The 66325-nt window shown below is 53.7% G+C and overlaps 2 protein-coding genes across 3 annotated transcripts; both read left to right on the forward strand.

Moving 5' to 3' along the window:
• The first annotated feature begins 12300 nt into the window (after positions 1-12300).
• On the forward strand, positions 12301-30101 carry JDP2 (Jun dimerization protein 2). 2 transcript variants are annotated; one of them, XM_075425822.1, is made up of 4 exons: positions 12301-12319; positions 24485-24708; positions 28139-28243; positions 29090-30101. In XM_075425822.1, exons 2-4 carry the CDS (start codon positions 24508-24510, stop codon positions 29273-29275), a joined length of 492 nt encoding a protein of 163 aa, XP_075281937.1. In that variant the 5' UTR covers positions 12301-12319; positions 24485-24507; the 3' UTR covers positions 29276-30101. The 2 variants fall into 2 exon arrangements, with proteins under 2 accessions (XP_075281937.1, XP_075281936.1); XM_075425821.1 differs by lacking the exon at positions 12301-12319 and adding an exon at positions 13746-13828.
• Positions 30102-50175: 20074 nt separating this feature from the next.
• Positions 50176-55600, forward strand: BATF (basic leucine zipper ATF-like transcription factor). Its single transcript, XM_075426432.1, has 3 exons — positions 50176-50360; positions 52159-52263; positions 55015-55600. Exons 1-3 carry the CDS (start codon positions 50295-50297, stop codon positions 55219-55221), a joined length of 378 nt encoding a protein of 125 aa, XP_075282547.1. The 5' UTR covers positions 50176-50294; the 3' UTR covers positions 55222-55600.
• Positions 55601-66325: the final 10725 nt, after the last annotated feature.

Here is a 66325-nt window from a genome sequence, read left to right on the forward strand (position 1 = left end):
TCCGCGCAAGGAGTCCTCTCATAGTCTACAAGGAAGCAAGCACAAAGCAAAAATAAACTGTAAGAATCAGGCACTTCAACAGGCAGATCAGCAAAAGCATTGCCGTTAGTTATCCCAAAAGAGGTCACATCATTTCAGACACTTCCTGTCCCCCTGTCCTGCTGCCTTCACCCAGTAACTGGACTCGCAGCGTGCTCCTGCCAGGAACTTGTTAAGCTTCCACACAGAGCTTGGGGAAGCTGAGCACAAAGGGTGAACAGTGGCTGCTGGGTTGGATGGGATGGCCAGCCTCCGCAGGAGGAGCACAGCATGCTTGCTTTGAGATCCAGCTGGAAGCTCATGGAGGCTTCCTGTTCCCCCAGGCTCAACTTAGCACAGCCTGTCCTGGCACATGTGAGATGGTTTCAAACTGTGTGTTGCTTATAGGGGCTTCCAAGGATGCTTCCAGATTGCCCTGATGTGCAAACCATACCTCCTCTTCCTCCACAGCCCTTCCTCAGCTAAAGACTGTCTTCTTTCTCCTGTGAAGGGTTCAGTTCCCTGTGTCCTTGAGGCTGAAAGGACAGATGTAATACCCAATGCCCTTGGGTCCATTTTCCATTGTAAGAACCCACATGGCTCACCCAGAGCAAGCTCAGTAGATGCAAATGGATCATATACCACAAGAACAAGTGCCAAGAAAAGTGGGACAGCGTGGGACAGAGCCAGCCTGCAATGGCAATGCAGCTCCAGTGGAAAACTGGTGGTCAGCTTTTCTCCTGGGTGCTACAGACAGGTGAAGGGAGCCCCAACCGGCAGCATGCACACCATGTCCTGTATGAAAGGAACCTCAGAGTCATGTGAAATCCATTAGCAGTGTCACCTGTCACTTTTGTCTGGCTTGTAGATGGCCTGCCTGAGAGCTGAGCCATTCCCATCGGCCCCACTTCTCTTTTGTGGCAGGGGTACCTAAACCAAGCAGTGTGGGTAGCCCTGAACTCATCTCTACTGAAATGGCTCCCACGTCTGGCTGCTGAGCTGGTGTGACACTGCTCAGAAATGTCGCGCAGCAGGAGGCCAAACTGATCTTGCCAGAGGAAGAGGAACCACCACAGCCAGCATGGCCCTGAACACCCTGACCCTTCCTATAGCACCAGCCAGCCTGGCTTTGCAGACCACTAATGGGGGCAAGCACTGGGGGAATGGTCATCCTTCCACCCTCCCCCAACTCCGTTGCCAGAGCCCAGCCTGATTTGGAGGCTGGGTACTAAACGGTCTAAGGAATGAATGGAGAGTCCCGTGAGGCCAATGCTGGGAATGATCTGGAGTGCAAATTTCCCCCTGCCCCTCCCTAAAGCAGAGCTGCTCTGGGTGCCATGAGGGCCATGGAGAAGTTAACTCTGCAGCTGGGAAGACATCTGTGATTTGGCGACGACAGGTTCTTTCCACAGAGGCAGCTATTTCTGCGTGACCTAATCTGGGTTTGCTGCTTCTCTGTGCTGTGAGTCACAGTGCGCACGGTCCTTTGGTCACTGCGGCAGGCTGCAGGACTTCACAGTGGCCTTTTGCTCTTCCTAGAGAGGATGACTCTCTTTGGCTTGGCTGCCGTGTCCATTTATGTGTAATAAGATCACCGTGATCTGCAGCAACAGTAGGTTGTCATCCTAAAATCTTCTCAGCAACAAGCCATACATTAGCTGGCCGGGAGTCGCACTGGTCCAGAAAGATGCCTGTATGAAAAATTTCCCCGAAGGAGACACTGACAGCTCTTAGGAAGTGAAGGCCTTGGAGAGATACAGCCATTAGTGTGGGGCAGCCTGTCTTGTCAAGGTAAAGCTTTACAGAGTTGACTGGAGAGGAAAAAAAATTTCATATAAAAATAAAGCAGAAGCTAATCATTCATTGCAAGGCGAGCGCTGCTTTCCTCATCAGCCTGCCCAGCACCCATCGAAAAGCTGTTGCCATCAGTAAAGCCAGCACCTTGACTGGAGGACACTCCACCCTACCCTGCACCTACTGGGGCAACTGAGCTCTGAGAGTCTGCACATTCCCGAGCTGCAAGCACTGGGCCGTGGGTACCAGATTAGCTCTTTTTATTTCCTTTCATTTAGCAGGATCCTGCAGAGCTGGGCAGCTGCCAGTCAGTCTGTCAAGACGTGAACTATTTTGGGAATTTTTATGATGGAACAATATTTTTTTGGTAAACAAACGGAAAGCTGTTAAACAGGGACCTTCACCTCACAGCTCCCGGTTCAGCTCCCTCACTGCTGAGATGCCACAGTGACTGTACTGTCCACTCTGCAGAGCTCCCTTCATGGCTCCAGCAGGGGCAAAACAAATAGCAGCTTTTTTTTCCCCTTTTCATGAACTCCTCAACAAAAAAAAAAAGCCAAAGGAAAAAAAAAAAGAAAAAGAGTTATTTTGGTTTAAGCAGCAGAAGCTTTTTCTTGGTGGACTTAACCCCTTGCACACTTGAGGGCAAGCTGTATATTGGCTCTGTGTGCCGTGTTATCTGACTCTGAAGGATCTGGCAGCATCCCAGGCTGGATCTCCTCAGGGCTGCTGGAATGTGAATCCAACCAGCAGTGACACAGGGCTGACTGTGCACAAAAGGAAGACTTCCTTTTTCACAGTGTCAGTTAATAGGAAGCCCTGATGGAGTCACAGAGTGCACAAAGGAAGATGTTTGTACGGAAGAAAGGACAAGGAAAGGAAGGCCAGAAACCTTTCCTGCTGTAAAATGAAGGTACTGCATTTCTCAAGGGGGAAAACCCATGAGAGGCCAGTGAGTCCTTCTTGCTGCTAAAATTTGCTTCACGATTCCTATGTATTGGTGGCAGTGGAGAATCCAGTTTCCCATGGGATGTATCTGCCCCAGCCTTTGGGGGAAGTGATTGATGGCAATCAGTTGGGATGAGCCAAGACATTTGTCTGCCCCACACATGCTTCGTCCCTATCAGGAAGGCGATTTGTGGTTTTCCTCGGTTCCTGGAAAGTCCGGTCCAGCTTGTACAACAGTGCTGGCTCACGCAGGCGCTACTGGCAGCCCATTAACTCCAGACCATGCAGATCACTGAAGAGTCTCGAGGGATGGCATTCTGCTTCTCTCCTCTGCCCCTTGTTCCCCTGTGAAACTCTTCAAGGAGTTGTAGTTTGCTCCACTGAAAACTTGCACAATGGGATCTTTTGCTTGGCCCATCGTGGTTCTGCCTTGGGATCTCTCCTGTAACTCATTAACTATTCTCACTCTGAGACTCTGCTACTAATGACTTTTTCAGAGGAGCCTTCAGTAAAGTTGCCTGTGAACAACTGCACCTTCTCCCTGGCCAGCTGTCTTCCCTTCTCTGTGGGCAGTCGCAAGCCCTGCGCTTTCCTCTCTTGTCCTCCAGATTCTCAGGTTTCTTCTGTTTGCTTTTGCAGCCTCAGCAGGTCAGCTCTGGCCCCCCTGTCTCTCACCCTTCTCCGTTTCACTCTGACACTTCCTGGGATTCCTCCCATGTCCATTCGTACGCGTGACCCTCTTCTCACCTACAGATCTGCAGCACCCTTCCAGGGCAGCTTCCCCACCCTGCTGTTGCTTTTCTCCTTGCCCTCTGGATGGCGTGGCTTTCCTTGGCTCTGTGGTCTGCTCTCTGCCCTGCAGGAGCAGAAGTCGCCTGGCCCTGCCGTGGCAGTGCCTGTGCTGCACGTTAGGGTGGAGAGTCCCAGGAGTGCTGGGAGGACACGGAGGGAGCATCTCAGGAACTGAAGCAGTGGTACTGTGGGAGAGATGCACACCAGTCCTCAAGCTCCCTGGCATTCAAGGCATCCCCATTCTGCAGCTGGATGTACAGAGACTGATTTACTCAGGTCTTTTGGATCCCAAGTCTGCATTTTAAGCAGACACCTAAGCTGTCAAAATCCCTGCAACTCGTATCTCCTGCGAGTACAGCTTCTGCTGTCTGTTATTGGAGTCACGCTCCTATTTCCTCTTCTTGACTTGGCTTCCTTCTCTTCACACACTAACTTCCCCTCTTCATCGCACCCCGCATTTTAACTCCGTGAATTGAATTTGTGTGTGCTTAGCTAGTCCATCTGCCCCACAGAGAACATACTCCATCCCCAGTAAATAGCCCAGCTGTCTGCCTTTTTATCTTTTTCTCCTGAACTGGTTGTGCTCTTCTGCAGGGTGTTATCTCTTCAGCACTCAGTGACGTACCCAAATCAGTGTCGCTTATGCCTATCGCTCCTGTTCCTCCTGCTCAGCCTCATTCCTCCCGTAAAGAAGGCTTCTCTTTCTCCTGCAGTTTTATTCCTCCAGCTTACCCCAGATGCAGCTGCACTTTGTCTTCTACACCATCCGGGGAGCTATGCTCCAGAAGGGTCACCACACGGGAGGGGGGACAATCCTACAGCAAGTCACACGAATATAACGTGTTCTGCTTATGCTTACCTTATGCCTCTCTGGCCCTTAGCCTGTATTTGTCCAGCTCTGTCTTCTTCATGTCAGGCTGTCAGGGACAGCTTTACGATCCCCTGCTTGGTTTGAGCACTTGTCACATGAAGGTGCCACAGAATACATGGGGTTTGTCCCAGCAACTTCGCTACTGTGACCTGGCTACAGCCGCTTGTAGCTCTAGGCACTGGGCACCAAAAGGACCCTTTGCATCTGTTTTTTATGGCTGTTCCTTCAGTCAGGTTGTAGATAAATACACCCACAAGGCAGGAAGGCAGCTTAGTCCCTCTGTGGCTGTGACAACACCCAGCTGGACTGCGGAGTCACTTATGGGGTCCCTCCCACAAGGATGCCTTGTACTTGGGAGGAGCAGGGAAGAGGTCTCAAGTGGTGATGCTGGCAAAAATGGTGCCTTGGGCAAGAGCTGAGAGTCCTGCCTCATCTTCATTTGGTCTGCCTGTGCCCCCGCGAAGGACATTCTTTCTCTCAGCTTCCAACCTGCAGGCATCTCCTGGTCCTCTGTTGTTTATGATACTGCAATTTGTTGCCTTGGAAATAAGTGCTGTTTTATCCCAAACAGAGCCTACAGTTTCACAGCGCAATCAAGCGAGAGGAGCAGATGGTTTCTCCCATCTCTTCTGTTGTATTTCCCATATCCTCGTCCACAGTTGAATGAAAGGAATCTGTAATTCATTGCATGTATCTGTGGCCTGGCTGTATCTACCCAGGTGAGCTGGGAAGCCATGTTTCTGCAGGGATATGACATGCCTTTTTATCTAGCATCACCATTCTGGCTTCTTGCAAACAGAACTTGACCAAAAGCCTAAAATAAACAACAACTTGCTGACTTCAGTGGTGTCTATGAGCAACGGGCAGAAAGAAGGTTCAACACCTGCAGTTTCTGTTTCCAAGAGCTTTGTAGTATCTCTCCTTAAGCTTTCAGCCCTCTGCAAGCCCATTTTGCTGTTTTATATGTGGAACCTTGGACAATATATGCCTTGTACTCTTCACAGACACTGGCATTCTACTTTCCTGCAGCTCTCCTGGGCTGAAGCTCAGCTGCAGTTTGGCAGCAGCTGTGTTAGGTAGGACTCGGGGAGCTGGGTGGGAGCATGCAAATGTCTTTTCCTGGAAGCAGTGTTCAGAAGAGCCGTTGGTACAGGGGTACAGTGGGGTCATGGCTCTGATATACGCTTGGGGAATCAAAGAGATGTGGGGACTCCATAGGGCCTTCGGGATCTGAAATGGCTGGGGGAATCAGCACTTCCAAGCCCGAGATTAATTGCTTTGCAAACAGTTCTGCTTTCATTCCTCAGCGTTATTCTTTGTGATTCAATCTGATTTGTTTAAATTCTGTTCCAAGGCTTACATCCTACCCAGTACTTTGCTGCTTGGGTACTGTCTTTCATTGCCATGGCAAATGGGAATGAATAAATTTAGAGTGGTGATTAGCAAATATTTCTTCCTTTCATAGCAGTAGGATCCTCAAGCAGCTTTCTAGTGGGAACAAGGAGAGCAAAACCCTGACTGGTTTCAATATTGAGGCTGGCTAGTTTATGAAGGAGATTATATCAGTGATGCTGTTAGAGGTTGTGGCTGTATTTAGTGACCCTGTGTCTTTTCCAGTTCTACCTTTCTGGGACCCAGCTATGTTTAAAATTTATTTTAAGGGAAAATTATCCTCAAGGTTCAAATGTTCTGAATTAAAAATGGAAAATGGAGCAGATGCGATTTGAAAACTTTGGTTCTTGGTTATTCTTGCCTAGTAGCAGGCAGACTGCAGAGCCGGGACAAGTGGGGAGCCTGGCTTGTGGGAAGAAACAAAGCTCCTGTAGTTCGGTGTGGAGATGTGGCATGGGAAGGGCAAGGCAGAGCCCTGGGGAGGGTGATGGTGAGCGATGGAGCAAGGAAGGAGAGCCAAGGGCAGTACTGGAGTAGGGAGTGCAGGCCCTTGAGATATGGGAGGAGAAGAAAGGAAGAGAGTTGCCTTTCCTGCACATACCATATCTGGTTCTTTTGCTTATCACTGAATTTATCCTTTCTGCAATGAGTAACTGACTAAGGCTCCTTGTGCTGCACCATTAATCTGTGGCTTTCCATTAACAGGCAGGTGCTTGTACCCGGGGGACCACCATGCTGACTGCCAGAGATTCCTGGCACTGGGTACTACGGAGTTAAGCAGCCAGGCTGGAGTGTGCAAACAAACACCGAGACCTGTACTAACAGCCCTGCTTTGTGTTAGTGGGAAGCACAGGCTCCAATTTCTTCCGATTTCTCACCTGTCCAGACTGGTACAGAGAGAAAATGCCTGTTGGAGTTGCAGAGAAAACCACACCTATTTACAGTGGATTCCCTAGGGCCCTCCTGTGGGGTATTAACCCTTCAGCCCCAGGCCCAGAGTCTCTCTTTGGCATGGAGAATTCCCCACCATCCCTGGGGAAATCAGCCCTTCTCCTGCTGCTGCAGGGATTTCTCCGGTTTGTGGCCCAAGGCATTGGCCCATCCACTCCCTAGAGCAAGTCACAGATTTCTTTTTCCTCTCCATCTGTACAGTTATCTCTGTCCTTTGCATAACTGTGCACTGGGGCTCTTTCTGTGGGAGATGGGCTTCCTGACCCAGCTCCTTCCCTGAGAAAGCAGAACTTGCTCTGCTGTGTTTGGGTTGGACCTGTGATCCTGTCTCTGTGTTTGTCTCAGACCCCACCAAGTTTCCCTGAGATACCAGCTCATCCCTCCCCCTTCAAATATCCTTTCTCTCTTCAGACTTCTTCCTGGTCTCACTGTTTGCTTTCCCTCTTTTCCCTGGTTTCTGAGTTTTCTCGGAAGGAATCCCGTGCTCTGGCCTCCTCAGGCTGGAGTGTTGTGTTGTTGTTTTTCCTTTCGTCGCTATGGGCAGAGATTTCGAGTACTGAGCCAAGGAGAGGGAGGGAAGAAGGGAGGCAGTGAAAGAAGGAGGCAGTACAAGGGGAGGGATGAAGAAAGTCAGGAAAGTGAGAAAGCAAAGTGTGCAGGGGGAGCGGGGTAAGGAAGAGACGGTGGAGGAGTGAATTGGGGAAGGAGGATAGAGGGCATTGTGGAGAGAAAGAGTTTTGGATAAATATGAAGGAGAGCTTTTTCATTGGTTCTTTTATTAATAACACTATTGCGGCAGACAGCAATATCCAGAGGAAGGGAAGGACCCCCCCTCTCCATCTCCTAGGACACAAGGCATGAGAGGTTATTCAAGGCAAAGAAATCCTTCAGAAAATGAACATCCAAGCCTAGAGCAGCCAGTAGGAGCACGGGCTGCAGCAGGGAAAATGTTAGATGGGAATTTGGCAGGTAGGGAGAGAACGTGAAGCACAAAGACCCAGAAAAAGTTATAGGAACTTCTTTCGGTCTTCCTACTTGGCAGTAGGAAGCCTGGGAGAGGGCTAACAGGTTTTCTGGGAACGGTGAGGAAAGTAGAGCAGCCAAGGAAGCCTAGGGCACTGCAGAGAAGCTGAGTAATTCCTACACCAAAAAGAAAAAAAGATAAAACCCCCTAATAGTGCAGCTCAGCTGCTAGAGACGAGACACCCTCAGGCAGTGAGAACTTCTAAAAGCAAAGGGTGATGTCTTAGAAAACAAGAGTCCCCACAACTGGGCACCAGCACCTGAGGAGTGGAGTGCTAGAGACCAGCAGCTGTGTGCAGAAATAGGGGAGGGCAGAGAGCGCCAAGGAATTGCGGACATGGGTCTTATTTTGATCCCAGGTAAACTGCTGTGATGCTCGTTAAGGATCTGCGGGTCCCCTCCACACACCCACATGATCTGCTACATTGCAGCGAGAAATCTGCAGCTCGCTTTCCTCTGCAAAGGAAAAGCATGCTCCTGGAGGTGCTAGAAGTTATGAAGTGTTCCCTGTTGCTGTAGGAAGTAACAGCAGATGTGGATTTTCAAAAAGCTGGGAGCAGTGTCTTTCACAGGAACTTCTCGATGAGGCTAAGCAGCCACGAGGTAATTTGTGCTGGCACTGCTGAAGTACTGCAAAGAAGTAGAAAACGAAAGGCCCCGAAGGCTCAGAGCAGTTTGTCTGTGGGAGCCATGCGGGTGTGACTCTGTAATAGGATGGAAACTAATCCAGAGAATGTTGTAATGCCAGCGAGAGAGTCTGGGACAGACCTTCAGGTGGAATACTCTGAGTACTTCTCATCCCCCTTGCTGGGGAAAACAGGGGAGATACAGGCAGGTAAAGAAAGTTACTGAAAAGATGAAGCCCCTTCCATGTGAGCAGGGATTGCAAGGAACACAACATGTCAGTTTACAGAGAAGATAAATGGGGAAGGGGTATGAATTAGATAGGACTATTGCTTTTTTAGGAAAGACTATATATTCCAAAGTCTAAGCCAACGCCTAATTGACAAAGATAAGAATGAAATTACTCTCTAGAGAGGTTATTCCACAACTGTCCAACATAAAGATTATTTAACCGAAGGCTCCCGCGCTGTCAGAGACAAGCTCTTGCACAGCGTTTGCCAGCCCCGGTATCTAATCAGTCCCATTTCTATAAACAAGCAGCCTGGGGATCAACCAGCCCGTCAGCCTGTGTCCATTAGGATGCTGTCTGACTGCTGTGGCGGTGACTGCTCTGGCCTCAGCACTGCCAACAGCCCAGACCCAGACCCCCCAGTGTCTCGGGAGCAATTTACCATCCTCTCACTCCTACTGCTTGTGTGATTTGTCTCCTCGCTCCCCAGGCCAATTCTGCAAAATGACTGGAAGTAACTTTTTTCAAAGAAAAATCAGACTAGAAATGAGGTAGGGTTGCATGAAGGGAACAGCTACATCAGAACTGAGTTGTGGCTGGGGGGGATGGTGTGACAAGTAGCCAGAGGTGGCTGAAGGGCAGCTACGTCTTGACTTGCATCACCGTCAACTTCCTCTGCAGGCTGAAGCTCTTTGTTGCTGCAGATAGGTACTGCACTCTGACTGACGGGAGTTTGAATGTGTAAGTCCTAGGCTGCGTGCTTCTGTGGATGGATTTCAGTATTGACCATCAGGATTGCAGATAATCCTAATACTGAAGGCAAAGATCAGGAGAAAGGGAAGCAGATCCATGAGGATTTGGATGACTGAGGTGGATAAGTGACAGATGAAAAGCACTGCTTCATATAGCAAATGTTAGATGGCAAGTGTGGGAGCAAGGAGCTGGTCTGAGGAATCCCAGTTAAGCAGAGCCTCAGCACAACTCTCTGAGCCTCTGTGGTTGGGAGGGGTATCATGAACCCTGTCAGCCTGCACGGAGAGGCAATGCGGGAGGGAATTTTACGTGCAGGAGGTCAATGTGGCTTTAGGTCTCCCAGGCGTGTCCCATGTGCACGTTGTTGTGCTAGTCAGCCCTGAAGAGGTTACAGAAGGGAGATGAACTGGAAGGGCTAACATCCTGACTAGACCTAGAATATTAATATCAAGCACATAAAATTGTGCTTGGACATGCAACAGAGATATTTAGGTCTGGTGTGTCATTGACTTTCTTGGCTAAGAATGTCCCAGGGAGGTTACTGTGAGCTCGTCTCCACTGCTGGTGGCATCAGAAGGGTGCAGAGGGCAAGCGAAGGACTGTCATTGCTGGGGTCGTAGACATCCTTTCAGTGCGCTTGGAGGACATGGCACATTTAGTGTCAGGGACCCTCAGGAGCCTTGTCAGTGCTCTGGCCCTTGTTGCTGTGCCACGGACAGGGCTGTAACATCAAGAGTGATGCTGAGAAACCTGGCAAGACGGACCAGTACTGACTCTGCCTCCCCTGCCCACCTTCAGAGGACACGGGCCTGCCCCAGGCAGCATCCACTCCTGCTGTGAAAGGGCCACCAGACGATCCAGAAGAGAGGGGCGAGGAGAAGGATGGCTGCAGTGCCGTCACGTGGCCTCCTGGCCTAGGCCTGAATCTGGCCGATGAGCCACACAATTAATCCACGTCGGGAAGGCAGAGAGACGCGTGCTGGCAGGCAAAAAGCAAAGACTTTTCCCAAGGACTGAGAGCAACTCCTTTGCAATCAAACTTCTGTGCTGGTGCAGCTCTGTTTCGCTCTAGAGTTCGCTCTGTTCCTGATAACTTTCTGGCCCTGTGTTGTGTTGCAGGGGCTGTGTTTCCACATCCATGAGCCTTCATCTTCCACACACTTTATTTTGGACAAAAATATACAAATCATCCCTTTTGTCTGAGCACAAAACCATCTTCCAAGCAGCGAGGTACTGACAGCTTTTTCTATCCTGTGCAGTAGAACTTCTGCTTTTTTCTCAGCCACTCCTGTCTCCATTGCAGATGCTGCCATTCCCACTTGGTTAATTTGTCTTTGTCAGCACATGTTTCCACAGCAGTGGCAAGACTGACCGGCCCTGGTAGGGCCAGCCGTGTTTACCCGACCACTCCGCATCCTTCGGCAAGCAGCCTGTTGCTGGTGACTTTTCTGTTCACTTTTACCCACTGAAGCCACAAATTCTCAATGAGTTCTTACGCATTTTCTAGCCCGAATGAAACTATCTGAAAAGTAAACATATTTGGTGTTTACATGAGGCAAAACCCAGCTTGGGAAAAGAACAGTTCAAGCACAGTTGGCTGCAAGAATGAGGAAAATTCCCCTGTGAGACAAGAGTTCCCGACTCAAGAAAGAATGATGCAAGTTTGTCCCTTTAAACATGTGCGTAAGCACTGTCCTGAACAAGGAGACTTCCCTGGAACTAGCTTTTCAACAGTTAAGCTAAACAAGTCACAGTTAGGACTAACTTGGATTAGCATAATAATAGAAGCTCAGCTGCCCCCGGACCTGCAGAGAGGAAGCAGGGAAGGAAAGACATCTTAGGCTGAAGGGTGGGATTCAGCTATACCATCTCCTCCCTGCTTGCCGACCTTCTTCAGCACAATCTTGGGCACACAGCTTTGCAATCAGTGCCCTGCAAACATGCTGCAAGTGCTGGTCATATACAGACTGGTAGGTGTGGGGTCCCTGCTCCCGTCCCGTGAGGGCTGGCTGGTGGGGAAGAGCACCCATGAAGAGGCCAGTACTCAAGGCTGAGGCTGTAGATGTCTCTGTTGCAATGAGATCTCCCAGCTCTGCCCACTAGAGAAAGGGAAATGAAAAAGGGAAAAACAGTGGAAGACAGAGCAGGAAGAGTGCTCTTTCTTCCAGCCCCCAGCAGAGAAGGGGAAATGGCACTTTCCCACCTTCTCCAGGGCAGGGAAGGGCTGCAGGAGGAACCACGGTGCTGGACTGGACCTTGCTCAGCCAGGTCATCAGCCCGCTTTGAAATCCCCATGGTTTTCCCTCTCCCTTCCCTCAGGACGAAGCAGTTGTGAGGGAGTTGTCATGCCCTGAAGGGAGCTGGTGTGAATTGCTAGAGAGATATTGTTTGTCAGCCACATTGGGATCACTCCAGTTTAAGGCGCTAGAAAAATCTGTCCTATCTGATGTAGGAGGGTGAAGGAATGCAAATGGGAAAAATACATCTCAGCTTGCACTTCTCCTTTCCCCTCGAGATGAGATGACAAGATTAAATAAATATTAGGGTTCTATGCAAAGGTGTACGGAAAGTATTCTGCCTCTCTGAAAACAAAAAGGAACGACAGCATGAGGAGAGCAGGAATGAGGAGATGTGTGCAGTGTCCTGCTGAGCCAGGCTGTTACCTGTTTCTGTAGGACAACTTGGGCAAAGTATGTCCTATATTGAACGCAGCGTTCCTGGTCCACTGTTCCTGCTCAGTCGCAGCTCCCCAGCTGAATTAGCTTTCTCTTGTTTGAGGCACAGATGAAGAAGACAAGGCTGGAAGTGCTGGCGGTGAGACCTTGTGGATGATTAATAGTGTGAATTGTCAGCGGTGAAAAGAAATGAAGTTGGTGAGTGCTGCAAAGGAACAATGACTGACAAGCCAGGATAAGGAAAACAAGGTAGGGTGGATGGTGCTGCTCTGTGCAGCTGGGTGGGCGGGGAGGAGAGAGCAAAGAGATGGCGCTCAGCTCCGTGACAGACTCCTCTTGTCTGTGATGACCTGCCCACGGGGCCCAGGGACACGCAAGAGGTCTCGGGGGAATTTGCCGGTCATGAGGGCTCGCTGTGGTTGATCCTGTTTGGGAGACACGTCTCCTCTCTTTCCCCCTAGGCTCAGGCAGAGAGAGCTGGGTAGTGCTGCTCAGCCCTAGAATTTTTTATTTTTTTCCAAAGAAAAAGGAGCGTTTCCATCCTGAAATGCTTTAGGAGCAGCAGCCCTGGAGCATCCAGTACCTGTGGCAGGCCCAGCGTGGCCCCACAGCTGTGCAGAGCTTTGCTTCCCAGAAGTCTGGCAGATGCAGGTGAGAAGAGGCCAATGTTAGAGAGAAAGAGGAAGAAGACAATTCAAATCCATGCAAACAGGTTTTCCAGAAGGCCCCAGCCCGCCACCCGCTCCTCTGTCTCCACCTGACATCATGGTGCTAGAGCAAGGGCCACCATGAGCGTGCGTGTGCCCTGGGCGATGTACCTCCTGGCATGTCCCAGTGATGAGCAGGCAGGAAGACCAAAGCAGCTGGGCAGGGGAGCCTTGAGCCCCTCTGCTTCCTCCTGGCTCCCCTCCGTCCCAGTCAAAGCGCTGGCAGAGCTGGGGCCGACAGCCCTTGACCCACGTACGGGGCAGACAGTGTCGTGTGGGGTGTGAGCAGGCCCGGTGGGATGGGATGGGGTGGGATGGGATGGGATGGGGTGGGATGGGATGGGATGGGACGGGACGAGAGGGAGCTCGCTTCCCACGGCGCCCTCTCGGCCCCGGTGGCTTGGCTGCCCGGCTCGGCGGGGCTGGCACCGGGGAGCCCTGGCCACCCGCCTGGTCCTTTGCCTCCTCGCTCCCAGGCGCGGCTCGGAGGAGCGGGGGCTCCGCGCACAGCCTGACCCTGCGGGCTGGCACCGGGGCGGGTGGCCGGGGTTGCCCGGGACCCGGCGTGCGCGGGGGGATGCGGAGCGTGGAGCGGGCCGGGGGTGCGAGGGGACGGGGGGTGCCGGGGCTGCCGGCTGCGAGGGCACGGGGGTGCGGCGGGGTGGCGGGTGCCGGCGCCCCGGCCGGTCCCACCCCTGCGCGGCGCTCCCCGCCCCGCGGCCCCGCTCCCCCGCCCTCCTGACGTGTGGCGCTGGCAGCCCGGCCGGTTCCGCATTCCCGACCCCTCCCCGCAGCCCGGGGCCGCTATATAGCCGGGGCTGATGCAACCCGCCCCGCCGCCCGCCACAGCCTGCGGGAGGCGCGCAGCGGGGCGGCGGGCCGAGGCGCCCCGGCATCGGCACCCGCACCCGGCGGGGCCCGCGGGTCGGGGCGGCGCCGGGCGGCAGAGGCGGCGGGGCTGAGCTGAGCCTGAGCCGAGCCTGCGCCGAGACTGCAGCCCGCGCCCGGCCCCTGCGGCCGGGCCCCGCGGGCACCCCGGTCCCCCTGCACGGTGGGTGCTGGCGCGGGCGGGGGCGAGCACCGGGCGGGCCGGGAGGGCGGCGGGAGGCTCCCGGAGGGGCATCCCGGCGGGGAGCGGGTCCGGCTGCCGGCACTCGGGCGCACCGCGGAGGTGCGGGGAGACCCTCCGGGCTGGGGGGGGGGGGGGGGCAGAGCCGCACGGTTGGCTCGGAGCAGGGCTGCCACCCGCACCCAGCCGTGCGCGGGGGCGAGGGCTGCCTTTGGGGGTGCCCGGCGCCGGGCCGCTACCCCGCACCGAGCCGCGGCGGGCGGTGGCCTCCCCCGCTCTCGGGGGCCCGCCTCGTCGCCGCTTCACCTGTCGGCCGGGCGCGCAGGTGGGGGGCCGGGCTGCCCCCGGCCGCAGGGTCTGTGCCGCGGGGGGGGGGGGCTGGCGGGGCGGTGGGTGAGCCGAGCCTCCAGCCCGCGGGGCCCGGGGGAGGAGAGGCGCCCTGGGGGTTCACCCGCTGCCCGGTCCCAAGTCCGCTTTAGCAGTCAGGCATGGAGTTGAATGGAAGTTGTATTCTTTTGCACGGTCTGCTCAGGGAGGCATTTTTCTTTTTCCATGGGAGGGAAATAGGTTTGAGAGCAAATTGGGGGAAAGGGAGAAATACCAAGAGAGCAAGAGCCACATTATGTTTCCATTTTCCTTTAATGAAGGCCCTGTGGAGGTGTATTTGAAAACACAGGGTCTCCTATGCCTTCAAGGAGGGTGAGAACACTGTGCTGGCTGGTTCCAGGGCCATATGCAGCGTATGGTGGCCAATGAAACGGGGCCTGGCTCGTTCTCTTGCTTGTCTTGGCAGCCTGCTCCGTGGCTTGTGTTACCAGCCCTGGAACACAACCACTGCCAAACCGTGTGTGTGCGTGTGTGTTTGGACTCTGAGAGCTCAGCAGAAACAAATGCTTCTGCAGCTCAGACCAGGATTTTTTAGCTAGTTTTGAGAAAGCTTGCGTGAAAAACTCTTATCTGGAGGCTGTTGCCATGGTCTGCACTGGGAATTTGCTGGTGACTGCTTGCGTGGGGACATCTGGGAATGACAGTCACTGGAGTTCAAATTCTTAATATGACTCCTAGTGATCTAAAAAAGCAAAAACCTGCCCATCTGGGAGATGACTGTGTGGGTGCAGAATCCACCGTTCAAACTGTTCCTGTGTCAAGCAGTGACTGGTTTTCCCAGGTTCCTGGGGTCTAGGGGATTAACAGGATCTGCTGAGAGTTAACGTGCAGGTTGCTGCCTCTGTCTCCTCGCTGAGACACCTATGGGTGCTTTTGCCTCCTCTTCACGGTGGAGCATTGAGTGTTTCCCTCTATACAGGATGCAAAGGTCTCTGTGCTGCTGTCCTTGCCAAGGAAGAGTAGATACTCCCTCACACCTCTTGGCTTCTCCTGCCCTCTCTATCTAAGCAGTGTGTCCAAATAGGCTGCTCAACCGCAGGCAGCGCTGAGCATCTGCTCTGTGGTCGCCTTCCTCGTGCTGGTGTTTGCTACTTCAGCTGCATTGCTTGGGCCAGGTACTTGGCAGCATGCAGGGTCTTGAGTGTGAAGCCTTTGAGAGGCTCTTTTCCTTGCAGCAGGCTGTTCCTGGTGAACCTGGCCCCAAGAGCAAGGGAGGCAGAGCTGTGGTGTGTGGCAGGGACTCCGTTGCCAGCCTGCATGTGTCCTGCAGTGTCAGCGCAGTAAGGAGGGGACGTGGCAAACCTGATGCCATCTGTCTATGGCTGCTTGCATGGATTTCTCAGGTTCTTGGACTGTTTAGAGTAAATCCAAACATTGCAGGCTATTTTAATGTGCAGCCAGGGAGCTGAAGGTCCACATGGGCCTCTCAGCTGAGCAGGGCTGTTGCAAACTAGCCAGAGCTGGTCTTTATATGGATTAGAGGTCTTTGTGGATGACCCTGGCATTCAGGGCACAATTTTGTGGAGTTTGTAGGGGGGCCTCTCAGCTCTGAGGCCATCCTTGGCCCCCGAGGGCAGAGCTCTGTGCTGGAGTAGGGTTGTCTGCTTGAAGAAGATTCCAGCCTTGACCACATGTGGTCGTGGAAGGTCCTGGGGGATTTCAGCAAGTCAGTCGCTAACCTCAGTGTCTGAGCTGCAGCCTAGCTCAGGCTAGGATTTTCTTTCCTCCTCAAATCCTTTTGAGCTGCTTCAGGCAGGAATAGGATAGCTTTTACCTTCCTGCTCTGTGCTGCCGTCCTGTGGGTGGTGCAGCACTATTAAATGTCTACCACCAAGATCTAATTGCAATCTCTAATTATAATACTGTGGTAATTAATAGCATTTTTTGCAGTTGTTGTAATTAATTATTGCGATAGAGGAGCCTTGCTATGCTAGGTGCTGTATAAAACCCTGCTGTCACAGGTTGCTTACAAGTCAGTCACTGCATTGCAGTGGTGGGGGCAGTGTAGTGCTAAACTAGAGCTTTTTACTACCCTGTGGAGGTGTGGAGGAAAACGCTTGGGGAAGGAGGAGGACTGTGAGCTGACTGCTTTGCTAATGGCAGAGGCGGGGAGGATGTTATTTCTGAAGCTGAGGACTGGGGGACCGGTATCGCCTCTCCTCATAATGGGCATAAGGAGTCAAAGCATCAGACAGGCAGGCGTGGACACCTAATGGTGGAACTCATTGGGCGGGTGGCTGCAAAACTGCGCTTCTGCCAAGGAGAGGCTGTCCGCTCTGGGCTGCCCCGTGGGTACAGCGCAGGGAGCTGCGTGCCTCCCTGATGGAGGAGGGAGGCAGCAAGGCTCTCTGCATTCCTGTTTTCAGAAAGCTTTTCATAGCCTTCTGTCTGTGAATAATTTAAATGTTCCTCCTGCCATCTGTGTGAAACTAGATGTGCAGGACTGAGCCAGACCATTCCCACTCACAAAATGGGTTTAGACTTCCACCTCCTGAGGAACTGTCCTTCACAGCTCCTTCCTCTCTTTAGCATTGTGGCCCTGCAGTACACTCACTGGAGTTTGGGATGGGACATCACATGTATGGGTTTTCACAAACCCTGCAGCTTGTCTCACACCACCTGGGGTTGCCCATGGGAGGAAGGGAACAGCAAGGGCAGCAGCTGGGGGTGTCTGTGGGAAGGGCACAGATGCTTCTTTGGCCCTGAAAACCCAGGGTCTGGTTGTAGGAGCTGTCTCTCCCTGTTGGGGTGGAAGTGGAGTGTTGAGGTAGTGAGGTATAGTGAGGTACTGTGGTGTCTAGCATACTGTGGTGGCATGCTGCAGCTCCGTGCACTTGGTAAGCCATCCTGTGATAGTGCCTTAAACTGAGCTTCAAACAAAGGAGAATCTCCCTGATACTATGAAGCAGAAAGTAATGTTGGGTCCTTGGTAAAGAGAGGGCGTGCACAGTTTTGTCTCAGTGGGGGTCACTGCAGCACCTCAGTACACTGCAGGTGGTGGGTTCCTGGGCATCAAGAGGTTCAGCAGACGAATGAATGCACAGCGGCTGTTGAAGTCTGTGTTTGCCAGCGCTACTGCATGGGTATCTGCAAAGGGCTTGGCTGCTGCTCTGGTCTGATGGTTGACAAATAACTTTGATACTGATCCGTGTGGCCTTTGGCACTGGCACTGCAAGTTACTGCTTTTAGCAATGCAGACCAGAAGCAGCGAGACAGCAGATGGGGTGACCTGCTATAAGATACTACTCAGAACTAGATGCATCGACAGCAGATAGTAGTTGTGTGGGAATGGGAGAATATTGCATTTTCAACCTCAGAAGAAAACTGTAATTGCATGGCTAGGTACTTGTGGCACTGGGAATATGGGTTAGTGGTTTTCTGCCTTCAACTTCATTGTGCTTAACTTGGCGTTCACTGGGGGCTGAACCTTGAAGCGGAAGAAGGTCTGTAGGCTCTGGTGACCCTCAGCACCCTGTAGTCTTACCAGCCAGAAGAATCCAGATGCAAAAAAGCAAGTGACTGCTTCAGAGAAGGAGTGATAGCCAACTGCCCTGTCTTTGCTTAAGAAGTTACATTCTTGGGGCATGAGAAGTTGGGCATGTCAGGAAAGGGCTTTCATATAAATCATCGTTCTACCAAGAGAAGGAACTGGAACGATGCAATGTATGACATACAGGCTGGGCGAACTTGATAGTCGGGAGCTTAAAAAAGTAAAAAAAATACAATAAAGCCATAGTAAAATCTAAGGAACCAGAAGTTGTTCTCATGAATGGTAGCACTACTTCTGACCTCCACAGCAGAATTATTGCCTGTTGGCCAGGAGCAGATGAAAAGCTGATTGCTGTGACTTAGGTGCTCCAAGACAGTCCATACAAATGGCGATAGTATGTTAAGTGCTAACACACTGATGAAGAGATCAAAGATTGCTTGTATAGTAGCTTGCAGACTTTGGCAGTGCTCCGATGCATGGCAGCTGACAAGTAATGGCAGGCACCCAGGTTGAGCCTGGAGTGAGAGAACAACAGGCAAGCATAGCCTTGGTTCTGCAGGCAGCGTGGAGGAGGGCTGGTAGGACAGACTTCCTTAGTACAGCGCTTAACATGGGCAAAAGAGAAACATGCTGGTATTTACAGAGTGTCAGAATCTACTGGCTGGCAATATTGAGTGCTAGACTGGTGTTCTCAGCATTGGTAGGGTACTTGGATCAATCATTGCAGTTGTCAGAGCATGTAAAATAGCTTATGTTGGAAGAAACCATGATTTATAGACAGCAAAATTGAAAATAAGGTCACAAACAACCCTTGCGCTTGCCAAGGAAGCTGACAGAAAAGATAAGACAGTAACAGCAATTTAAATTGAAGTGTGACTGTCGGAGCCTGCTTTGGGATGTCATGGTTCTCTCTGCATGATGATGCTGTTGATGCAGCAGTAGCTGCATTGGGTTTATAAAGAAGCAAACAGCACCTCTGGATAAGCGAGGATGCATAGGATGGTCCTGGGGGAACAATGGATACAAACTAAGGCAGTTTCTGCACAGGGAAATGAACGTGTGACTTCAACACAGGTAGGCATTCCTGTGCCAGTTTTAGTTTGTGGGTAAGAATAGCACTGACGAGGTGGCAGGAGGGGTGTGAATACAGGCTGGCAACTGGAGTACAAGCCCCCAGGGTCACTGGGTTGCTTGGACTATGCCTACGCATGTTAGATTTATGCCATAGCTGCTGTACAAACATCAGCTCCTTCAAAAAAAAAAAACCCACCAAACAAAAAGAGTCCCCAGAAAAAGCAACAGCAAAACCAGTATGGGAAGGAAAAAAAAACCTCCAGGCAAATGAATATTAGAACTGCAGGAGAAAGAATAGGAGGATATGCAGGGACACTGTCACTGAGGAAGCTGAGCAACTGTGTAGGACAGTAACAACTTGGTAAAGCTTCCTACCACTACGTTGTGGGCTCCAGAAGATAACAGACACCAGCAGTAGGAGAAAAATAAGAGTAATGGGCACTGCCTTTAAGAAATATTAAATCAACCAGCATCACAGACTGTTGACCATAAGGACATAATTGGGGGACAAAGAAAGCACGGAAACACTTGCCACTGATGGGAAAGATGCAGCAAAACCAAGGTGAGCAAAGGAAGCTGTACCGTTGTCAGCTTTTAGGGGATGAGACTGCTGATAAAATAACTGGGCTTGACCTGAGGCTGACGGACACCACGAACAGTGCCAAAGCAAGGATTCAAAAGTGACTGCAGTCATTAGGAAGGTTTACAGACATTTCGGCAAGAGGTCAAGTCTTATGTTACAGCATTTTAAGCAGAACAAGGGGGGTGTAGAGGGAAAGCTAAGGAAATGCAAACTGAATTTTGACCCATGAAATCACATGTTGACCAGGTTTTTGCTGTAAGGATAGTTGCTGAAGAGAGCATTGAATGACACAAGCTGCCCATCGCTGAACTGAAGTTTTAAGAAAGCCTTCTCTGTCTCCTAATTCATCCTGGAGCATCTTGATGTCATGGCACGAAATGATGAATAGCATCAGTGCAGAAGGCACAGCTATGGTGAATGTAAACTTGAGCCGCTGGTGTCATGCAGATCCCAGTGTCAGATGTAAGACTGCACATTCTCTTTTCCCTCGCTGCTTTGCTTTGCTGTTGGCTTCATTTTGTGAAAAAGCATAGCTGATACAATGCAGGATTTGTGTGGTTCAGCCATAGGACACCAGAATGCTAGGTTTTACTGAAGACATAATGTTTCTCAGCTTGTGTGAGTATGCATTGAAAGACTGCCTGGCATTGAGGGGGGAAAAAAGACTGTGTTAATAATCAGTTATGAAAAGAAAAAAAATCTAATAAGAATCCCAGCTAAAGCACTGTGTTAGAAAGGGAAGGAGTACAGAGGTGAGTTGGTTCATGTGCCTTAGAAATAACAAACACTGCAGGGGACTATCCAGAAAGAAATTAGGAACTGGCAAGGCACCAGCTGTATTCACCCCATCTAGCAAGACATGGCTATTGAAAAACTGCAACTTAAAGGTCAAACTCGGATCTTGAACTTCAAAGTTATTGCTGTCCTACCACGCAGACATGGCAGAAATATGCTGGAGCTATAGGCAGGCATGTCAGTGTCTTCCAGGGTAATGGCCTTGGGAAGAAGACCAAAGTATTAAATAGAACTACATGCCTTGGCTTTTCTGACACGATCAAAGTATAGCTTCTTACCTCTAGCGTTAACCAGAGAAAGAAGGCGAAAGTATCTGGGACTTGGCATGAAAAGAAAGCCTCTCTTCCAGGAGGAAGAGGCAAAAGTTGTGCAACAAGAGAGTCCCTCCAGTCAGCAGGGAGTGACAGTGCCTGGGGCTGAGGGGCATCGAGGGCTGGGTGGGATGATCTGTCACTGCACCCCTGCTCTGCAGAGAAGGATGGCACCTCTCCTTGTTCCCTTCTGATTTCTGTGGTTGTAGCCCTGCTGGGAATGGTTTTACACTCTTCTCCAAGGTCTAACTCAGCTTGACTCTTGGCAGTTCTCAATGTGCTCCTGAGTGTCCAGACCCCTGAGCAACATCTTGCTCGTGAAAGTCACTTCCCCCTTCCCACCCAGTTCTCAGCTCATCTTATTGTGCAGGTTCATGTTCTTCCAGGTGGCTCCTGGTGCTTTGGTTTGAACAGCTTTAGATTTAGTTTACACTGATGCAGGTGTGATGTGGGCTTAGGCAGTGCAGTCCTGGGAGCCAGGATAAGTTTTTTTTTTTTTTTTTAAACTGTCAGGTACTGAACCAGCTCCTTCACTCAGACCTGTGCCTGATGTCACACTGGTACAGAGGCTATTTCAAGGTGTATTAAGCTACTAGATCAAAGACATAGAGGGAAAAGGTGGCCCAGAGAAAACATCGTGTTTTCTTAGATCTTTAGCCAGTTGTCCCTGGGGAGCTGCTCCATGCTCAAGAGTGCAGGGGGGTGCTTGGTGGCCAGGTAGTCCCACAATCTGGAAAATGAATTTCTCCTTGTTTTATAAATTGCAGTGACCCTGAATTTGGTCTAACTGAGGACCTGGACTGTCCAGTCCTGTGCCTGGGTGCTGTCAGCTGCATGTCGTGATGGAAGACAACAAATTAAAACTGGGTCCCCCAAGTCCAGAATAGATTTAGGCATCCAGTGCTGGGCTCAAGTCAGTGCCCAGCCTGAAGCCTGTGACCGGGTGGGTCAGGGCCCCGCATCAGTGTGTGCCATAGCACCTCACACGTGGTGTTTGCAGGAGGAAGACTTCAAGAGGGTGTTCATATACTTTAGCTACCATTATTTTTTTGTTTTTATTTTTACTTAAGCCCAGACTTTTCAAACTGGGGATGGACATCTATGGGGTTGCTGGTGAGGGGGTGTGCAGCAGCGGGCCCAGTGTGTGCTGCTGTTTGCAGGCCGCTTCCCCAGTGCCGCAGCATGTCACCATAGTGGCAGTGGGTGGGAAATGGCTAGCTCAGCAACATGTGCAGCTATCCCAAAATGGCAGACTGAATTTAACTCCAGGCAGCTGTGTCCTGTGGCAGCACGTCCTGGGAAGAGCCTCTGGAGTCACCTCCCCTTTGCCGTGCCACCTCACTAACCCAGTGCTTTCCTGCTGGAGGGGGCAGTCTCTGAGGAAGATGGTAGGGATTTAGGCACAGTCCCCAAATAACTTTTGGAATTTTCCGTCTGGAGTGCAGTCTAGGGTGGGATGGTGCCTGGTTTCTGGAGGAGAGAAGCATCTTAGCTGTGCATAGGCCTGCAAGGAAAGGGAGGGAGGGAGGTAGCGTGCAGCTTCAGAGCCCTGCTGTGAGCAGGCATCTCCTGACACGGTACAAGGCAACCACTGCAGATGTGGAATTGCAGCTGTCTGGTTTAGAGCTTGCTGTGAAAGAATGAATTCTTTGGATCAGTTTAGGTCCTTGCAATCTCAATGAGTTGATGAGCAGTCTTTTCTGAGGTTAAATATCATTACCAAGTTATTTTCTCTTTCTCTCCTGTCACTAAATGGGCAGGATCAGGTAGTATCACTTCCCTTCAGAAGTTATTAATCTCTCCTGTTTTTCCCATCTTCTCCCTTTCCGGCTTTAATGTCCTTGTGCAGATGACCTCCCTGGGGCCCAGCTTCTTCCCCCCTGCATACCAGCACTGCTGAGCGCTGGTCTGCTCTCTCCTTTCTGGTCTCTCCTCCTGAAGGATGACCAGAGCAGAGGGCTTGATCCCTGCTGGCCTCCTCTTTACGGTCACAGTCTTGCTGCATTTGCTTTCCATGCCCTTTCTCAAGTCCTGTTGGTCACTGCTGCTGTTGTCTGAGCAAACTCTGCCAGGGGACGTCTCATGCTAACACCTGGACCTCTTTGGTGGCAGATTAGAGTGTATGACAGCTCACAGCACATTGCAGCTTGTAGCTGCTCTCTGATGCAGATCCCCTCGTCTGTCATGCCAGTATGGCTTGCATAGCACCCGTGCTGGGAGCTGTGGAACTTGCATTAACCCCTCTACCTTTGACTAACCTCTATGATTGACTTTCCTTCCCTTCTGCTGTTCATCTCCTCTTCCTTCGCATTAACAAATAAATACACCAAATAATCTTCTGGGTAAAGAGATGCACCAGTGCCAAGAAATCCTTAACTTCTCTGCTTGTCGTGATTAACCCTGTTCAACCTGCTCCCACTGACCCTGCTTGAGCAGGAAGCTTGCACCTGGCAATCTCCAGAGGTCCCTCCCCACCTCAACTGTTCTGTGTCTCTGATCCAACAGTCCTATCTCACATGCAGCTTTACTAAAGTTTTCAGCCTGGTACTGCCATAGATTTGTCATCCTAGGATGGCAAGTGCTGAGCGCTGTGGCAGCTGACCTGACTGTGTGTGCCTTTGCTTAGCACACTTGTACTGCCTGGACCAAAAGTCTACATCGCCTGTTACCAGGTCTCTGAGTGGATGCTTTGGAGAGAGCAGGGCAAGTGCATGTTATTCCTTGCTTAGTGCACCTCCTCGCTTTGGCAGTTGGTGCTGGCAGAGCTTCCAGGAGTTTGTGCAGACTGATGTGACTGATGGTCCTTTGTAGACCCCTCTGCCATGAGTTTGCCCAACTGCTTGTTGAATCCTGCCTTGTGACTGGCTCTAGTGGTTGCAGGAAGCTGCTCAGTGAGATTTTGGGTCTACTCCATTAGACTGTTTCTCTCTCCTGATATTGCTGGTTCCTCTCCCCGCTGTGTGGGTGCCACCTGGTGTGGAGGCAGAGTGAGGTGGATGCTGGAGGCTCCTGGAGCGTGCTGGGGCTGGACTGCCTGGGCAAGGCAAGGAGAGCAGTGCACGAGCAGTGGGACACGTGATTGAGTTGAGGGAGGGAAAAAGGTGGTTGCTGTGTGGACAGAAGTTGACTCTGCATATTGTAACTCAGTCACTTGTGAGTGTCCCAGGCCAGTTACACAAGCAGGGATGTACTTGTGCTGTAGGTAACAACCACCTGCTCCCTTTCGTTTTTGGCTGACATAACAGCTCCAGCTCTATGGGCTTCTCATTTTAGGTACAATTTTATTTCTTAGCCTGTTGTTCTTTGCCTTTCATGGTAACTCCCTTTCTTCTGCCTGCAAGTGGCTTGCCAAAGCTTGTCCCGATCCTATTATCACTTGTGTTGCAATTTTTTCTTTCCTGATAGAATAAGCCTTTTGCACCTTTCCTCTCCTCTCCAGCCTTCCCTTAGTCTGTGCTGGGAGGTGTTTGTTCAGTGGCAGGTTTTTCTCACAGTTTTATCCCTGGTCCCCGTGTGCCGTGTTCCACCCATGACCAGCAGGCTGAGCCTGCCCAGAAGAAATCCAGCCTAAGGCATATTATGGTCCTCTTTGTGCCATTTTCTTCTTGTACTACTAACCTACACATTAATCAAAACTCAGTTAAGGGCAAACCTTGGTCTTCTGCACTCCAGAGAAAGATGTGCCAAAACCAGTAGTCCATGGGACCACATCACTGTCATTGCAGCCAGCTCCTGTTCTTCTGGTGCTTTGCATCTCAGGTCTCTTCCCTTCCTGATCGACACACCAATAGTGCATCCTTCCTAGCAGGGTTTGTATATTTTGGTTTCTTTTACCCAGGTCTGCTTAGTCCTTGCCTTTGCCATCCTTGGGGAAGAGCAGCTGCTCTCCCTCGTTCACACCTCATTAGGTGATGGGACTGTAGAACAAATTTGGCTTGTGTCGTGTCATGGGGCCCTGTAACTGGGTTGTAACGGGCCGTGTCTCACTCTCCCTCCAGCCTACGAAGCTGTTTCCCCTGCTATGATGCCAGGGCAGATCCCCGACCCGTCCCTGACGGCCGGCACGCTGCCTGGGCTTGGCCCCTTGACGGGACTGCCTGGCACAGCCCTGACCGCCGAGGAGCTGAAGTACGCCGACATCCGCAACATCGGGGCCATGATCTCACCGCTCCATTTCCTGGAGGTGAAGCTTGGAAAGAGACCCCAGCCTGTGAAAAGTGAGGTGAGTCTCGAGGGCTGCTGGCTGCAGATCGCCCTGCAGGGCCGTTGCCTGCACCTGCCTGGCTTTCCCTCCTGCCCATGCTTGGGTTTCCTGCCAGGGTGGCCAGCAACGTGTTTTATAAGCGTGTCACACTACCTGTTTGGTGATGTGCACGTGTGTTGGCAGCTGCTCCACCGGCTGCATCTTCCCCGTGCCTGAATTTCTGTCCCTGGGGCATGGGCTAGGAGTGGTGGCCTTGGTGTCCCGGGCCTGACCGGTCCCACACAGCCTTTGGCATCTGGCTGAACTCAAACCCTGCCTGTGGAGTGGGGTCTGATGCAGCCAATGTGTCCCTAGGTTGGGGCACGCACCCGAAAGAGAAGCTGTACAGCCCTTCAGAGGGCTTGCGCGATGCTTTCATCCCATCTCTGGTGCCAGCGAGCCCTTGGTGCTGCTGGTGTTGGTGCTGCGTTTCCTACAGGGACGAGGCGCGTGGGCGAGCGGTGCTGAGTGGCAGCAGTGACTTGACTTGTGCTGCTGGCTGGGGCTACCCTTGCCTTGCTGCTTGGGGGGGACCCTAGCTTCACCTCGGGGCTCCTGGGTTGAGGATGGTGGGTGGCTTCTGCTTGGTATCACAGGCTGACACGTCAGAACCGGGCTGCAGGGGCTTGGGAGACACTTGCACAGCATTTTCCTTGTGTGGTTGTCTCGTGTTGGTTGTTCAGTCTGTGACTGCTTGATACTTGATGGACTGCTTGACACTTGCTGTACTGGTGGTGAGCGTTTGCACCTCCCACTGCCTGCAGATGGAGCTGGGAACCCATGAGTTTGAAGGCCCCGCGTTGGTGAGGGTTGTGGCTGTTGTCAGAAGGTTTGGTAAACAACCCTTCTGAACGGTGCATTTGCTCCTGCGTGAGGATACCTCAGATGATGCCGTGTGAGGATGAGGTGATGTGCATTCTCTGGAGATGTCAGCGAGAAGGTGCTAGATATGAAAAGCTGCCCTTGATGAGCTGTGAGCTGAAAGGGGTAGAAGACCAGTTCCAGGGAGCAGCTCACTCTCCAAACAGTGCTGACTCTTGGTTTGGCCCAACTGTTATGGCAAAAGCTCAGCAGCACCCAGGCCCACCTCTGGGAGGGTGCCTGTTCCTTCCCCCCAGCCCCTTGCTGTGGAGTCCATCCGATCACCTTGCACAGGAACTCTGTGCCCAAGGGGTGTCCGATCAGCTCGTGCAGCACCTGGAGCTCACCTGGGGAAGGACAGGGCAGCTCCGCAGTGGCAGGAGCTGAGGCTAGGATGCTGCATGAGGCCATCGTAAAAGCCTGGGGGATGCTAATGGCTTTGGTCCCTCTATGGGGAAAGCAGTCATGGGTTGGCAGCTGAAGCCAAATGCTGTCCCAAGCTCTTGGCCTGGGTACCATGCAGCAAACGGGGTGCAGTGACCGCCTCGCTCGTGGGTTGGGGAAGAAAGAGGGAATCTGTAGCTGTGCTGTCTTCCTGGGCACAGCTCCTTTCCTGGGGTGTCTTGGGCACCTCTGAGCTATCCCTACAACAGCTCAGTGGGCATGGGGATGTGCTCTCATTGGCCTTTGCATAACAGGGAGAGGGCAGTTCTGCCCTGCAGCAGGTACTGGGAGTGCTGAGTGTCCTCTGAGCCAGTTGTTGAGACACCGTGTGGAGGAAAGATAAGGAGAGATCCACTGGCAGCCCCTGTGCGCCTGCCTTCCCTGTGGCTGGTTCCTCCCCTGCGTGGCCTGTGAAGCCGAGGAGTTGAGGACAGCAAATGGAGCTGCCCCTGGCACAGGCTTTGCAGCAAAAGCCCGGGGGAGCTGAAGCAGTAGCTGCTTATCCCAAGAGGAGCCAAGAAACTGCCCACGCATAATTTTGCAATGCAGCCTGCAGCTGCTTTCCTCTCACAGGAGCCAGAGCCTGGGGACGCTGGGTACCGGCATGCCATGCTCTGCACGGTGCCTGGGAGGGCAGGCAGCTCCCTGCGAGCTGGGGCACGGGCAGATTTCTTTGCTGTGCTGGGGGGAGCAGCATCTCCTGGCACTGGGGTGTTTGTCCCTGGCAGTTCACACAAAACCCGCCTGGTGAATGGCAGGTGCTGGCTTCTGCGCAGTGGGCAGGCTGCCCTCCTCTTGGGGCAGCTGGAGACAGGTGCTGCTGGGCTCCTCTGCTATTGAAACCTTCTTGGGGTGCTCCCTCTGGGGCAGAGCCCTGCCCCTCAGGCTGGTCACCTCTGTCCCTGATGCTGCTGACTGAAGCAACTCAGGAGGCAACCCCAGACTTCTTACCCGCAGGGCTTCCCTGGAGATCAGCTTCTGAAACGTGCTACCGGGTGATACACTGTCACTGTCCCTTGTGCCTCTGACCCCCAGTGCCAGGGCCATGTTACCTTTCTGAACTGAAATCAAGCAGAAGCTGCCTTCTCAGATTGGAACCACCCTTAGAGAAGGTGCTAATAGGCTGTGGAAGTGCTCATAAAGCAAATGTTGCTGCCATTGCATTTGTAAAGGGTTTGTGCTGTCAGGTATCAGTTGATAGGAACCAGGCAGTTCAGTCTGACATCTCACATTTCGGGGTCCCAGACCAGATGTGGATGAAGGCACTGGAGACCTCCTCTTCTCTAGCCATGCTACAAAGCATAACCTGGATGCTGACTTCGCAAGGATTTCCAGCACTCGGATTTTTCTTGCAGGAGCTGGTTGGGGTGCTTGGATGTAAGCATGCCATAGGCCATTTACACAGGCTTTGTAGTAAATATCTCCAAATAGTTTGATTATGGGTTTCCAACCCGTAGGGCTTATTGGCCTGGCCTGTGTGGTTTGGGTCAGGCAGCACAGAGCAGCTGAGTCATGGTGAACAGCGCAGGCACTGCTGCGTCCTGCTTCTCTACAGGGGGTGCGGGACCTGTCCCCACCTGACCGTGGTGGCCCTGTGACTTGACTGGTGCCATAGCTGCAGCAGACAGTCCTGTGTACCGGAAGGGGGAAACAGCCAGGCCCAGCTGGGGGGTCTTCCCGGTTTCTCTGCCTCTCGCCCTTGGCTGCATGGGTGATTCTTTGAATGACAGAGCTCACAGAGCTGTGCCTGTAGATGTCCATGTGACAAACTGTGCCCGTCTCTGTGGGATGGGGCTCTGTTCCCCTTGCCTCTGCCCTCTCTCGGGGCAGCCCTGCAAAGAGTCTGTCCTCTGCCAGCCGGGTCCCCAGCTGTGGGTGCCACGCTGGTCTCCCTCCCTGTGTCCCCACAGAGCGGAGTCAGAGGCCGTGGCAGCAGCACACTTGGTTCCTGTTACGGATTAGACCAGGTTGCTGGTGGCTACTGGCACAGGTGGCTGCCACCCTTCTCCTTGCCCTGCCACCGGTGGGGCTGCTGGGTGCTTGCCCCTACCTGCTGCCCTGCCCACACCTGCTGGCTCTGACCTGAGTTTCTGTCTTGTTGCAGCTGGATGAGGAAGAGGAGAGGAGGAAAAGGCGCCGGGAGAAAAACAAAGTAGCAGCAGCACGATGTCGTAACAAGAAGAAGGAGAGAACGGAGTTCCTGCAGCGGGTGAGTGCCCTGACCTGTCCCAGGGCACAGCGGGGACCTTGGCAGGGGCATCTCCCTCTGGTGCCCCAGCTGTGGGCAGCGCTCCGTCCTGCACTGCCCCTCTGCCTCCCCTTGCTCCTGTGCCCGTATCTGGGAAAATACAGGCCTGTTGCCCTGCTTTCCACGAGGCTGTGAAGGCGGTGGCCATGTGCATGCCCAGGCAGAGCTGACGGGCATCCCTGTGCCTGTGATACCGAGCTGGAGAGGGCTGGAGGTGGGCTCTGAGCCTGAGGGAGAGGTGTCCCTGCCTCAGGGCTGGAGCAGGAGCACCCGTGGGAGTGGCACAGGACAGGGGCCAGCACACTGCTGGCCCCTTGCCTAGATTCCTGAAGGTTTCCCCATTCAGAGGTCAGATGCCCTCTCACCTGTGGCCAGAACAACTCTGGCAGCACCTTGCTGCTTTTTTGCAAGGGCTGGTGGGACATTGGCTTCTTGTCCCCTGCTGTGTCACTTGTCCTTTCACAAGGGCAGATCCTTGCAGATGGGGGGTGAATGCTTAAATGTGGGTTTGTTTCCAAACACCCTTCCAGCCTGTGGAAGGCAGCCAGGCAGGGGTTTTGCTGTGGCGCGGCAGAGACCTGTGCTGGGAGGTGGCTGTGTATTTCCTTGCACTGGCACTAGGTAACGCGGGGATGGGGACGCGCTGCCTGGAGGGAGCTGGTGCCCTGGCAGGTCTTCAGGCTGCTCCTGTGCTGCAGGGGCTGAGAGGCAGCACTGACCACAGACGGCTTGTTGGCCAGATTGTTTCTCCTTGTATCTTGTCCTGTTGGGCTGGAGTCACATGCGGTTGTGTTCCTGTCCTGCTAGGAGTCCGAGCGTCTGGAGCTCATGAACGCTGAGCTGAAGGCCCAGATAGAAGAGCTGAAACAGGAGAGGCAGCAGCTGATCCTGATGCTGAACCGGCACCGTCCCACCTGCATCGTGCGGACAGACAGCGTCAAGACGCCCGAGAGCGAAGCCAATCCGCTGCTGGAGCAGCTAGAGAAGAAGTGAAGATGGCACTGGGCCAGGAGGAGGAGACAGTGGCGCAGGGTCTTCCAGGGTCTCTAATGTATGTACTGTATGAAGAACTGTGCACCCAGGCCTGGTGCAGCCAGGACCCAGTGGGCTTCCTTGGGAACTATGGACTAAACCAATACGGGGACAGAGAAGATCAAGAACCTGTCAACTGAGGCTGAGCCCGGGAGCAGGGCTGGCGGTGCTGGTGAGGGCAGCCTCCCTGTGATACCTCATCACGGCCCTTCAGCCTGCTCGTGGCCCCAGGGACCCTCGGTGCTGCAGCATGTCCCGTGAGGACCAGGGGCCGCAGGCAGAGGAGCGGTGGCCGCACAGTGCCTGCCGGCACCCTGCCCAGAGGCTGCCGCCGCTCCCGGTGCACGCTCCGGAGGGAACCCCGAACCCAAGAACCGCAAACACTTGACGCGGCCCCGTCTGGTGGGCAGGCCTGTCGGGGCTCGGTGGCGCAGGCGCCCCCCACAAGCACACTCTCAGTATAATGTTTACAGCCCAGCTGTCCGTGTCGGCCGTGCTTTTGAATGCACATTTTTACACTTTTTTAAAAATATTTTTTACAAAGTTTTTATACAGCGATCTCTATATGGATTTATATAATCACTAGATGTGATCCCATAGAAATGTATGTTATGATGGTCTGTCTGTTACAAATGCATATGCCACAGTTATCTCCATTGTGTTACTTGTCCGGTAGTGTCCGGCTCCTTCCCTGGGGTGCTGGGAAGGGGGTCCAAGCCACCCTTCCCGGTGGTGTCGCTACCCTCTCCATCCATGTATGTCCTTCATAATACTCAGTTCTGTATCTCTCAGTAAATGTTACCTTTACGTACGCCGTCCTCCTGTGCTCTGTATGGGTCAGGCCACCGTGGGCTCTGGCCAGAGCTCAGCACGGTGGCAGCATGTGTGAGATCTGACCATGCTGAGTGCCTTCCTGGCCGAGTGAGATGGTGGAGCTGATCCCAGAGCTGGCTGTAGTGGTTCTCTGTGCTAGCGGCTGTGGGCTAGCGGAATTCACGCTGGGGAAGCTGGGAACCTTGGAGGCAGCTCTGACCATTGTCAAGCAAGAAGTAGCTCAATGCTGCACTGAAGAGGGCAGGCAGGGCATGGCTTGCCAGCTGGAAGGGCAGAGGTGTGAGACTGGGAGACCGTCTCATCCTGATTTGGTCCTTCTTGTTTCAGGCCTGAATACAGCAGCTTGAACTGGTGACTGGGATGAGAAAGAGAAGGGGGAGCTATCACAATGTCCTTGTGGTGGTGATCCCTTTATGGAAGGACGTGGAGAACAGTTGCTTTAGGTCTCGGCCAGGTCCTAGCCTGGCCCCTAACTGATGTGCTGTGAAGGCTCCTAAAGCTTGCCCTGGGCTTTGGCCACTGCTGAGCACGGGGGTGTGGAGGTTGAAGATAGTCAGCCAGGTGTGCTTCAGAGGCTGGGACTGAAAGTTAGCATCCCCATATGAGTAACCAAGCCCTACGCTTGATGGTGTTGCTGTGTTCGTGACTCTTGGACACGAAAGCAGTGGGAAGGTGCCTGGGTCTGGACTGTGGCAGACCCCATCTCACGTGTGGGCACCACTGAGGGCTGTCTCAGAGGAGCAGTGGTGCACCAAGTCTTCTCCTAGTTGGTGTCCTACCCGTTACCGGTGTGGATGAGGCTGCTTCGATCCAAACTGTAAGGAGCTTTTGGCCTCTGGTACAGATGCACACTCCAGCCAGGAGTGCTGAAGCAGTGTTGAGGAGAAGATGAGCTTGACATAAATGTGACAACAGCATGGGAGGAGGCCTTCCCAGAGCACAACTGCTTCTGTAGTGTGTGTTTCTCTCTCTGTCACCTCCTGTTCAAATCCTTAACCTCTAGGGATATCTGACGCTAGTCCTTTCCCTGTCTTTCTTCCTGGATTTCCCCTCCCTTTCCATGACTTCTGTCTTTGGGACCTCTCAAAATGCTGCCAGTTGCCTTGTTTCGTGTGAAGCATGTTGGATCTGTTACAGGCGAAGTTTTTGCCCTGGGAGGACTTGTTGGCTGAGGTTCTCTGGAGGGATGTGCAAGGACAGGACCTGAAACAAAGCCGGTGGAGAAAAGCAGTGTCTGGCCTGGCTCCCACCGCCTGCTGTGTGGCCCTTGAAGTTGGGCAGCTGTCCCTCTGTGCTTCCTTCTGCCCAGACCCTGCAGCGGTGGCTCAGACCTGATCCATTGCTCAGCTGCTCTCAGGAGCCAATCTTCATATCTTGAGGAACACAATGACTCTCATCAAGCTCTGCTGAAAGGATGCAGGGCCCTTTCTGCGCCTGCTGCTCTCTCCAGGACTTTATTTCCCTCTGCAGAGTGCACATGGTAATGAATTTCCAGGCTCCTGCGAGTATCAGTTTCCTCTCTGTGGTCAGCGGGAGCTCGCTGTGGGACATCACGTGGTCCAGCCACAGGCATCTTGTGCTTTTTGCTCACCTGGAGAGCCTGTGTGCTCATCTCTTTGTGGGGGGACTCTCGCCCACCTGCCACGCGCCTTTCGGCAGCACTGGCAGTGCCGCGGGCGCAGGGACAGCCCTTCTCTGGCAAGTGACTACACTGCAGTAAAACCTCCTGCTGTGACAGCTGCTGGCGTGAAGGAGAAGTACGAGGCACCCTCTGAAACCACGCTAGAAGCAGCTCACAAAGGCAGCAGCGGAAGAGTGATGGATCTGCATCAGATTAATGCTCAGCTCCTCCAGCCAAGGCCGGGGCAGGAGCTCACTGAGCCAGGGCGGTGCCCCGGCAGCTTTTTGCCCAGTCTCCTGCGTATCCTCCAAGCAGCCTTTTGCCTCATGCCAGTCAGCACCGAGGGCTTTGCCGCTCAGTTTAGGGCATTTCTTTTCTTTTCAGGGGACTTGGTTAGGCTACCACCCAATGAAGTTAAAGCAGAGCGCTTGGGCCTCTGGCCCGTGAGTCGCAGCCTGCAAGTGTTGAAGGGAAATGGCTCCGTCTCTGCGCAGCCCCGGGCTGAAAACCCCTCCTGGTGCCTGCAGGAGACGGGCTGTTTGGTGCTCCGGACTCTGGCAGCATGTGTCCTCTCCAGCCCGCCCTCAGCAGAGGTACAAGTACTGCCACAGGGCAGGTGGTCCCGCTGGATGCCTTTCGGGCTGGTGCGTTGCGGTGGCATCTTCTGGACATGGGCCAGGCACAGCCAACGTAGCCCCACGCAGGAACGGTGCTCCCAAACCCAGAGCGCAATGGCTGTGCCCGTGGCAGTGTCCTCCCACCTGGTCCCCTTCGCGCGAGGGCTGGCGGCGCGGGTTTGCTCAGAGAATGCAAGGGACCCTTGTCCCGCGTCGGGCAGCCACCTCCTGCCCGTCTCACACCCGGACACCCGGTGCGGGGCCCGCTGCGGGGGCAAGGGAGGCTGTGCCAGCCCCATCTCCCTGGTCCAGCCAGGTGCCCGGCTGAGCCCTGAGCCCCGGTGGGTGCGCGCAGATGCGGGGACTCGTGGCTCCCGCCTGTAGCTGGTTCCGGACGGCGTCCGGTGTCCGCAGCCCTGGCGCCGGGCGCGGGAGCCCCGGGGCCCGCAGCCCGCTCCCGCTGCGGGGGGCGGCCTGAGCGCGGCCCGCCGGCAGGAGGCGCTGCGCGGCCGCGGGAGCGGCGGGGCGGGGCCGGAGCGCCCCCCGGCGGCGGGAGCGGGTCAGGCGGAGCCGGCGGCGCTGCCCGGGCCCCTGCCCGCCCCCGGCGGCGGGCCCCGGCGCCCACCGCTGCTGCGTGAGAGCCCGCCCGGGGCCCCTCTGCGGGAGGCAGAGGCGTGGGCAGCTGGGGGGCTGGGCCTGCAGGGGAGCGGGTGCCAGGGAGACCTCACTGGAGCCTGGGGGTGTTGGAAAGGGGCGCGGGAGAGGGGTGAAGAGGGAGCGTTACGGGGCCCACAGCGACGGGACAAGGGGCAGCAGTCTGAGCTGGAAAAGGGTAGGTTTGAACTGGATATAAGGAAGAAACTTCCGACAACGGGGTGGTGAGGCACTGGGCCAGGTTGCCCAGGGAGATCGACTGGTGGGGCAGCACCCTGCCCTCCCTGAGGCAGAGGCAGCAGGAGGCGGCTCCACAGAAAGCAGAGAACCCCCTACCCTCTTGCCACCGAGCAGAAAGAGGGGGCCTAAGAGATGGTGGGGAATGGAAACAGGTCCCTGCTCGGGGTGGCAAGCGAATCTCCCCCTGGCCTCCCTCACCTGCCCAGTTGCCCTTAAGCAACAGATATGGGGCTCTGGAATGTGAGGGACCGGCCACAGAGGGTGTGGGTGAAGGTGAGGCTCCATCCAGGGGGTTGCCTAGAACGAGTCAGACAGCCCCACATATTGCAACTGCCTCAACTAAGAAAAAAAGGAGGGTCATTGTCATAGGTGATTCCCTTCTGAGGGGAACAGAGGGCCCGATCTGCCGACCGGACCCATCCCACAGGGAAGTCTGCTGCCTCCCTGGGGCCCGGGTTAGGGATGTTGCTAAGGAACTCCCTGGTCTGGTGCGGCCTACTGATTATTACCCCCTCTTGGTAATGCAGGTTGGCGGGGACGAGATCGCAGAGAGAAGTCCCAAGGCCATCAAAAGGGACTTCAGGGCACTGGGGCGATTGGTTGAGGGATCAGGGGCGCAGGTGGTGTTTTCCTCCATCCCATCAGTGGCAGGGAACAGCACTGAAAGGGGCAGGAAAACTCACCTGGTTAACAGGTGGCTGAGAGACTGGTGCCATGAGTCAAATTTTGGCTTCTTTGATCATGGGGAGGTGTACACAGCACCGGGCCTGCTGGCAACAGGTGGAACTCAGCTGTCTCAAAGGGGAAAAAGAATTCTTGGCCACGAGCTGGTGGGGCTCATTGAGAGGGCTTTAAACTAGGTTCGAAGGGGGAAGGGGATATTGCCAAGCTCACTAGGGATGAGCATAGGCTTGGCGTGCCAAGGCCAGGGGTGAGATTGACAGCCCAGCTCAAGTGTGTCTACACCAATGCACGTAGCTTGGGCAATAAACAGGAGGAGCTGGAAGCCATTATACAGCAGGACGGCTACGACTTGGTCGCCATCACAGAAACGTGGTGGGACAACTCGCATGACTGGCATGCTGTCATAGATGGCTACAGACTCTTTAGGAAAGACAGACCAAAAAGGAGAGGTGGGGGAGTTGCACTATATGTGAGGGAGCAAGTAGAATGCATTGAGCTTGGCCTGGGGGCAAATGAGGAACAAGTTGAAAGCTTGTGGGTTAGAATTAAGGGACAGGCTCATAAGGGTGACATTACTGTGGGTGTGTGCTACAGGCCACCTGACCAGGAGGAGGAGGTTGATGAGGCCTTCCACAGGCAGCTGCAAGCAGCCTCACAGTCACAGGCCCTGGTTCTCATGGGGGACTTCAACCACCCTGACATCAGCTGGGAAGACCATACAGCTAGGCAGGCGCAATCCAGGAGGTTCCTACAGAGCATCGATGATAACTTTCTGATGCAAGTGGTGGAGGAACCAACAAGCAAAGGCGCGCTGCTGGACCTCGTGTTAACAAACAAGGAGGGACTGGTGGAGGATGTGAAGGTCGGAGGTAGACTCGGCTGCAGTGACCATGAAATGGTCGAGTTCAGGATCCTGCATGGAGGAAGCAGGGCGATAAGCAGGATCAAAATCCTGGACCTCAGGAGGGCTGACTTTGCCCTCTTCAAGGAGCTACTGGGAGGAATCCCGTGGGCCAGGGCTCTCGAAGGCAGGGGGGTCCATGAGTGCTGGTCGCTCTTTAAACAACACTTCTTCCATGCACAGGAGCAATGCATCCCCCTGAGAAAGAAATCGAGCAAAGGAGGCAGGAGACCTGCATGGTTAAACAAGGAGCTTCTAGCAGAGATCAGGCGGAAGAGAAAGGTCCATGGAATGTGGAAAGAGGGGCAGGCCACTTGGGAAGAGTACAGAAACGTGGTGAGAGCATGCAGGGATGCGACGAGGAAGGCGAAGGCCCACCTGGAATTGAAGCTGGCAAGGGATGTCAAAAACAACAAGAAGGGCTTCTTCAACTACATCAGCAGCAAAAGGAAGGCTAGGGACAATGTGGGGCCGCTGCTGAATGAGGCGGGTGTCCTGGTGACGGAGGATGCGGAGAAGGCAGAGCTACTGAATGCCTTCTTTGCTTCAGTCTTCAGTGCTAAGACAGGCCCTCAGGAATCCCAGGCCCCTGAGGTAAGAGAAGAAGCCTACAAAGAGGACGACTTTCCCTTGGTCGAGGAGGACTGTGTGAGGGATCGCTTAAGCGATCTGGACGTCCACAAATCCATGGGCCCCGATGGAATGCACCCACAAGTGCTGAGAGAGCTGGCAGATGTCATTGCTGAGCCACTCTCCATCATCTTTGAGAGGTCCTGGAGGACAGGAGAGGTGCCCGAGGACTGGAGAAAGGCCAGTGTCACTCCAATCTTCAAAAAGGGCAAGAAGGAGGACCCAGGGAACTACAGGCCGGTCAGCCTCACCTCCATCCTGGGAAAGGTGATGGAACAGCTTATCCTGGAGGCCATCATGAAGCAAGTGGAGGAAAAGAAGGTTATCAGGAGTAGTCAGCATGGATTCACCAAGGGGAAATCATGCCTGACCAATCTAATAGCTTTCTACAATGACATGACTGGCTGGGTAGACGAAGGGAGAGCCGTGGATGTTGTCTACCTGGACTTCAGCAAGGCTTTCAACACAGTCTCCCATGATATCCTCCTAGGGAAGCTGAGGAAGTATGGGCTGGATGAGTGGTCGGTGAGGTGGATTGAGAACTGGCTGAATGGCAGAACTCAGAGGGTTGTCATCAGCGGCTCTGAGTCTAGTTGGAGGCTGGTAACAAGTGGTGTCCCTCAGGGGTCAGTACTGGGCCCAGTCTTGTTTAACTTCTTCATCAACGACCTGGATGAAGAGTTAGAATGTACCCTCAGCAAGTTTGCTGATGACACCAAACTGGGACGTGTGATGGATACACCAGGAGGCTGTGCTGCCATTCAGCGTGACCTGGATAGGCTGGAAAGTTGGGCAGAGAGGAACCTGATGAGGTTCAACACGGGCAAATGCAGGGTCCTGCACCTGGGGAGGAACAACCTCATGCACCAGTACAGGCTTGGGACGGACCTGCTGGAGTGCAGCTCTGCGGAGAGGGACCTGGGTGTCCTGGTGGACGACAGGTTAACCATGAGCCAGCAGTGTGCCCTGGCTGCCAAGAAAGCCAATGGAATCCTCGGGTGCATCAAGAAGAGTGTGGCCAGCAGGACGAGGGAGGTTCTCCTTCCCCTCTACACTGCCCTGGTGAGGCCCCATCTGGAGTACTGTGTCCAGTTCTGGGCTCCCCAGTTCAAGAAAGATGAAGAGCTACTGGAGAGAGTCCAGCGGAGGGCTACAAGGATGGTGAGGGGACTGGAGCATCTCCCCTACGAGGAGAGGCTGAGGGAACTGGGCTTGTTCAGCCTGAAGAAGAGAAGGCTGCGAGGGGACCTAATAAATGCTTATAAATATCTGAAGGGTGGGTGTCAGGAGGATGGGGCCAAGCTCTTTTCAGTGGTGCCCAGTGACAGGACAAGGGGCAATGGGCACAAACTGAGGCACAGGAAGTTCCGTCTGAACATGAGGAAGAACTTCTTCCCTCTGAGGGTGACGGAGCACTGGAACAGGCTGCCCAGGGAGGTTGTGGAGTCTCCTTCTCTGGAGATATTCAAGACCCGCCTGGACAAGGTCCTGTGCAGCTTGCTGTAGGTGACCCTGCTTCAGCAGGAGGGTTGGACTAGATGACCCACAGAGGTCCCTTCCAACCCCTACTATTCTGTGATTCTGTGATTCTGTGATTCTGAGAAGCTGTGGACGTCCTGTCCCTGGAGGTCTTCAAAACCGGGCTGGATGGGGCTTTGAGCAACCTCATCTACTGGAAGATGACTCTGCAAATGGGGGGGGGGGGGTTGGACTACATGATCTGTAAAGGTCCTGTCCAACCCATACCTTTCTGTGATTCTGTGGTTCGTGGTGTCGTCCCCTGGTGTCCGATGGTTCTTGTCAGAGACATCAGCCTGCTCGGCATCGCTGGTGCTTCCAAGATACCTGAGGTGGTGGCTCAACAACTGGGACCACCAGCAGTAACTCCCGGGGTGCCAGCAGCCCCCCTCCAGCACATTCCCGTCTCCTGTTTTGTGAGCTCCACATTCAGGCCGTAACCCTTGTGCTCCTTCCCACACACACCAGCTCAGGCAGGAGCTTTCCCCAGGGTGCCATACCAGATTTTTCCTGAAGCCCAGGCGGATGAGCCCCACCACATTTCCATTGCCGAGATGCCTGTCCCGGCTCCCATGTACTATACCCCCCAGTTCCCTCTGCAAAGCCGCTCTCACCTCTTGTCCTCCAGGGAAAGGTAGGTGCCACTTTGCCCCAAAGCACCAGGCCTGTGACAGTGCTGGGGTGATGGGCTGAGGGTCCAGCTACTGCAGGTTTGTGCGAGCGGTCCACACTCTGTGCCTGACTCACTTCTCACCAAACCTCTGGCAAGTGGCAGGGCCCATGGGCAGCAGGAAACTGGTTTCCAGACAAGGGTTCCCTGTCTTGCCGGCTCCTCACCCCTCTCTCCTGCAACCAGCTCATCCTGGAGTGGCAGAGCTGCCCGTCAGGCTCCCCAAAGCTTGGTCTTCTTCTCACCGTCTCCCCACCCACTGCCCCCATCCCCTGCAGGCACCAGCCCCTCTGTGCTGCCCTGGGGACAAGGACATCCAGTTCCCTCTGGCCCATGGCCGAGCACGGGCAAAGGGTGCTTGGAGGCCGTTACTTTGCAGTTTTTCATAGTATCGTTCTCACTTTGTGTTTGAAAAGCTGTCTCCTCTGCCCTTCTCGGCAGGGGCCGAGGGCAACTCCGTGACACTGTGGTAAGTGGCATTAACTAAGCTTTGCCAGTGACCTGCCTCTCTTGTTTCATTTTGAGCCACGGGCAGCAGGTATTCATTTATCTTTGTCCTTATTGGTTCTTCTCTTCAACTTGCTGGAAAACAAGCCCCAGAAATCCCCAGCCTTGATATTTACCAAGAGACACGGAAACTGCTTTGATTACCATGGGTGCTAGACTGCGCCGAGCGGTGCTGTCACCGGCACGGCCCACGGCTGGGCGGCAGGACCGGAGCCAGGGAAAACTCCTGCGCTGCCAGGATGGTCACAGAGGAATGAGGAAAACCAACCACTGCTTCCCCGAGCCTGGAAACATCACCTGGCTCCCGGTGCCTGTGTGTGTTTTCTGCTTATGTGGGATCGTTGGTTGCTGGCAATTGGAGCGTGGGGGTGAGCGGTGGGAGGCAGGCACCAGCCGTGGGAGTGGGACCATGGGCATCCCCTGCCCCCGCAGAGGCACCGTGCTCCTGCTGGGCTCGGGAAGCTGCCCCGGGTGGGGTTGCTGGTCCCTGAGTAAGGGCACGAGCCTCCCGGCACTGTGCGGCTGGTGGGGTGGCCAGGGGCATCGCCCAGCTGGGATGTGGGGACAGGCAGAGAAGCAGCCAGCCGTGCCGGCAGGGAGCTTGCTGACAGCGGCTCTGCCGCCAGACCTTTCTGTCTGAGGTAAAAACCCTACCCTGCAGCCGGGAGGTCGGAGCAGGGCAGCCTGGAAGGGCTGGCACCCACGACAGCACGTCTGGGACCTGCCTCTTCTCCGCAGCTGAGCCCCCTGGAGCAGCTGCCAGCTCAGGCTGGCTCCCCCGCCGCGACTGGGTTTTCAACGCCAGGTGCAGCCAGTGCCTGCGATGCTTCCCCAAGGCTCAGCACCTGCGGCAGCCTCGGTGGCTCTGACTGCAGGCAGCTGGGTCTCCTGCCCAGCACAGGCACGTTTCAGCTCCTCGCCACACACGTGGGGAGAGGGCGAAGGAGGAGCTGGGGCTGGCAGGGAGGCACAGAGCAGCTCGCACAGGCCAAAACCGGGCTCTGCGGGGCCGCATTTGGGTCGGAGCTTGGCTGCAGATGCAGTGTGTGGTTGTGGGATGAGAGAGCTTAATGTCACTGAGCCTTTGGGTTTGTCTGCCGGGGCGCAAGAGAAGTTAATCCAAATTAGGTAAAGCAGTGGGCTAGCACAGTGGTGTAAAACCCTCCAGCAGATGCCCTGCTGCTGAGTTAGAGTGGGTGCACTTTGGCTTGGCTCTTCTAAGCGGAGTGACCGACTGAAGCGAACTGCAGCCCGGGTGACGCGTTTGGCAGAGCGGGCAGCGGGTACGGCTGCCTGTGGTGATCAGCTCTTTGTGAGCAAAGCCTGCCTGGGGGGAGGGACTGAGCCCGGTGGTACCAAGACCGCTTTAATTCTGAGTGAGAGCATCTGCCAAGGGGGTTATTGCACTTCAGTGGCTTCCAAGTTAGCCACAGCTTCCAATAGCTGAGCCATTCCGAATGTTTCTGCAGAAACAGGCTCTCAGATCCCCACTGGTGAAGGAATAGCTCTCCTCGCTCCAGCCCTGCGTCCAGCTGTCCGTGCACAGAGCACGAGCGAGGGGCCGTGGGGACTGGGGAAAGGTTAACCCCTGGGGAGGAGGAAAAACTCCTGTCACTCGAGGCAGGAGGTGGGTCACCGTGGATAGGACTGACAGCTCCACATCCCTGTCCAGCTCAAAGGACTCTGCTAGACAAAAAATCCCTGAGTTAGGAAGCTGATGGGCTTTTCCAGCCCTGTCTCCCAGTGCTGCGAGCTGGAGCTCCTAGGAAATACCAGCAAGAAGCTACTTCCAGAAGCACGCGTGAGTCTCAGCAAAAGCAGTTTGGCTTTGTGTGACAGCGAGGTTTCACTGCAGCCTGTCACGTCTCAGATGAAGCTTCAGGAACAGGATCCTTTGCCAGTAACCACCACCTTGTGCTGATGTTATCTAGTTTCTGCAGAACGAACTTGCTGAGTTGTCATCTGCGGCGCTGTCAGGGGAAGTCCTGACTCCTGACACTGCAGTTCCTGCCGCTGCTTTGTGTGGCCCCAATTCCAGCAGCGTTGTCTGGGCGGGTTGAATCTGCTGGATACCTGCTTGTGCTGAAGTGGCCAGGGGCCGTCAGGAGGAGGTGGGCAGCAAGGCTTTGCCGCAGGCCCGTGGGGTCCTGAATCCAGCAGAGCTTTCGAGCGGGCTAATGCACAGTTTCTGTTTGAGGATAAAATGGCTACTGACAGCTCATTGCAAGGTGATGCTGGACACCTGGTGACCGGTTAGCAAGAGGGGGTTTGCGCTAGAGCTGAAGTGTGGGTACCGGCAAGTGCCGCTCAGTACGTGGGCTACTGGCTTCTGCGACAGACAAAAATCCGTGGGTGCCAGGCAGAGTCACTACTGCATTATGTAGACGTTTGTTGAGTGAGGCATCCCTTTGCTGCTGTGCAGACCTTCCCTGTAGGCCAAGCGACCCGATTCACTCACCAGCTCCAGCCAGCGGGTGACGGATGAGTGGCTAAGCCAGCCAAGGTTCTGCTGCGTGCCGGCACCGCTGTGTGACGGGGCAGGACGATGGCACCGCTGTGTGATGGGGCAGGACGATGGCACCCCATGCTGCCAGCGGAACAGGATGGCAAGGCCCAACTCACTGGTTCAAACAAACTCACCCGGGTGCAGGCGCGAGGTGTTCATTGAGTCTGCGAGGGAGAGGTGCAGAGCTGACTTAAATGTGGCTGCAGGCACCTGCTCCGCTGCCTGTAGGACACTTGCAGGTCAGTGGCTCACGTGCACGAGTTTTAGGAGCACTGCAAGCTGCCAATGTGCCCTGCTGGGCTGCCCTGTGTGTGACATGGAGCCTCATTCATGCAGGGCTTTGGAGCATATTTCTTCACCTGGTAGCAACCATCCGCTGTGGCTGCATGGGCCGGGGCTGCTAGGCAGCTGGGTTCCTGTGCTGGGGTAGCAGCTCCTCAGCATTTCTCCCAGCCACGCTCAGGAGCACGACTAAGTGCCAGCTGGCACCTATGTGGCTTAAACAAGAGTGCAAATGAGTTCAAGGCTGTGCTCCAAATTGAGGGCAGAGCTACCCGATGGGTCCTGCTCGCTGTGAAGCAGTGCGGAGAGGAGGAAGGCTGCATGAGGAACAGGATGAAGAAGAGTACATCCATCCTTTGTAACTGTAATGCCATCGCAGATAGCTGAAGGGCAGCTTTCCTGGGGTGCTATGCTTGTTTCTGTTTGCCCCGCTGTGAAAACAGGAGACATCCAAAGATGGGTGCTGACCTAAATTAGGGCTGCAGGAAAATTTCCCTATGTGGAGACTAAAAGTCCCACTAGTTTAGAGCGGAAACTAGTGAAAAGCCGCGTGATAGAGATGTGCAGAGAAATGCCTGGCTTAGAGATAAGTCTGTTCCTCTGCTCACCCCCTCACAAGATGTTCAAAGAAATGGAAAGACAACTCATTTCAAACTGGTAAATTGACACACTTCTCACAGAGCCAACAAACTGGTTTGTGCAGGTGGACAAGATGCCCTGTTGGCCAACAGCTTCAGAGGGCTCACAGGGGCTCAGGTATTGAGCCAAAAAACATGGATATCCAAAAGTCAAATCAAGAAGTTTTGCTTAAAAAAGATAGAATATGTGCAGTTCTCAGACACCTATTTTGGGATTCAGGTAAAGAAGGATGGGAAGGAGTTTCTGTCTTTTTTCTGTCCCCTCTTTGAAATCAGTGTTGGCAGATGTTAGCAATGGCAGGAGGACTGGCTCTTCAAGCCAGGGCCTTGCAGCAGCACTGCTGGCACAGCTTGGGGTGCAGCACATCTCCCTCGTCCCACCTCCAAAGCACTGCTGGGGCTGAGGTGCTGCCGAGACCCTGCAAGTCAGCTGTGTCTGGGCACCTGACACTGGCAGCCACTGCCAAAGCCAAAGGAAAAGCAGCCATGCCCCAGGAGGCTGGTTAAGGAGCACCTCTGTCACGCCAGGGCACCGAAATGTGAGGGTGGGAAGCACAGGAGCAGTGGTCATCTGAAAGTGTCCCCTCTCCCTCCCTCCGTCTGCTGCTCAGAACCTGCTGGGAAGCTTGTGGGGGTTGCAAGCCTTCTGGAACGGCCAGCACTAAGCAGGTCCTTCCTCGTGTCCGGGTGGTTGACCATGACCCTCCCTCCTCGTGTTTCTCTCAGAAAGGCATTGAGGAGCCCTGCGCTGGTGGGGGTCTCTGGGCGACGGACCAGATGTAGGGCAGGGGCTCAGCTCGGCCGCTGCGTCCCCCAGCAGCCCGCTGTGGGACGGGAGAGCTGCCAGCAGGCGAGAGCTGAGCGTGCCAGCTGGTGTGTGAGCCAGCCTGTGCCCATGCAGCGCCCGGGCAGATGGGGCTTGTACGCGTTTGCGTGTGTTTTGATAACTCTGCCGGCGCGGTACTGCCGATCAGTGCTACTCACGTGGGTGCCAAGCGTACCTTCTGTGCAGCTCCCCGGCCCCCTCCTGCACAGCCGCTCTGCCCCACGCCGCCTGTCCTCCCCTGTGCCACCTCCGGTGCCCTGTGCTCCAGCACCGGTGGTGCGAGCACCATGCATGCCCCAGGCGCAAGTGCACTGCTTGTGCAGCCAGCAGCACAGCTACTTGTGCGGGACACCTCCAACCAGCTGTGTGAGCCGAGGGGCTTGGGAAGCACTTGTGCACACCAAATAGGGTGTGGGTGAGGGAGTACCAGCGTATACACCCCCCTAAGCCAAAAGTGAAGCAGATCCCATTGGGGCTGGGTTACAGTAGTAGCATGAGTGCTGTTCACAGTCATCACCTGTTGAGATGGGTGTCTCGGAATCTAGCTGCAAGAACATGCCCTAAATAAGCCATACTGTATCCTTGGGAGGCTTGAAAGTCTTATGGTGCTGGGTGGTGCTGAAGAACATTTTCCTCTGAATGGCATCATGGAGCTGCTATGCAATACGCTCAACGGTCACGTATTAATTGAAGAGACAAGTAATGCGTTCACCGTCCGCCCCCATGCCATAGGGCATAGCTGCAACCAGTGCCCAGTGAACATCAAATGCCCCATCAGGCTGTGGTCATCCCCTGAGAGCACAATTTTTGCTGCTTGGTTGCTGTGGTTGGATTCGCTGCGGCACCAGCAGAAGCCCAAGGCTGGGTCCTGCTGCCACAGTGGCAGGACTGGACTGCCACGTGTCTCTCCTGCCCTTGTGTAGCCTGGAAACACACACGCTGGGCAGCGTGAAGGAAGCTGGGGCTATGGCCCCTTACCAGCACCAGTAAGTCTACCCCTGGGTGGATCAGCCCTTCTGGTTAAACGGGTCACTGCCCTTCCTCTTTGGGCCTTCCCCACCATCACTGAACGAGACTGCCACCGAGATGAGTCAAACCATCAGACAACATCTGCACCCTCCACACGCCCCGTCCATGCGCTTGGATAGTTCAGCCGGTGGGCTCAGCCCGGGCAGCGGAAGCAAAGAAGCCCTGGCTGACTGGGGGGTGCGTCTGGCAGCCGGGCCTTTTTGGTGCCCCAAGCAGGTATGTATCCAGCCTGGCTGGGTGGCCTGAGACGTTTCTGACCAGATCCCAGAAGCTAGATGGGGCCTGTGAAGAGAGCAGCGAGGGAAAGCTTGGCCTTAAACGGATGTACTCTACCAGGATTCGAGATCTGCTGACCTGGAGAGTCATGGAAGTGCACATCTGAGTACTTGCTCATGAGCTGCTACATCCTTGCCAGGAACAGATTAGAGGTTGCTTGACTAATTACCCAACCAGTTGATATGTACTGGACAGGAGAAGGAGCCTGTGGTTCATCCCTTCAGCAACCTGGGGCAAACTCTAATCATCTGTGTCCTGAGACTGAAACTCCTGTATGTGTTGGAGGCCAGACCCCGCCAGCCTCCTGCCAACCCTTCAGGCTCTGGGCCTGGCTCTGGCCAGGCTTGCTCTCCCCCTCCAGTGGGGTCAGATGGACCCCAGCTACCTGGAGCTCTGTGTCCGTATCTGGAAATCTAGCACATTTGGCGTTTCCTTTCTACTTTTAAAACATAGGCATAAAAAGCATTACTAGTGACACTCAAAAAAACCCATAAAAGTGGCAAAGCCAAGTACTGAAGAGCTAGAAATTGCCAGAAATGGGGTTTCCTGAGAAACCTAGCTTCAGCTTCTTGTGCATATGATCACCTCCTGCATTTTGCCCTGGATTGCCACCTCTTTGGCACCCAGGCTGGGCCTTGGCTGGAGGGAACAATAAGCTGGTCAGCAAGGTTGCGTCCTTTCTTAGCAGGGCTGGGAAATGCCTATTCAGTTGGTGAAGCAAGGGACTGCAGAAAGGAAAGAGGGTCTCCTGGGTTGACACTTGGTGCCTCCCCAGAGAGCTGGGTCTGCATCTGCCCCTGCCTCGAAGTTACTCTGTGAGTCGGTGAGCCACATCAGCAACAGATTTCACAGGAGCAGCCGTGTCTTCCTCATTTGCCGGGGCTGATTTACAGAAGTGCTAAAAGTTTGCAGCTGCAGTCACAGACATATGAAGCTGGGGTTTGGTCAAATAAAGTGCTATACAGAGCCAAAACACTGACAAATTAGATGCTAGTTGGTTCAACCTGTGTGTCCAAAGTGAAGGAGTACTTACGACCTAAATCTCTCTTTGTCTCTTGTTTTGCAGCTGTTAAATAGGGATAACTCCACTCCCACACCTGAAAAGGTGGCTGAGAAAACAGCTTCATTAATAGCCCTGAAGCACGCCCTCAGTGCTGAAGTGATGAGCAATAGAAAGAGTCTGTGAAGAAGCGGAAAAGCGGGATATTGGAGTAGGCTCTCACCACAGGCCAGCGATGAAGGTAACGCAGCCCTCCCAGGGAAGAAACCTTTGTGGATCGTGCAGTTACAGAGCATGCAGCATGTTATGTGGCACGAGGGTGTAAATGCAGCATGCTTAAGGGAGCTAATTCTGGTATTTCCATACTTTTGTATGCTTGACTTACAGCCCTTGCCACGTCTCAGACATTCAGGGTGTAAAGTACCTGTTTCCTGGCCATTGGCAGGTTGCGCCCAGTAAGGACTGAAAGTGTTCCTGTGATGGGCGTTTGCTGTCTGGTAGATGGGATGAATTTGGTGGGACTATGCTTGAGCTCTCTTGCCACAACCTTGCTCTCATGCTCACTTGGCTCAGCCGAGATGAAATAGCCCTGGTGATGGGGACAAGACACAATGCCAGCTGGGGAAGCTGCCCATGTCACAGATGGGACCAACACGTGCTGACAGAGCAGGACACGGCAGAGGCTTGTCTGGTAGAGAGCAAGGACTTTGTTCAACAGCCCCACTCACAACATCTCTTACTATCAGCACTGAATCCCACACAAAAGTCTTCAAACTCATGTGGGGAATAAAAAGCAAATTGTTGCAATTGTCAAAACGTTGTAAGAAATTCTTTGCATAAAATGCAACATGTGAAGCAGAGACGACCTTGGTGGTTTACAGGAGGCTGAAGTTGGTAGTTGCTCTAGGCTGGATTTTTAAATAGCACTACGCAGTGAATGGTCATGCAGACAAGACGATGAGATGGATGGGGTCAGATGCAGTTTTGAACTTTGCTGCCATAAGCCTGCAGCAGGTGAGAGGGCTGGAGCAGCAGGTTTACAAAGAAACTCTAGCAACCGCTGGTGCTGAGGAAGCCATTTGCACAAGTGGGACGTAGGGACCTTCCTGGGCTTTGGAGGCAACAGGACTGGCTGCAGTTAAGGCTGAGAAATGCCCCACATGCTCTCTGGGCTCCGAGGAGCCCATCTTAGTAGCCATTTTTTTGTTTTGTTTTGTTTTTCCTTATTTAAATCCTGGGAACATAACTCAAACCCATCCTACAGAAGCAGGATTCAACCTGAACCCTTTCCAATGGAGGTTTGTTCCCAGTCACTTCATATGAAGGGGCTTGAACAGCTTTCCTGAACTGCGCAGCCCAAGGTCTTCTGAACCTCCTCTTGCTTCGACCCTCAGACCTGAACCTCACCTGCTGCAGTTGGAGCCCGGTGCTTCTTGCCCCATGCATTGGCTGCACAGAAAACAGCTGACCACTCTTTCCATTACAACACACCAAAGACGGCTCCTTCCTCCCCACCCACTTCCCGCCCCCAAGACTTCTCTCTTCTGGGCTAAATGGACCCAGCTTCTTCACTCCTTTCTCTTAGCACAAGACTTATGTGTATTTATCCTTTGTATTGTTTTCTTTTGGACTTTTCCACTTCTGGACCTGGGACCCTGGATGGGTCCTGGCCTTGGGCAGGCAGCGCAGGGCAGTTGTCTCCTCTGCCTTGCACCCAGCACCCCCGGCCGATACCCAGCCCCTTTGCGACACCTCCGCATTGCTGGCGAAGCTTCGGTTTATGCTGCTCTGCAACCCCCAGATTTTTCCCTGCCATTCTGCTGCCCAGTCGGTTATTCCCCAGTTCTTCTACCTACATCTCACTTTGCTTTATATTTGCATTTGTTCTTGCTGAAGTGCATCTTGCTGCTTTCAAACCCTTGCTCCGGTAGTTGAGATCGCAGTAAGCTCAGCCTCCAGAGTCCCTGCAGCCGCTTTGTCCCAGAGAGAACAGGACTCCCTTCAGCAGTGCCCGCTGGTATTCAGAAGGGACCAGTGCAGAACTGGATGGCCCCATCCTTTTCCTAAAAACGTCTGGAAATATCCCTGCTCCATCAAGCTGCCAGTGTGGCAGTAACCTAACGCTTGCGAGTTCATCCAGTGCCGCTGACAGCGATTTCACAGCTACTGTGATTAAGATCAAGAAACCTAAATGATCCCAGAGAGAAAGTCAGGGGATGTTATTCGTGGTGTAAATTTAGTCACCTAAATCAAGCACAGAGATGAGGAGGATGGCTCCTGAGGCTGCCCCTGATAGCAGAGGAGTGGGAGAGCCTGGGGAGGGACAGCAGGGTATTGACTCCACGTGTTGTGCCTGCAGCAGCTGCCCTGGGCAGTACCCAGAGGGCTGTGAGCAGGCGCTGGTGGAGCCACACTGGTGGTTTCTGCTGCTCTGGGTCGGGGGATCGCAGCTCTTCCCAGAGTAAACAGCATGGAGCACTGCCTGTGAGGAGGCAACGTGGGTCCTGCCCAGCCCAAGTGAGCGGTGTGAAGCCTCTGCTCACCTTCCCGACAGGAGACACTGTCTCATTCACAGCACACTTCTTCGTTGCTCACATGTGACAGGATTTCATCAGCATCGCAGCCAACTTGAGGGTGTTTGGGCAAGGGAGGAAAAGGGATGCTTTCTAACTGCTGTTCAGCAGGACCAAGTGTCCAAACCCTCTCCCATGACGTTGCTCTCTCCTGAGATTTCTCCATCGGCTGTCAGTAAAAGCCCAGCTCTGGACAAACCTGAGGGCAGCTCAAAACTTTTCTCTTGCAGATCAAAGAAGAGCCTTTCCCCATAGCCTCATCCTGGCCAGTTTTGCGCTGACCGTCCAGCTCCTGCCAGGACACACAGCTTCCCCGTACTGTGTCCTGCCAGTGCACCCATGGCCTTCCCGACCACCTCCCGTCAGCCTCCCTAGATACAAAAGGAGGGAATTCAGCCTATTCGCCCAGTAATGAAACAAGGATGTTTTTCCCCGAGGAAGGAGCTCCCCGCCTCCTGCCCTGAGCAACAGCAGCCTGCAGAGCAGGGCGGGCCAGGCGCGCTCCAAGACCCGCTCGCCGGCAGAGGAGTGTGGGTTTCCTCAGGAGAGCGGGAATCCAGCGGCGTGCTTCCTGGAAAGGAAGTGCCACACGGGGTTGCAGGGTTCAGAGGAAGCGTAGCGGTGCAGCCAGCGAATGGACGCTTCGATAGTTGTGCCGCTAGCTGGTGCCTTGGGAGGCCTGAACTTAACGCCCCACGAGCCCCTCATCTTGCCGGTGCCTTCAGCCATTCCATTCCCGGAGCTGGCTGTGCCAGAGGAGCTCTGGCTGCTGCAGGGGGGCTGTGCCGCCGGGAGATGGGCTGTCTCAGGGTGGCTCTGCCGAGAAAACCGTCACAGCCACCTTCCAAACTGTGGAGGATCCTAGCATTTCCCTGCAGGGCACCAGGAGAAAAAATACACTCAAGGCTGTGAAATGTTCAGATAATAGGGCCAAGGGTAGTGCACCAGTGCCACATGATGTTTCTGAAGAAATGGGCCAAAATGGAGCAATTTTGCTACTGGAGCTAGGCCAGGCGAGTTCCCTGAGCCACCCAGCCCGTAACCAGCCCCACGTGGTTCTTGCTTGTGGCCGTGTTTGCCCCTGTGTTGGCTCCGTGAGCGGCAGGGCTGGAAAGAAATGCCAGCAGTGCCCATGGATGTCTGCACCGTGCTCCAAGGCCGTGCTTCTCTGCGCGTGCGCTTTCTGAGCTGCAGCAAGGCTGCAAACCCAAAGCTGCCAATACTTTTGCCCTAATGACGCCCCACCGCTGAGACTTGGTCGCTGCTCCTGCCTGAGGCAGGAGAAACTCAACGAAAACACCAATATGCAACAAAAATCAGTAAGTGGGAACTGGGAGTCGCTGCTTTCCACAGGAGTGGGTTAGTGTGGATGGGTTCATGCCAGTTTCTGTATCTGCTCCTCAGGGCACATGCGAGAAATTTGCCACTCCGAGGACGTGTGTTCCTGTCTGTGGATGGAGAGCCTGTGGGCACGCGGTCCCAGCTCATCCCGCTGGCTCTGGTGACATGAGCAGATCATAAAGTGAATGGCTCCTGCTTTGGCGCTTGCTGCTCCTGCACTGTCGCCTCCAGAGCCGCTAGCATGGGGTACCCCAGCAGAAACACAGCTGCCCCAGGGGCTGCTTGCACGTCTTCAGCCCACCAAGGCTTGCACGAAGGACGGAAGTAGTCCCACCCAGCACAGACCAGGGGAGAAGCAAGGAGATGCAAAGCAGCTTCTCTTTGCTGCCGCCTGCATGGGCCATGCCCAAGTTGGGGACTGGTAGAAGGAGCTTAGAAAGGAAACAACCTGCGACATGCCACAGTGCTCCTGTCTCCCCATAGTCCTGTCCCACATCTTCTACTGCTGGCTGTGGTGAGAGGGGGCTAGAGGGGAGCAGGCAGGGAGTCAGGACCCCTGCATGACAGCCGCATGTCCCCTCGGGTGCAGCCAAGCTCATACCATGGCGTGGAGTGAGAATTAGGTCTCAGGTTGAGCTTCTGGGTCCACAGACCATTATGTTTACAGCACTTTAGTTTGTGTGCCAGGGTTGATACTCCCCTTGCGGGCCAGTGCTGAGGTGCTGAGGAATGTTTTAAAGTGCTAAAGAGCTTTGCCTCACGGAAAACACCAGTCCTACCAAAACCAGTCCAAATATTCTATGATCCCAAGCCTTCCTTCTTAGGTGGGATTGGTGCTTCATCGTACCCACGCGAGCCATCTGCACGAACAGCGTTCGCGTGGCACCTGCTGAGGGTACCCGTCCCCTCCCCGGGACCCGCGTCAGCGGCGCCGGGGGCGGCGGGAGGGGATGGCTGGGCTGTGAGGAGGTGGGTGGCTGCCTGGGAGTTTCCCCGGCTGGGCTGGGGTGTGGAGCCGGCCCGGGGCTGGACCGACCTCCTGCCCGCGCAGGGCTGGCATGGCGTGCGTGCCCCTGGAATTTCTGGGGCTGCCGGCAGCACCTCCTCCGCACTGCCCTCCTTTGAGGGTCCAGGTTTCACAGCGGAGCCTGGGCTTTTCTTCTTTCATCTCTGCTGTTTGTCTCAGAGAAAACCCATCTCGCTGTTTTTCAACCGCCTGAAGGTGTTTTTCGGGGGTTTTTCAGGCTATTTTGAAGCTCATTTTTCCCAGATGTGCTTTTTTTTTTCTTCTTTTTTTCTTTTTTTCTTTTTAGTTCTTCTGTAACTTTTCTTCTTCGCCTTAAAGTTTCCGGCCACGTGACTTTCAGCTTACATCCCCAAGGTTCTGAGAAACCACAGGAGGCCGAGACCTAAAGGGAAGGTGCAGAGGCTCCGAGAGCAGAGGCAGAGAAAGTGGCAGAGCGCGGGGCAGGAGGACAGCGTGCCTCTGGAACGGGCGAGGGCCGTGAAGCTGAGGGCCATCTCGGGGGTCACAGAGGAGGGCCGGGGAGAGGGACGGGACGTGAGACAGAAGGCAGGCGCACCAAGAGCACGGAGGAAGCTGAAGAGGCCCTGGGAGCCAGAGACAGGAGCCATGCCCCACAGTTCCGACAGCAGCGACTCCAGCAGCTTCAGCCAGTCTCCCCCTCCCAGCAAGCAGGTAAAGCGGGGACCCTTCCCCTGCTCTCCTTGGCCAGAAGGTCCTTCGGGGTGGGCCACGGGCGGGCAGGAGGAAGGGTGGCACCCACCGCTGGTGCTTTCACAGCGCAGTATGGCGGGGCTTTCTAGGAATGGCTGTGGGGAGAGGGATGAGGGGCTGATCCAAGAGCTCTGACCGGAGCCCCAGCCACCGAGTTGGGTACTGAGGCAGAGAGGAGGCTCCGTTACCTGGGGCTGTGCCGGGGGCAACAGGGGGCCAGGACCCCCAGGCACGGTCGGCCCTGCAATACACGCCGGGCAGGCGTGAGTGTTGGTGCTTGGTGAGGAGCCTGAGTGTGCACCTCCTCGCCATGGACCAGGATGGCTCCGGGCAGCCTGCCGGCTTCCTGCTGCCATGGATGGCACTCCGAACCCAGAAAAGCCCTGCCACTTTGGGTCCGCTTGCTTTTCTGTTCAGCCTCAGAGGTTTTTCGTCTCAGTAACGCTTGACAGAGCGATTTTGCTTTGTTGCACGCAGTACCTTAATACTAGGTCTTTTGCTGGCAGATACTGACACAAGTCTGAGGTATTTCCACTGCCTTTTCTAGCTAAACTTTATTATATCTGTCATTTGCCATTTCTCTAGGGCTGGCAACAACAGCAAGAACCTGAGACTTTGCTCAGAAATCTTGGGGATAATCCGGGCAGCTGATTTTGGGCTTGCAACCGGGGATGGGGAGGCATCCTGGGAGAGAAGAGGATAAAGCAGAGGGGTTGCCAAGGGATAGAGACTGGACGGGTGCAGGACGTGGGACCTGCCGAGACATTTGTAGGGTATTGAAGGCAAGGATAAAACGGTTAAGTTCAAAGAAAAGACAAAATCTTGGGCGGGGTGGAGGGGGGAGAGGATGTGGACAGACTGATGGGCTGGGAAGATAACTTTTGTGGCTGAGTTTTGTAGTCCTGCGGAGAAGCCGTGGTGTGAATGTTAGAGAGTCCACAAAAGAGGCAGTGCAATATGAAAATAGAAGATGAAAGAGTCTGTGTGACGGTTTCAACTGTCAGAAGGCAGCAGCAAGACCAGATCTCAGCAGAGAACAGCTGCTGCATGAAGCTCGTGACCTGGAGCCTGGAGACCTGTGCTCTCCGCTGCCCAAGGGGCTCGGGAGTGCTGCAGTCAGCATTGCAGGCATTGCTACCAAGGGATTCCAGGAAAGAGCAAGAACGGAGATCACAGAGCTGGAGCAAATAAGATCTGGGGAAAACCCGAAAGCTCTGAGTCTGTCTAGTTAAACATAGTAGGGGCCACATTGCACTGTGAGGGTCTGCAACAAACAAAGCTGGAGGGAGAATAGTGATGGAGAAGGGGTGGGACCTAGAGGGATGAAAGGAGGAAAACACAGGCTGAATCTCTGGAAAGATGTTTTAGCCAAGGAGCTGGAATGTCTGCAGTGCCGTATCCCTGCATAGAGATGGGGAAGGTTTGCTGGACTAGGATTTCAAATTGTCTTTGTTCTGGAGAGGTCCTTACTCTGGTCCCTCAAGCCATATCCCAGGCATGTGTCTTGGTGAAGGGCGAGTTGTCATTTCCCAGCCTGTCCCAGGATGCCCAAGGGTATCAGACTTGTCCCTCCTGGCAATGGGGGTGCCAAAAGCGTCACACATCCCTGGGGTATAGCTTTATCCTGGTGCTGAGGGTGTGTATCCTGCATCCTGTGCTTTGGTGATGATATCTGCTGTGTCCCCTTCCCACCTACTGCCCTGCAGGAGCAGGGCAAGGGAGGGGATGCCCCAGTCATTTCCATACCTTGTTTCCCTAGGACTCTTCTGATGACATGAGGAAAGTCCAGAGGAGGGAGAAGAATCGCATCGCTGCCCAGAAGAGCCGCCTGAGGCAGACCCAGAAAGCAGACACGCTGCACTTGGTGAGCACTCCCACCCTTCCCCATCCCCGGGGCTGGGGGCCCGCGCAGGGCACAACGTGCTTTTCCCCTGGGGACTCGGAGCGGAGATGCTCAGCTGAGGCAGGACAGGAAAAGTGAGGCCAGCGCAGGATGCAGGAGTCAGCGCTCGCAGTGAGAGCACGCAGCCCAGGGCTACTGCCACTGAAGCATTCAGTTTTGCGGCTAGTTTTGAATCCATCTTTATCTTTCAGTCTGACATTACTGATTTCCTTTGCTAACCTCTTCTGACTGGCTCAGTCAGCAGCTCTTTGAAAGCGCAGGCTAACCCGGCCTGGCTCTCCCTGGGTTTGTGCTTCATGCCGTCACTTACGCAGCGGTGTGACAGCGCACAAGGATGGTTTTCTGAGACGGTAGTGCTTTGTATTCATTGGTATTGTCGATGGTGCAATGTGGAGCTGAGTGGGCCATCTCCTCTGGTCTGTTCCCTGAGATGCTAGGCAGTGTAGATAAATATTCATAATTTTCTATTATTTTTAAAAGTCTTCATGGTAGAACTTATATCCCTTTCTACATCTGAACACTGTACAGTACCTGGAGGCTTTTTCTGTTGTTCAGCACGGATTTTCCCTCCTTTGGTTTCACCCTGCTGTCCCACTCTCCTCCTGTGGCACTGAGGGCAGCCCTGTGGCTCTTCCCGGTGTGAAGAACCAGGCGTCTGTTTTTCAGGAGGGGTGGTCACTTCTGGCTGTGTGTGTTTGAGCAGGAGTGTGTGGTCAGTGTCGGAGCACAGGGGCTGGGCTCCTTTTCATTTTGCACCTTGATAAGTGCAGTCCCACATATTTTGGGCCACTGGCGGGCAGGATGGAGAGCACACAGCCTGCAGTGGGCAGAGACCGTCTTTACCCTTGCGCTGAGCTTGGCTGCCCTTTGAAAACTGGTAGTTGGGCTCATGTTCGAAAAACCATCCTTTGACTTAGTGGTCTCCATATTCCCCCAGATGCCCATTTTTGGAAAGAATTCTTGAGAAGCTGGTCCTGAACCTTCCTGCTTACACAGTGCACTCAGTCCATAGTTGGCGCTGGGTTTAAGGCAGAGATGCCACTCTTTTCCCAGTGGCTGATGATCCTTCTAGAGCTGACATGGCTCTAGGCTGATTGCATTACCACTGTCAGCAGCGATGGCTCTGGGCGACTGTGCCTGAGAGGGGTGAAGAGACATGCTATCCTTGGGGCTGGTGCTCTCTCCAAGGTAATCACAGAGGGGGACGTGGGCTCTGATTCTTCCCCAGGAAAATCCTGCCCAGCTGTACAGCAAGAAGAACTGGGCTGCTCTTCTTAGAGCAAATGACAAACCACTTGCTTATGAGATTACTACAACTCAGCTAGCATTGACAGCACACGCTCCTTGCCTTCCCATTGGGATGGGAGTAGGGGGGCTAAGCCTGCTTTGGTACAGAGAGGATCCTGGCAGGCAGCTGGAGAAATGCAGGGAGGCAAGTAAAGGATGGTTGGTGAACTTTTGCTAATCTTTTTCCAATTCCTGGAGGACGGTGACCCCCTGCTGTTCCTGAGCTTGTTCCCTGAGTGCTCCTTGCCTTTGGTCGGCTCTGCATCAGAGACTTTGCTTCTCTGATGTGGTTCTGCCCAGAAGAGCATGGCTCAGCTTGAGCTATGGTAGCGTGAAAGAAGCCAGCAGCTCCATCTGCCCCAGGACTTTGTAGCTTGTGTTTTGAGGGGAATGAGTCACGGGGAGGCTGGGGCTCCTGGACCCGGGGTGATTCCCATCAGCTCCTGAGTTTGACGTCAGTCATGATTTCCAGAGCATTTAGTCACGCCTGAGAGATGCTCGTTTGCTGTGTGAGCTCCTCCTGTGACAGCGGCCGTAACTGCTGGGCGTGTTTCAACCTGTGCACAGGGAGCGGCACTGTCAGAAGTCAGTGTGGCAGCAGAGTGGGGATAGGTTGGCTTTGCCAAGGTGGTGGTGCAGCTTTCCAGGGCCTCAGAGCACTGGGTCCCGCTTTAGCTGTCTTGGCTGAGTTTGCAGAGCCTGTCGCCGCATCCTGCCTCTCTCCTCTGGTTCTGCCCAGGCTGCTGGCTCCATGGTCGGCCGGTGCCTGGGATGCTCCAGCCTGGAGCCGGCTGCACTTCAGCAGCAGCAGAGGTAGCAAAGGCTGCAACGCTCGCAGGATCGTTGAGACAAGGCTGAGCATCGTTATTAATCCCTTTGTTGTTATTCTCATTAATAACAGTATTAACTCAGTTCTTCTGAGGCCTCGGTTTCTCTTTTCTTCTGACTCAAGCGTCTCCCCCTCCTCCCCACCGGGCTGCTGGTTTCCCCGGCTGCTAGCAGGAAGCAGTGAGTCTTTTCTTTCCAGGGCAATGACAGGTTTCCTGTGGCAGGTGGTTTTCTGGTTAAAGACGGCGGTTATTCTGCGCGCCCTCCCCCCGGCCGGGCGGCCCCGGGAAGTGGCCGGGCGTGCGTGTGCGTGAGAGGGAGCGAGAAAGCCGGGGCGGGAGGACGCCACAGTCACTTCTCGTAAGCCGGGGCCGGGGAGCGTGGCGAGGCCGCCAGCATCGCGCCCGGCCTGGACGGCTGGGGGAGGGGAGTTTGCCCAGGCCTGGCTCCCTGCTGAATTTACCAGAAACATATCGGTCTGGAAACTGCGCTGGGCAGAGCGGCATGGGACCGCGACCCCCGTGGGGTCCCCCAGTGTCCCCAGCTCATCCCCGCGGCTCCCGCTCTGAGGAAGCCCCTGTGGTTGTGTCTCCTCAGGAGAGCGAAGACTTGGAGAGGCAGAACGCTGCCCTGCGCCGGGAGATCAAGCAGCTGACGGAGGAGATGAAGCACTTCGCCTCGATGCTGAGCTCCCACGAACCGCTCTGCTCCATCCTGACGTCCGCTCCACCGCCCCCAGAAGTGCTTTACGCCACGCATTCCTTCCACCAGCCCCACATCAGCTCCCCACGCTTCCAGCACTGAGCCAGCCAGCGGGACGGCAGCCTGGCAGCTCCACTGACAGCAAGAAGCAACTTCGTGGCGCTCGCTTTTCCGTCCAAGGGAGAGGGACGGACGGAAGGACGGACACCACTTCTCCAAGTGTGTACTCTGAGTGACTTGCCCAAGACTTGCTCCCTGTGCAGAAAAGGCAGAGCCACCAGGAGGCATCTTCGGGCGGTTTCCAGCTTGGATCCTGGGAAGTGGAGGCGTTCGCAAAAGGGCACCAACCCCTTCCCCGGTGCTTGCCTGGAGAGACTCGCCGGGGCATGTGGCACCGTCAGCCTCGGTGCAAGTGGCTGGCTGCGGCACGCAACAGCCAGAGCTCCAGGGAGAGGAACAGGAGCTGGGGCAGAGGGGAAGGTTGGGGGCCACAGAGTACCAGGGCAAAACTGGTTTATTTTTGTAAAATAAAGGCTGAAAATGCTTAACCCTTTGTTTCCAAAATAGGACCTGAGCCACTCCTAAGGCCTGGCATGACACAGTGAGGATGCAGGCAGTGGGAGGGGAGATATTGGAGTCCAGGGAGCAGCCCTACAAGTGCCAGCAGCTGGAGCCCCACATTTAGAAATGGGGCCCATGTGGGCAGGCTGGGGAGCAATGGTCTGTGAGGTGATGGGGTCCCTGGGGGAGATGGGTCCCTCCTTGCTGCAGGGCTGGACCTGGCTAATGAGTCTGACACACCAAGTAGCATCACGGGTCTCTTCCCCGGTGACACCCTCAGCTCCCAGCTGCCGAGGGCTAGACGTCCATGTGCACCGCTTGCACACGCGGAAGTGCACCACCATATCGTGTCACCTCATGTGCGGGTCTGGGTGGGCTGGTGGAGCCTTGAGCTTGACCAGCGGTCCAGCTGGGAAGGAGCATCGGAGCATGGAGGGGGGTGGTGATGCTGTGCTGGAGTACACAGGGGAAGCAGGACCCCGCAGGACCCTTGCTCCAAGACACCCTGCTACAAGGCACGTAGCTGCAGCTCACGCTGTTTCCCCTTCCCCACCAGTCACAGCTCCACAAAAGGCAGCTGTACTACCTCATGCATTGAAGCAGATGAAACCAGAAAGGTCAGTGAAGAGTAGATTAGCTCTGCTGGGTCTGATCTAGTGGAAACACAAGCTGCTCCATACAAACGGTCTCTGCTCCTAACACTCCACCAGCCAGCAGTCTGCCTGTCAGCCCCGCTCCACACACAAGGCTGAAGCCCACCTGCCAGTGCAGGTCCTGTTGCTAATGCTGGCTCAGGACTGCTGCCACCTCCCAAGGAGCATCAGCTGCAGTTTTTTCGGCATAGGATACCACAAGCAGTGCTGCTGACACAGGCTTTTAACCGAGCTAAATGGACTCAGTTTGTAGCTACCCTCCCTTCAGGCACAGAGAAGCAGCATATTCCCAGACAGGTTTTGGCTCATCATCATAGCCCTCAAGAGCGGCTGGGAAAAGTCTGTAATGTGCTGTGCTGTGCCCATTTTCTCCCTCTGGTTTGCACTACCAGGATGATAACCAAACACTGCCATGCCTCAGCAAGCTGTCCTCAGGAAAGGTGCAGGCAGCACCGTGATTTGTCCTGCCATGGCCTGTTAAGAGGCTTGTGAAGCTCCTGCCTCCAGCTTCTGTGCCAGCATGGGAAGTGCTGAGGCCAGGGATGCCTGGTGTCAGCACGTTGCCTTGGGCATCACCACCTGGCAAAAGCAGTGCTGAGGCAATGGGTGATTGCACCGGCCCTCGTCTGCACAGCTCTGCCCCTGCTCCGATGGGGATGCTCACATACAGGGGAGGAGAGTGGTTATTCTAGCCAGGCAGCTGGGTTTCTGCATACAGGTCTTGTAGCATACATCTAAAGGCAGCAAAAAGATTCTGACCATGTCCATGAAAAAGCAGCAGGAGAAATTCCAGTGTGTCTTACGTCACCCTCCTCTGCTACATCTCACACCAGTAGGCTTCTCTCCATCTATGGGTACAACGACCAGAACTGCTGATCCCCCGCCTAGGCCAAGCTTTGAGTCACCCAGGCCACAAAGGCCCTTTCCAAACTGCTTTTCTCTGGGATTCGGCCCTTTAAGCGTGGGAGAGACAACTGGCTGCAGCTCTAAAGGAGCTTGTTTTTACAGGATCCACTTCTGCTCCTTCAGATTCTGGTGGGTTTGCTCCTGGATTTTTCACTTAATGTTCCTAAGGGCTCTGATGCTTCCTGGGTTACACAGAATGAGAGAAAAAAAGCTACTGCTAGCTCACTTGGGGTTTGCTGTGCAGAGCACCGCAGGCTCATGCCCCTCACTGAACGATGCAACAGAGCCCCAACAAAGCTTGCATGGGCTTAAAACACAGTATTGCCTACAATAACAAGAAATCTCCATCCTTGCTGTGACCTTTTTGTTTTCTCATGGCTATAAAATGCTAAACTGGGTTTTTGCTGCAGGTGGAGAAGGTCCTCCGTTGGTGTATATGTATCACCTATGCCCACACAGACACGAAGCCAATATTTTTGTTGCAGAGCTGTCGAAGTCTGAGATCCTGCAGGCTGGGTGGGGTTCTGCGCAATGCCCGCAGAATTGCTAGACTACTCACTGGTAACGTCTCAGACTTATTACTGCGACTCAGAACGAAAATAAGTGGTAAGTGGTGAGACTAGGAGACGAGTTTGCAACAACATCCTCTCCAGAACCTAAACAATAGTCTTGGCATCATCAGTTAAGGTGCCCTTCCTCTGCATGGCTGGCTGTGAGCTGGAAGGCCTCCAAGCTCAGCCATTTTGGCCAAACGCTGGGTGTATGTTGGTACTAAGGGACACATCTTCCAATCTGACTTGTCTTTGCCCCAGTCTTGCCCTCAAAAACCTGATCACAGAAGATGATCTGCATGGTTCAAGCCGGTTTTGACCTCTCGGTTGCTTGGGATGCAGTCTCTCTTTGTTATGAAGAATGGTTCACCTGGGAGACAGTCCTTATCACCCAAGCAACAAAGGACAACAATATCCTTTCTGGGACACCGGCCCTTTCAACCAGTCGCTGAGAATAACATCTTTTCCTGAGGCTATCTGCAGAGCAGCACAAGCTGCTTATTCAGGCTCTGTGAGCAGATTCCTTCACTTCTGTACAGGTACTGCCTCTTGCTTCTCCTCCGCAGGCTCCCAGCCTCTACTCAAGACTCCTCATGCAACTAGTTTTGATTTCCAAGTAGCCAAGTGCCTGTCCTCTGGTGTGGCCCTTACTGTTGTCAGCCAACTAACTGTTAATGAGCTCAAAGGAGGAGCAAAGGGCAGGGTGGTGGCCAGGGAAATCATCCCTGATTACTTTGTCTGCTCCTACCTGCAATGCAATTGAACTTCATTTCCATGGCATCTGGCATTTCTAAGGTGTTGTGTGAGGATCATCTGGCCATGACCAGCCTCCAGGAACACTGGGCTGCTCGCTGTTCCAAGGGAAGGGGATGCTTCTGGGCGCACCAGTGAAGAAACTGGGCAATGGCTGGGCCTGTGGCAGCTTGTCCCAACCCAGGCAGGGTGCCAGTGCCTTGCTGTTGTGCTACGTATCCCCTCGCTGAAAAGCTCTCTCCAAGCAGCAAAGAGATGAGGGCTTACAGGAGACTCTTTTCGAGCCGGGGAAGGCCAAGTGGAGAGATGACTCTTCTCCGCAAGCAGAGCCTGCCCAAACACTGCGTTTGTGCTGGCCTCTGCTGGGCGAAGGCTGAGCGCTCCCAGCCTGCAGCCGTACCTCTCCGCCACCTCCCCTTAATGCCAGAGGCTAGGGAAAGAACTGGGAGCCTGGAGGTTAAGGTGTGTGACAGGGAGGGCTGGGTAAGGCTCCCTGAATGGGGATGCCCGGGTCGCAGCAGAAACTTGACTCTGTGGTCTCCCTTGGCCAAGGATCCTGTAACATGGGCCAGGGGTCACTTCTGCTTTGTGGTCCCAGCGCATTTCCACTGCTGTGTGAGGGTATGGGGAGCTTGTCTTGGTGTCCCCCACTTTTCCCAGCTCCCATGGTGCTTGCAGAGCTGGGTGCAAGCAGTGCTGGTCTGGGAGTGGGGACTGAGAACTGGGAAGCATCGCAGGTGGAGGGGTAACAGCTACTTGCTTAAATAGACACAGACCTGGCTGCAGTCCTGATGAACTAGAATTGCCTTCACCGAGACCTGAGGTGAGACCGCTGGATTTCAGTGTTTTGATATCTAGGAAAGCTTTTGTAGAAGCACTTGGGCTGGATTTCTGCCCAGCAGCCTTGTCTCAGGGGCTCTACTGTAGACGCACATTGGGCAAAGCCAGCCAACAGCCCAATGGTTTGGGGCTGGGAGAGCAGCGAGAGCATGTGGAACGTGGCACTGGGAGGCAGATGCTGTTGGTGCTTTTCAAGCCTTAGTGACCGCTGCCTCAACATGTACTTGCTGGCTGGTGTCTTCTCTGCAGAAAAAACAGAGGTGTGTGGCAAACATCTATTGACATAGTCAGGAGGTGGAGATGGGAACCGGAGGACATGAGAGTTACATTTTCTTTTACGGCCTTCACCAAATCTCAATACCCACTGTGGATCGAGACATCCCGGCAACCCTGTGCAGAAGGACAGCAAGTCACAAAACGTGGAGGGTGCAGTAACTTTCTCCCTTTCCATCCCCCTAAAAGCATGGGCTCAGCACTTTACAAGTACTCTGTATCAGCATTTAAGGGCTGCTTCTTTGGTGAGATAAATAAAGATGTGACATTCAGTGCTGACTTAAGCTTAACGTATCTCCCCAGATGGGAAGCCCAGGGCAATCTTTTGTGCCTGGTATTCCCTCCCTGCTTCATCCTCCTCAGCTCGGCTGCAGGCTCCCAGTGTGCCAGGTGCCAAGGTGGGGAGACACAGAGCTAGCCAGTCCAGGGGAAGGTGCATTCATCCAGCTGTACGGGGCTGTTATGATCCCAGCTGTCATCACTGTGCTGCCCTCCCTTTAAACTGATTTGGGTGTGAATTTCTCTCCGGAGGGACAGAAGTAGGCGTAATACCCGGTATGCACGGAGTCAGAACAGAAGTAGAGGCACGTCTTCAGTTTGGCGAAGGACAGACTAAGTAGCTCTGTTGCCCACTCCACTGTGGCTCCAAAGTATTTATGTACTTATTCTGCAAATCCCATCTCAGAAGGCACTTCTGTTAGTGCTGCCAGCCTGCATCAGCAAGAGGATAATCTCCTGCATACTGAACCAAAGCAGCAGCCCACAAAAGAGACACTCTCTCTGCCTCTTACAATGATCGGTGTCCAAAGCAGCGCCTGTCACACAAGAATGCTGTCTGGATGCTAGTGTTTCAGCACACAGAGATCAAAGTAGATCATGAATTGCTGCTAAGAGACAAGATATTTTTATGAATCAAAAGCTGTCGAGAAGAGAAAAAGCAAAGCACAGCATAAAATGGCGAGACTTTCTTCCAGTAAACAGCACTGTGCTCAGTTTGTCCGGATTCTTCTTCTACCATGTTGCTGCCAACTTATTGATTAATGGTCCGGAAGGGATATCAGCAGTGAGGCAGCAACATGTGTGTACATAAAGTTTTTTAGGTTAATCAAAAATCTACCCAACTAAAGAGTAGGGAATGTATACTGATTTCTTGCCCAGGCAGTGTCGGTACTGTGCCCCAGTCCCCAGGACTTGTCCTGGGTTTGTCTTTTTCACTGCAGTGTGAGTGGAAGGAAGCAGAGGAACACGGCCGGAGTTCAGCAGTGAGCTGTGCACATTTCCAGCACTCTTTAATTATTAATTAATGCCAGCTGCAAGCATTAGGAGATGAAAATCTTTTTTGTGTCATTGGCATGAACTGGTATGACTCACTGAGATGGAGGCTGGAGGATGCTGAGTAAGAAGGGCTTACATACTTTGAGCTTTTGGTATTTGGGGTTAATCTGTGACCCTGATCTGGACTGGGGATGTAAATCTAGACTGTGGCTGAGTTTTGAGTCTAGCTGGCTCTTTTTTCACTTCTTTTATTCTGAGCTGAGCGAAGGGATCTTCATGTCTCACGTGCATGCCTTGTGCGCAGCAGAGGAGTGAGGCTGGTTTGCTCCAACAACAGAGTAGACAGAGCCTACGCACGGCTCTCCTCACAACTATCTATATCTCCACAGTTTTTTGCAAGCAAAGGTTGAGAGCTGGGCTTAGGTGCTCAAGCAGCGCAGCAGGTTAACCACAGTTACGCAGCTTTTGGATTAGAGCTGGTTCTCATCCGGCAGGGTCAGAGCAAACTGGTATCTGCTTGCAGAAGGCCATGCAGAGGTAGCGCAACCGTCCTGTGTCTCAAGGGATGTGCACTAACCAACAGCCGGCACATGTGAGGCACCACAAGTGCAAGCGCTGTTCCATGCTGCGCACTCCTTTTGACGCCATTTTCTTGCTGCAGGAAGGCAGCTGTAACTATTAGCGCTTCAGCCATGCCCTCCTGCGTAGTCTTCGCTGTTCGGACCTATACGGTCCATTCACACAAACATCACAGCTGAACTGGACAGGATTAAATTAAAGCCATTGCTGTGTTAAAGGCGGACTTTGAACAGGGAGATTAGACCTGTAAAGAGGTGGTAGTTCAAGCTGCTGTTGGGCAAGCCCTTGGAGCCAAGGTTGGAAGGCCTCAGAGTGGCGGTTGGGAACAACAGCCCTGCCCTTGGCAGGGCCACAGGCAAATCACCGTAACTCTTCGTGCCCCCGTTTCCCCTGTAATATAGATGTAGGTGATGCATCTCCAGTGAAGGTCTCCAAGAGCTACACATAAGATATGCTAAAGGGGAGCAAAACATAATTTCCCTTCCTTGAGTTACGCTTTTCAAAGGCCTTAAACATTGAAGAGGGTAGGTTTGAAGCTCAAAGTTATCCCCTGCACAGCTTTGGTGTTTCTGAGGTCTGCAGTCTTCTCTAGATGACATTTTAGATTGCGCAACTGAGCCATCATGTTTTGTGTAGAGGAAGGTAATTTTTGCAAAATTCTGAATGCTGCAGAGGCTGTGCGCTGCACTGTTAGAAACGCAGTCGTCCATCACTGTACATGTCCCCAGATCCTTGCACAGGAAGTGTAACAAGAAAGATTCATAAGGGTTTAGGGTGTCAAAACAACTGTGCATCTAACCTACAGTAATAAACTCATCCACCGCACTCACAAGCTGTGCGCTGAGTCCCGCTTTCTGGTGGCTCCTGGGATGTAGGCAGCTACAGGTGCCAGCAGAGGGCTTGGAGCCGTCCCTGCTCTGCAGGGGCACAACGCTGCCTTTGGCCAAGGCGGCAGCCCCCGCCAGCCAGCTCTGCACGGCATGGCGTGTCTCCAGATGTGCGCTGCGTCCAGGTGTGGCCCGGAAGAAGTGAGGGGTTCTGCCAGCTGTTCAGGTCTTGCCATTTAGTTTAGCGATACAACTACCTGACTTCTGAAGACCTCCACTGAAGAAGTTTGGGTGTTGAATCCAATGTAAGACATTCTCCCTCCACCAACAAGGACCTTGTAATCTTCCCTGCAACGTCTGTTGTCAAAGGTTGTGTGGGATAGACTGGGAGATCTCCTGACATCTCTTCTAGACCTGAATCCTATCAGTCAACATGTGATAGAGCTACCTAAGAGCTGCACTAGTTAGGCCTTCGAAGTGCAATGACGAGATTTAGACGCACAAATCACAATGCTGTGATTTTGAGAGCAAGTGACATCCTGCAATCCTGTGAGCTTAAAGACTTCCCATTTAAAGGGAGCCTAAGCAACCTCGGAAGTCTCTGCAGGAACTGCATGGCTGGAAGATCCAGTAGATCCCTGAGTACCCGCTTTTCCCTGGCAACCTTCACCTTTTGTCCACCTAATCATTGGACTTCTGATCCACTGTGGGAGAGAAAAGGCATCAAGGAATTGCTGTTTTCACAATACTTTTCTTGTGTGCCTTCTGCACACCTTCCAAGCCAATTTCCACCACCCTTTCATTATGGCCTTGCTTGTCGTTGAGGCCTGTCTCCATCCACCAGAAATCAGAAAGATGGATTATCGTTGCCAGCATCATCTCTAGTGTTTATGTTTATTGGGTGGGCTTTGAGGAAACCGAGCTTGTTCCAAGGCATGTTCTCATAGAACCTAAAGGAACTACACGCACTCATTGGTCATAAAGGCAGAGTATATTTGAAGAGTGACTGAAGTTGGGTTTCTTGAGATCAGTAGGGAAGCCAGAGATGTTAGGCTCTATCTGATGGCCTGTACCATTGACGTTTAATCTGGGCCCTGCTTCTGCCTCTGGCTTAGTGCCTTCTGACCTTCACCGATACTTGCGTCTACAAGATCCTGTAACCTTTTTAGCACTCGTGTCAATCTCCATGTAAAAGAGATTTCCCTCTAGCTTTAAAATCCACTTCAAGGGGTTGTCCTGAAATACAAATACTTTTTCGTGGCTAAGAAATTTTTATATAAAGATGCTCTGATGAGGGAAATCCAAAAGCAGCTGCTGTGTTGCTTCAAGAAGGGTGAGAGGCTCTTCTGAGTAGAAACAGATGCGGCGATGGAGAGAGGAAGAAATGCAAAGCACAGGGGTTTTATTTTGGTCCAGAAACTGGCAAATTATATAAAGGGGTGATTGAGCAGTTCACAGAACCAGAATCAAAACAAAACAGCCCTGAAATCAGAGCAGAGGTGTTCTGGGAAGTGTGGGCTTACAGGTAAGAAAAACGCTTGACTAAATCAGGTTTGGGGGAGCCAGGGTTTCTTCCCTGCCTGGTTCATATTCACTTGTCAGGCTGCAGCCACCAGAGGCTGGGCGCTACTTTCGCCCATCTGCTTTCAGCTGTTATTTTCAGCAGGGTCTGTGTTTTAGTCTCTGTTGGTTTGACTTTTCTGATTGGACTAAGACATTGGTTTAGTGCGAGCAAATGAGTCCTTGCTAGGCAGGCTCTGGCTTGGTACGGGCTTTTAGTTGGTGATGGGTAAAACTGAGGATTTTTGAGAGAAATTTAGGAGCTGGAGGTGGGGGTAAAACACAATTCAAGATGACAGGTTGTTTCTGACTCCAGTTTGGAGTAGGGCTGGTGGGACGCAAAGGACGCAATGTGTGTTTCTTATTCCTCTCCCATATACCTAAAGATTTTTCTTTACATGTGCTCTTTTTTTGAGTCGTGTAAAGAAATTGAACTGTTCTCAGTGTTTTCCTAATGTATGACAGGGTCTCCTCAGCTGCTTTTTTTTTTCTTTATACTCTTTCCACTTTTTCTTTTTCTGTGACCTAAGCCTGAAAACCCCATTCAAACCCTGTTAGTCACTGATATCTTCGTCTGTGCTGCCCAGAGACCTTTGACTACGTCAGACTGCCATACAGCACCTAACTCTATTATCCTGCATTTATCTGAGTTTACAAATTAAAGATGCCATGGACTGTGATAACACCTGAAGTTACAGATAGCTAAAGCTACAGTCCTAAAGTCGTACAGACATAAACACAGCATGTACGTGACGTAAGTTAGTCTTGAGTAACTTAAATCATGTCTTACCATCTGCAAATTTTGCTTCTTGCTCTGCTTTCAGGATTATTAATAAATGATGCTCCTCTGAGCAAACCCAGTTTGCCATGCTAAAAAATTGCCTGTTTATTTATTTTGTTCATCTTTGCTTTTCAACTGCTCTTTAACTGACTATACTGATTACCTCTGGGTAACTTTGATTTCTCTGTAATATTGTGGAGAATTTTATAAAAACCTTTTCAAATCTGATGAATCTCAAAGTTAATTTTCTGTACGATTTTGCTGTTATATCCTTGGAGTTCTCAGACCAAGCAGCTGTTGGATCATGACAGTCCTTTTCCTGCGCCATTACACCTCTGCACTCTGCACCCTGCACCGGTATCACTCCTTGCGTTCCTGATACATTTAAATTACAGATTTACTAGAACAAATTCCTCTGTTCTTTCTGTTGTCTCAATAGAGACTTTGAGGTAACTTTGGGTGCCTAACCTTATAACTAATGGGACTGAAAACCTTTTTTCTGGCTCTTGCTTATGAATTTACCTTTCTTGTTTGTTATGTAAAAGGGCTACATTATGGTTATGTTGTACCATCGCAACGAGCATCCCAGGTGAGGCTGGAGGTTCACTGGCAAAGCTGTGGGATGAGGAGGGGGAGAGCAGGAAGGTTTGCAGCTCTACCCTGCGGTGCGTTCAGCAGAGCACGCAGGGAAGGCTGCGCTGGCTTTGCCTGTCTCCGGCTGTGCTCCTGGCTGGGAGTAGGAAACCCAAGCGGGTGACAAGAAGCGAGCTCCATGAGGATACACAGTAAGAACCACTTCAGGTGAGATGTGCTCTCCTTGGAATAATTTGTCCAAAGCTTTTTTTTGTTGCTTGCATAGGAAGTAAGAACATAAAGGCACCAAAGCTTTGTCCTGTTGGAGCTGCCTTTTCTCCTGGCAGTAGTCAGGTGGATAACTCAGCGGACAGCACCAGTAACCTCTGACAGCGTTCCACAAAGTAACTACAAGCCAGAGAAACGCCACTTTTTCATTCTCTGACCTAAGTCTGTTTCAGGAATATCACATCCTAGAGACTGTGGCATCGCTCCCGTTTTTCCGAGTGACCTTTGAGCTGTGTGTTTCACGCTGGAAGAGAGCTGAACAACACTAGCGTGCAACCAAGTCCACGTTGTAAAGCTCGCGCTGAAGTAACGCTTGCAGCATTCCGATAACGCGACGCTGATTCAATGAACTGTAGATCGTAGCTGATCTCCAGGCAGGAACCTGCCCGAGCGGCGTGTTGCTGAAGTAACGGGAAAACAGGAGCTGACTCCTGAACTGTGCACGTTCCCCACGAGGATGAAAACAAGCATCGCTTGTGGCTCTTTCCTTCAGTCACATCGAGGAGTTTTAACCGCGGCTTCGCGGGATGTTTTCACTTCGCCACGTCAGGGACAAAACCCTCGGGAGCCCACCCAGGCGAAACCCGGAGCGTGGCGCCCTCCCCGGCACGGCCCTGCCCACGGCCGCGCAGCCTCCCCCGGGCGCGGCTCCGGGCCTGTCCGCGTCCCCGCTCGTCGCCCCGCTTCGGGCGCTGGTGGCCGCGGTCCCGCCTGCGCCGGGGCCTGGCAGCGGCGGCGCGGGCCCGGTACCGCGGCGGCCGGGCGGGCAGCCGGACGCCCTTCCCT

This window comes from Opisthocomus hoazin, chromosome 7, assembly GCF_030867145.1.
Source record: "Opisthocomus hoazin isolate bOpiHoa1 chromosome 7, bOpiHoa1.hap1, whole genome shotgun sequence".
In the NCBI taxonomy this organism is placed as follows: Eukaryota; Metazoa; Chordata; class Aves; order Opisthocomiformes; family Opisthocomidae; genus Opisthocomus; species Opisthocomus hoazin.

Excerpts from the sequence above, each read along its gene's own strand:
- BATF (XM_075426432.1), top strand. The coding sequence starts at position 50,295 with ATGCCCCACAGTTCCGACAGCAGCGACTCCAGCAGCTTCAGCCAGTCT. Across the intron at positions 50,361-52,158 it reads CTCCCCCTCCCAGCAAGCAG|GACTCTTCTGATGACATGAG; the intron begins GTAAAGCGGGGA and ends TTGTTTCCCTAG. Across the intron at positions 52,264-55,014 it reads AAGCAGACACGCTGCACTTG|GAGAGCGAAGACTTGGAGAG; the intron begins GTGAGCACTCCC and ends GTGTCTCCTCAG.
- JDP2 (XM_075425822.1), top strand. The coding sequence starts at position 24,508 with ATGATGCCAGGGCAGATCCCCGACCCGTCCCTGACGGCCGGCACGCTG. Across the intron at positions 24,709-28,138 it reads CCCAGCCTGTGAAAAGTGAG|CTGGATGAGGAAGAGGAGAG; the intron begins GTGAGTCTCGAG and ends GTCTTGTTGCAG. Across the intron at positions 28,244-29,089 it reads GAACGGAGTTCCTGCAGCGG|GAGTCCGAGCGTCTGGAGCT; the intron begins GTGAGTGCCCTG and ends CTGTCCTGCTAG.